The sequence below is a fragment of the Hemicordylus capensis genome, chromosome 6 (assembly GCF_027244095.1).
Source record: "Hemicordylus capensis ecotype Gifberg chromosome 6, rHemCap1.1.pri, whole genome shotgun sequence".
Taxonomy (NCBI): domain Eukaryota; kingdom Metazoa; phylum Chordata; class Lepidosauria; order Squamata; family Cordylidae; genus Hemicordylus; species Hemicordylus capensis.
Window position 1 is genome coordinate 129153036 of NC_069662.1, and position 72089 is coordinate 129225124.

The following is a 72089-nucleotide window of genomic DNA, read 5'->3' on the forward strand; positions in this document are numbered from 1 at the left end:
CTCTCACACTCGGCTGAAATCGGGCTAGGCTCCCTTAGCCCGATTTTGGCCGATTGTGAGAATAGCCCCATTATTTTCAATGCAAGTACAATCTGTGTGCACTGTCCACACATAATATCTTAGCATGCATTCACACATTGGGCCAATACAGATGATACAGTTCCTCCTCTCATGAATAGAAAGGGGACTTGCCAAAAACATGCCCATCATGACATCATCTGCAGATGTCCTTTCACCTTTGAGTTGCATCCATAGGAACATAAGGACAGCCCTGCTGGATCAGGCCCAAGGCCCATCTAGTCCAGCATCCTGTTTTGCACAGTGGCCCACCAGATGCCGCTGGAAGCCACAGACAGGAGTTGAGGGCATGCCCTCTCACCTGCCATTACTCCCCTGCAACTCCCCTGTATCGTTTGGGGGAACAACTGCTCAATTGAATGGCTGATTATATGTATGCCAAATACATGTTTAAATAAGTATTTGGAGCACATGTAGAGTTTCCATTTGGCTGAGCAGCCTCCCCCCCCGCCCCCATAAAGGGACATGCCAGGAGGGCATCTACAATATCTTCCTTAAGACATGGTGACCAGAACTGTCCGCAGTACTACAAATGTGTCCACACCATAGATTTATATAACATTATAATATTGCATTTTTATTTTCAGTTCCCTTCCTAATGATCCCTAGCCTGGAACTGGCTTTTTTCACAGCGGCAACACACTAGGTCAACACTTTCAATGAGCTGTCCATCACGACCCTAATATCTCTCTCCAGGTCAGTTACTGATATCTCAGACATCATCAATGTATATGTGCAGTTGGGGTTTTTTGGGATGATAAAGCATTGTCTGTACTGGACTACTGTGTTCAAGGTACATACAGCAGCACACTTCCTATCTGTACTTTGCAGCTGAAGGGGCCTCTGTACATATGTATAGACACATGTACATACTTAAAACGTAGTGGCTAGTAATATTCACATGTTATGTTAAATGCATATTCAGTAGTGCACGTCCTATCTGTACCCTGCATTTGAGGGGGCCTGTACCCAGGTTCTGTTTTAAAGTAAACATATGCACTTTATGCACACAAAATAAAGTACACAACCACACAAAAACATGAACGTGTGTACAGACACCTGCACACATATCATGCAATGTCTGAATAGGGCTTCTGATTAGGGCTAGAGATAATTCAACTTTCTTTGTTTCCTTGTTTGGAATGAGTAGTTACCCATGAGGGGGTGGTGGTTCAAATAATTGCGTTCGTGACTTGGAGTAGCTTTCAGTGAAAATGTTTAAGAACCCCTCTTTGCAAACATTTGGCAATTTAAAGATCTATTAAATTGGGAGAATTATTAGTGCTCTCTGAATGGCATAGAAGATCTGTCAATGGAAATGTATGTCAACCCCCTTTGTGTATGTCTGAGCTTGGTTTGGAACTATTGTGTCTGTTCAATCCCCTGCATTTCAGCTTCTGCATTCACCAGCCCTTTCTATTCTGGACACACTAATAGTGTACAACCCCTCAGATATCTTGTCATTTAGCGCCCTGCTGCCTTCTTCATTTTGCAGGTGCCCAGGAATGTGAATTGACACAGCTGGAGGTGATGTTACCTGTCAGTAGTTAACAGATGGCGCTGTCTCTGTAGATGACAATTTGCACAGTGGAAGATCTAATGTCAGCAGGGCGTGAAACTTTTTAAATTCATCTATCCAGCAAGCATCGCAAAAATGAAATCATGTTACCCAAATTAACAGAAGGATGAGAGACCCATGGAAGAGGAATGTGTTTTCATGACAATTCAGAAGTGTGTCAACATTTTTTTAAGCTGGCTGAGTCATTGCCCTTAGTCTAAAAATCAATGCCAAATGAAAACATCTTCAAAAGATAGTGGAACAGAGTATCATTGGGGAAAGTGGCTTAAATAATATCTTATTCCTTCGAAGCACTGCGAAGTCACAGACTCATTTTGCAAGAGTGAATAGGTCCTTAGGTGATATCCTGCTGCAGTGAAGGAATAGCATAGCATCGCTGCAGATTCTTTGAAAGGTAATTCCCAAAACGACGGGATCAAAATGTGGGAGAGGACAGTGTTAAGCATCTCCAATCATATTGCATATGGTTCGCTCTGCTTTCAATGCATGGGGAAAGCAGCAAGGTGTCAATATTTCAGTTTCCTGTGTCTGAAAAGGGAACAGGCAAAAGGCAACTAACAGCTCCAATTGAATCTGGTCTGATGTGATTGAGTTGTTGGCTCCATCTTGAATGTCCTGCCACTTGGAAAGGCCTGCTGAGAAACGACCTTTAATTAAAGTCCATTTTAAAGGGGAATCCTCAGAAATTCTTTTTTATTTTATTCCTTAGAACCAGATGATATGAAGACCAGCTGAGAAGCTACAGTCAAAACTAAGAAGACAAAGCAAGAGAAATGCCAGGGCAGGACTCTAAGATGGCACAGGGGAGAAACAAAGAGCCGGGATCACTACCACAAGATATGGTGATGGCCACTAGCTGAGATGGCTTTAAAAGCAAATCATACAGATTAGTGGAGAATTGGTCTATCAGCAGCTATTAGTCTTGATTGGGGCGGCCCTTTCGTGTGGCAAGGTGAGGCAGTCACCTCGGGCAGCAGATTATTAGGGTGCCAGCAGGGTGGCAAGATGCCCCCTATGTTGGGGACACCCTGACCCCAACATTAAACCCAGAATACCAACCCAGAATTATGTAGAATTCAGGCCTGTGTCTGGATTCCATTTTATTAAGGAATCAATTAATGCCTGAATTCAGATGACCTAACCAGTACATGACACCCAGATCTCATGACTGCCTGGTAAATGATTTGTAAAGGCAGGGGTAATCTAGCATTGTTTATCAGCGTTTGTGGAACTCACCAGAGACACAATGGGTCTTGCTTGATTACCAGTCTCACACTGCTGAAATTAACTTGCTCTTCAGTAATCCCCTTACCTCACTGACAGGATGCTTCTGCCTTAGTCAAATGCATTGATTAACTCGCCTCACACATGTACCCCCTTTTGATGTTACTTTAAATATTCTTTTGTTATAATTGCATACTAGATAGAGGTACACAAGAAGTAATTTAATTGCTGTCTCCTGACTTTGCTGTCTCCTGACTAACTAATTGCTGTCTCCTGACTAACTCCTGACTTTTAACATTCTTGGGACCAAGAAGCAAATTTACTTTGGAAATGACACTAGAACAATACTCTGCTAACAGGAGATGAACTGAGACCCTGTTTACTCTGGACTGAGCTAATATCCTGAATAATTAAAAGACAATATCCAGAAGGTAACAGCAAATTGTCACCTTTTTGGGGACCCAGGAAGGGTGAGGATATTTTGAATAGACTCTATGAAGATCAAAGGAAGATACAACTATAAAGAATGAGGCTTACTGGACAGTCAGCAATCTTTTGCCTACAAGCAAGACTTGCTCATGAGCAATCCAAGGGTTTGCTGCCCAAGCTGCGGGGCTAGAGGCAGGAACTCTTTCCAAGGAGAAGGGACTGTTTGTGACTTCTGCTGCACAGTGAGAAGTCAAGACTCCCCAGCCATGATACTCCCAAGCAATCTTGCCTAACAAGCATACTTGCTCAAGAGCCATCCCAGAGTTTGCTGCTAAGCCACGGGGCAACAAGCAGGAACTCTGTCCATGGACAGGAACTGTCTGTGACTTCTGCTGTGCAGTGAGAAGTCAAGAATTCCCCAGCCATGATGCTCTCTCTCTCTCTGCCTTGCTCTGAGCAAACTGCCTGCTTGACCATCGCTCCCAAGCTCCTGTCTCCAGCTACAGCCTCTCTCCTTCAGCTAAAAGCCCCACCGCTCTCAAGCCTCTGACCCTGGTAATATGCTGCTCCACAAGCCTTTGATCCTTCCATCCTTTCCCCTCCTTCTCCTTCTCCCTCTTCCCTCTACTAATTCCTGATCTCCCAAACCCATGCCAGTCCTCAACCTTCCTTACCCCTCCCCTTTTCTGTCTATATCTGAATTACATTAGGCTCTAGGAAGATTTAATACACACACACATGTTAGTTAGGAACACTGGGTGAATGTTGTTGCTGGCTATGGTTGAAATATTGTTAGTAATACTAATAGATTGTTCTGTTTCCTGCTCAGTTAGATTGATGTAGTTATTCTTTTGTACTCAATAAAGCCCATTGAATCATTTAGAATTGCTTTGATCTCCTTTCTATCTTGCGCACCCATATCCGACATGGTCCCCGTATATAAGAACTGGTCACTTTGTGACACTGGTGAAGTCCGCCTAATTTCATCTGCTAGCTCCTGAGCACAAAATCAGGCTTGGTTCACAACACCTACTATCGCCATCAGAGCAGCTCTTTGGGACCGATCTGACCCTGGCAAACTTTGCACTGTGTGCATCGCCTCACACACCTTGCAAAAACATACAAGAAGCCCAGGGAGATAAGAGGAAGCTGCTAGAAGCCTTCCCTCCTTTCTGCTCTCCATGCACTTTCAAAGCTTGCAAAGGTTGATTTGAAAGGGGGTTGGCCCCCACCAAAGGCATGAGGCAAGGCAGCATTTTGCACCTTGCTTCAGGCACTACAATACCTAGGGTCATTGCTGGTCACCATAGCTAACTGGAATCTACAGGTTCAGAGACAGGATGCTACTGAATACCATTATCTGGGGAGCAACAGCTGGGGATGACTGTTGCCTTCATCCCTACATATGGGCTTCATGGAGGTATCCATTTAGCCACTGTGGGAAGAAGGATGCTGAACTTGACAGACCCTTCATCTGTCCAGCAGGTCTCTTTCTTTTGTTCTTATGAGTTCAAGGAACACTGGTTTTGTCTGTGTACAGCAGAAGCCAGATGTGCACTGTGCTGATTAGCTGGGAGTCTGTGACATCACGAACACCCTCTCCTTCCTCACTGATAGCAATATTTAACATTTTTGGGAAATGGGGTGTTTGCTTTGAATAAAAAATAAGGCATGAAGCTAATGTTCAGTAAATTAAACTGGCAAGTGGTGTTTTGCCAAACAAATAAACAGTTAGACAGCCTGCCTAAAGTTTGAGGGGAGGAGCAAGACAGATGACTCACATAGTGGTTGATTCACTGAAAAATCAATCTGTCCAATGCATAGTGAAGAGGGTGGAGCGGGGAGAGGCAAGCTTGGGAGAGAAAACACAGCAAGTCCTCTTGTTAAGGAATATCTGTACACATGATAAGTTGCAGTTTCTGTACTGAAGGCAGGTGTGTGTTTTTAAAAACATCTGGGGGGACAGGGAACCATATTGTAATTATTGAAATATGCCAAGCCTCAAAGAAGCTGGTTGTCAGCCAGGGACAGAGACGAGGGCATGGTTCAAACAGATGAGGGTTGGGGTTGCCAACTCTAGCCCTATTCAAACATTATGCTGTATGTGTGTACATATAAGCACTGAAATGCAATACTAAATCCCGGGGGTGGTTAATTCCACGATCAGTGCAATTCTATGCAATGGCGGATTAAGGCAGAGGAGGCATTTGCCTACAGCAGCAAAATTTGAGGAGCGGCAACTTTTGCCACTCCTCAGATTTTGCCGTGCCTCTCTGGGGGCAGTGGTAGCTGCGGGGAGGGTGTGTGTGTGTGAGGGAAGTCCACCCCTTTGCCTCTAAATATCACCACTGACATGGCAGGATGGGGCGGGATGGGGAGTGGCTTGGACTCTGAAGTGAGAGAGAGAAAGGGAAAGAAATGCTGTCAGGCAGCAAACGCTGCCTGAAAAGACAAGGGGAGAGTGCCCTTGGCTACAGAGCCCGAGCTGTGAGCCTTGCCCCATGCGCGGGATGTTACTGGAGGGGCCACCGGTGGGGTCAGAGACAGGCCAGCGCTTCTCCTGGTGCTTTAAAAGGTTAAAGGGGGGGGCACTCTTCCCTCTTTGCCCCACCCCCACCCTCCCTGCAGCAGCCATATTTCGGCTTAAAAGGGGGGATTTCCCCTCCTGCGGCCCCTCCCCGCAGTGGCAAAAGCCTGTTTGCCTATGGGTGGTAAAGAGGTTTATCTGCCCCTGATTCTATGCACAGTTATTCAGAGGCAAGCCTCACTGAGTCAAATGAAGCTGATCCCTACTTATATGTGCAAAGGATTGCAGTCTTAATTTCCTAACTTTATAGAAGCATCACTCAAAGGTCATCTTTGTAACATAAAGTTGCCAGTTTTGATTTTTCTGAGTTCCAAGGAAAAACCTCTTAATATTCTTAGCCAAATAACAGCTGAGCTTAATGTCTAGAAGCATCCCTACCCTTTTCTTTACATTTTCAACCAGAAAATTCAACAGTATCTCTGCATGGCAGGAGAAAAGGTTGCAAAGAAGAAGATGCACCTGTGTGGATGATTAGAAATCTCTTCTCTCTATTATCATCAAAGCAACTGGCCTTCTCTGTGAATAAGGTAGGGTTTTTTTTTTATTATTATTATCCTTTAGCTTTATAGGGGCACACATAGGTTAAGTGAAGTTTTCTACAGGAACTGTTTTGAAAGGATGAATAATGGTGAACATTGCTTGTAATTCTCTTCACAAATCAGACCAAGGCTATTTCAAGTACACAGTTTAAATTGTGAGTCAGTGGAAAACAAGCAAAAAATGGTCACAATAATTTGTAAAAAGTGCTCCTAGCTTCACCACAATTTCAAAGGGACACACTGGCCGCATTTGCACTTAATGCAGAACCAGAATTTTAAGGGGCAGAGGTTTCCTTATTTGTCATCCGAATGCTTGCAACTCAGGTTCTGCGAGGTGACGTGCTTGAGGTTTATTTTTCTGACTCCAGTCTGAACCCTTGGATTGTAGTGAGTTTTGTCTCCCCAACCAAAGGTTCCACGCAGCCTGTGTGTTGTCCAAATTTGGAACTGTAGGCTCCGCTAGTTTAGCTCCTCCCTCCCTCTGGCCATGATTGGCTGTGCAGGCTGTCCTTCATGCCAAAAGGAAGCCTGCACAGCTAGTTCCTCCTCCTCGCTACAGTCTCACTGACTGCAGAGATAGATTTCTCTGTGATGTCCACATTTGGACAGGAGAGCGGCGAGAGGGGAGAGCAGAACTGCAGGTCCATTGGACCCATGGTTCCGGGTTACAAATGCAGCCACTAACAGGGCAACTTGTATGTTCTTGGTTCTGTGTTCCTCAAAACACAATGGAAACGGCAGCATTCTTTCATAACAGTAAACCTTAGTTAAAAGACCTTAGTTATGTCCATCGGCATGGCAGTAGGTTCAGGACTGGCAAAAGGAAGCACTTCTTTCCATATAAAATAATGTACTGAATTATTTGTCACAAGATATCATCTTCAGGGGTGGCCTTTTTGTTTTCAGGGGTGGCCTTTCATGAGGCAGAGTGAGTGGTTGCATCAGGTGTGGTTGTGGGGATGGACACGGGCAGCAAGTGCTCTGTCACCATGGACACGACTGCACCCTCTACTGCTGCCACCCTTCCTTGCCTTGCTGAGGCATTGCTGTTCATTTTCATTGCTCTGAGGGGCGCACCTCTTCTTTCCCCCACTATTTGAGTTAGGAACATCCCTGCCACCACTGCCTGCTTGGGTGGCATAGTCTGAGAGTCCTCGTGTGTCACTGTTGCCATCTCAGCAACATGACCTGAAATACTGAGCTTCCACCTGTAGATGGGAGGGGTCAGGGGCATAGGGAGCTTGCCTACAGCCTGAGGATGAAGGCCTGCAGGTGCCTCCCCTGCTCCTATTGATTTCAATCATGCACATGAAGCATGCGTGCCCAAGCCACACCTCCTGCCTCTGATGTCAGCCCCAGGGGATGTGGCCAGTACTGGGGATGGAGCCAATCATCCCATTCAGAGTCTCCCCCAGTCAGCGGTTCGTTGAATTGCTGGCTGGGAGCTCCATTCCTTGCCTCCACGTGGAGGCAGGGAAAGGAATTCCTAGTTAGTGATTCAATGAATCTGATGTGTCTGATGCAGCAGACATGGCTATTGCCTGGGAGAGGGCTTGTTCAGGCCCTCCCCAGTCAACATTTCATTGAAAACTCTGATTGGGGAGCTCCCCCTGCCAGCCCAGCCAGAGTTTCAATGAAACACTGACTGGAGAGGGGTATGCCTCACGTTCCCATCCGGCAAGTGCTTGCTGGCTGGGGGTGGGGAGGGGTGCCCTTCCTGCGGGTGAGGAGGTGCCATGGCAGCCCCACCAGACCCTGGCCAAGGGGCGGTCGTCCTCCCTTGCTCAATTGGCTCTACGCCCCTGGAAGTGGTGTCATATGGCCCTTCATCTCAAGCAACCAAATGTTTTGGAACACCCCTGATCACCTTTGCACTCTGCTTGAGGACTTCCAGAACAATGAGCCTGGCTCCTATTAGAAACCAAATGTTGGACTAAAGTAGCTCTCACAAGGTCATCTTTATGGGAACTATAGCCAACAATTGCTCCAGAAAGATCTATTAACATCCATCGGGACAAAAAGTTTCACCTGTGGAGTTGTAGTGTCCTTGACGTTATAGTGTGCACCACATATATAGATACTTTTGAAGAGTCTCTCACTATGCATATACTTACATAATAAACCCCATTACTTCTGAAGGTTATGCTAAACTGTATTTAAAGTGTCTGGTTTTTGTTTCAGCTACTGCTGAAACATTTTTATTTCAGTTCACATTGGCTCAAGAGGATAGATACAGTAATTGCTTCCGCTCTTATGCAGTTGCATACCGATTGTTTCCTTGGTGGAGTGGGCGGGGGGGAGATATATTCAAAGCAAAACTTTCCCCCATAAAAACTGAATGAGCTAGAATGAGGCAACCAATTCACAACTGTACACAGGAGGTGGATGGATTGAGGAATATGGCTCTATCCTGAGGGCCAGGCAACATGAAGGACCACCTGCTCCCAAGGGTTTCTGCTCACCCAACAAGGTTGTCAAGGCGGCCTTTGTGCTGTGTGCTGATATTGAGAGAGGCTAAATTATTGTGCATGTGGGACAGGGCCTTCTCTGTTGCCCTGAGCTCTGGAATCCTCTCCCAGTGAATATCTGCTCTTTGACATCTGTAGCTGCTTTAAAAACAAACAAAACTAAAGGCCTTTTTATTTGTTCAGGCTTTTACCCCTTAGGGATTATCAGGCCTCACAGCTCTCCTGCTCCTGTTATCTTTTTTATGTGTGTGTGTGTGTGTGTGTGTGTGTGTGTGTGTGTGTGTGTGTGTTTTAATGGGTTTTACTGTATAACTGATTTTAAGGTTTTAAATGATTATGAAATGTTATTGTATTTTAATTTTTGTAAATCAACTTGGGGGATGCTTTATGAAAGGTGGTATAAAGATAGAACAATAACAAACAAATGATTTAAATAAATAAATGTTTCTGGTCTAATAGCATGGAAGTATTTGTGCTCTTGTGCAGCAGCACAATTCCTCCAGCCTTCAGAAGCAGCATGAGGGCTAGCGGAGCATGGATGCTGCTGTCAGGAGCACTCATGCTTTGTCAGGATGCCAGCCATGGTAGATAACACGTATATGGACCAACAGTCTGTCTCAGTAGCAGTGGAGAGGAAGGCTGGTCTTGTTGTTGTAAGCATGAATTGTCCCCTTTGCCAAGCAGGGTCTGCCTTGGTTTGCACTTGGATGGTTGAGAGGAGGGGTGGAGAAAAATGATGTTGCACCAACAAATCAGAACCAAATAAGGGGGGGTGGGGTTCCCAAAGCTGCTGATGAGTTTTCATAAATTAATTTATTCAGTATTGCTTGATGCATTTTGAACATGAGATGTTCTTCATCAGAGGCAGCTTAACATTAATCAAGTTATCTTCTGCTTACCTCTCTCTCTAACACCCCACACCCTTTCTTTGGTTCTGACTACATGTGAGCACTGTAAGATATTTTCCTTAGGGGAATGGGCCATGGCTCAGTGGAAGAGCATCATATGTATGCTTGCATGCAGAAGGTCCCAGGTTCACTCCCTGGCATTTTCAGGTAGGGCTGGGAGAGACTCCTGCCTGAAACCTTGAGAGACACTGCCACTCAGTGTAGACCAGGGCTGCTCAGCTTCGGCCCTCCTGCAGATGTTGGCCTACAACTCCCACAATCCCTGGCTATTGGCTACTGTGGCTGGGGATTATGGGAACTGTAGTCCAAAAACAGCTGGAGAGGGGACCTAAATTGAGCAGGCCTGGTGTAGACAATACTGAGCTAGATGGACCAATGGTCTGACTTGGTAGGAAGTCAGCTTCCTATGTTCTAGCCAGGCAGCTTCATATGCTCATATGACATTTGCTATGTGTAGTACTAAAATGACACTTGTCTGGAGATTTCAGTTGTGCACCCCAATTTATGTGAAATTTGCTATGATTAAAAATTCCTCGCTTAATCCAGAACAGAGCTCAGTACTGTAATCTATTCATGAAATTCAATACTACAGCCACAACTCATATATTCCACAACTGTGTATTAACCGAGAGTGTTTCCTACCTCTGAAGGCTAACTGAATAGTACCTCTGAGCATGTTAAAAATGCTTTTATTTTCAAAATGAGAAATCTTAGCAATGTTCAGCACCCAAGGTGAAGCTTCTTGTAACTCTGAGCCTTCATGCTTCTAATTTAATGAACTAAATCTTGGGCATTAGCTTCCTACACTATGGAATTGAATCCATACAACAGCATCAAGAGATATGAGAAAACACCTCTGTTATGTCATTCCTCACCCCTCACATACCAATTCTGTTTCTTTGTTCATCACAGGCCTTTCTGCTTCAAATAATTACATCCACCCACAGAATGTATGTTGCAAAATCCCCAGAGCAGATTTCATTTTTATTTAAAGTGTTAACTGTTGGGAAATGCCAGACAACAAAATGAAGACTTCTAGGTTCACATTTAAGTCTTTCTTTTTAAAATATATATGTAGGCACAAAAACAAAAACAAATCCATGCTGCAATGATACAAATATATTTTGGCTACAGAAATTACAGTACTTTTTTTTTTTTTTGCTATGAACACAAATTGAGGCACTAGACACCAGATCAAGTTGGCGTTGGTAGTGAAGCCAATATGATTGCTTTAAATTAACATAAGATTTGTTATTTCTTTACCACTTTTAATTTTTTTAATTTTTGGTGAACATCTCTTTCACAGACCATACCAAATAATGTGCTTTGTTGTGAAACACCATTGATTTCTATCTTCCATATGGAGTTGTCATAGTTGAATCCACCACCTACCTGTATACCGCATATATCGAGGCCACAATTTAAAAAAACAAACATTTTTGTTGAATTTACAACTCAAAAAGAAAAAAATTAAAAGAAAGGAAAAAACCCTGAACAGTATTAAATAAATAATTATTCCTTACAATGGCTATTTTATATTACACGAGCTTGGCCATTTCAACAAACGGAGATCAATAAATAATGGGCAGGGCTGGCTCATTTACGTCTTCTTTCGTACATCTGTGCTGTGTTCCATTCAGAAGATCCTGGGAGGGAAACAAAAGAACACCACAACGTGAAGCATTAATTGAATGCCATGCACATATGAATGCTCATAGTGATCAAAGAGTTTGGAAACATACAGTGCAATCCAGTAAAATGGAAGTACCCAATTCCTGCTGAAATTGATATTTTCATGGCAGCTAGAGACCCAGGTATTAGAGCTCGTTCCTCCTTTGCATAATATGCTAAATAGTCTTGCTCCATAAGAACAAGAAAGACTGACATCCTGAGGTTGTATCAACAAACAACAGACAACAAAAAAATTTATATACCGCTTTTCAACAAAAGTTTCCAAAGCGGTTTACATAGAGAAATAAATAAGATGGATCCCTGTCCCTAAAGGGCTCACAATCTAAAAAGAAACCCCATAAGATAGAAACCAGCAACCGTCACTGGAGGTACTGTGCTGGCAGTGGGTAGGGCCAGTTACTCTCCCCCTGCTAAATAAAGAGAATCACCACATTAAAAAGGTGCCTCTTTGCCAAGTTAGCAGGGGTTTTCATCATCACTTCCCAACTGTGCTAGCACAATACGAGATGTTGTACAGAACACACTTATGAAGTTTGCAGGGATGTGGAAAATTGTGGTGCTTCACCCAACCTGTTGTGCAATCTGTTACACAATGTGTCAAACTCTTCTGGCCTTTGCACCAGGATCTTCTGGTCAACTGTTCAGGATTGGCTTGCCATCTTTGCTCCCTTGACGGTGGTACAGTCCCTCTTGAAACAGAAACTGCCCTGACAAGAGAGGCCAGGGGGGAAATGCTCATGGATTTCAATAATTCTCCAAGTAATCTTAAGGAGATCTGCAATCTACAACATGAAGAAATTGAATGATGGACAACTATTCAAGGTCACAAGTTGTAGCCGCCCAGGGACTCTTTTGTATCGGGCAGTATACAGTGGTGCACCTAGGTAATTTGGGCACCCGGACTGCCCCCGCCATGAGCCCCCCTGCCACTGCAAGACCCCCTGCTTCCGCGAGCCCCGCTGCTGGTGCCGCTGCCACAAGGCCAAACTGCTGATCTTTGCAAGTATTCTAGCCACCATGTGCACAGCCAGAGGATGAGGGTGAGTCTGAGCAGGCCTCCCCTGTGGCAGTGGGCAGAGCAGGAGCAGCCGCTGGGCTGACCGTCCACCTCAGCGACCCTTGAGCGGACAGTCAGTCCAGTGGTTGCTCTGCTCCGCCCACCACCACCACAGGGGGAGGCCTGCTCAGGCTCACCCCCCAGCCGCACACATGGTGGCTAGAATATTTGCAAAGATCGGCAGTTCAGCCTTGCGGTGGTGGCAGCATGGGGGGTCACAGTGGTGGGGAGGCTCGTGGTGGCAAGGCCCCCCTGGACCTTGGAGGCCATGGGCTGGGACCGTATGGTCTGGGGGTAAGAGCGCCTCTGGCAGTATATAAATGTACTAAATAAATAAATAATAGAATCTCAGATAGGGAACTAGTGGGACAGCCAAATACCACATACACCGCTCAGGAAGGCAAACGTGTTTGGAACTGTTAGAGCAGTGGGGCAACAGGCAAGGGCCCACTTTTACTGCCAGTTTTTGACTCCAAATTTCCACCTCTAGGAGCTGCTTCCTAACCCCGCTCCCATTGGTTAGGTCCTCACAATGATGTTCCTCTTAATGAGATGCATCCTGAGTGACCCCATGAGGTAGCATTTTGCAATCATGCAGTCCCAATCAAAAGCCAAATGAATAGCTCTGTGAAAGGGTAATAGGAGAAGCACATGTGTACCAAGAGAGCTGAGTAATAGTTGAGCAGGGGCAGAGGAGACAAGAGTGGCATGGAGATGAGTTTTGGTGTGTGTACTAGATGTGTATACTAAGCTTTGATCGCAAAATTACTTCTACAGTTATGAACATGACAGAGAATTATAGACAATACTTCCCTGCATGTTCATTGCTTTGTTTTGGACTGTCCAATAGCCATGGTCTTGTTGTCTAAATTTATTTAAGTGAACGTCTCCTTCACTATGAGCACCATCACCCATTGAGATAACCTGAAGAGGTCTGTCTATGCTTGCCACCAGTCTGTCTGGAGGCTCCTCAGGGATGGGCCTTCTCTGTTGTCACCCTGAAACTCTGGCATGCGCTTCCTGCTGAAATAAGAGCCTCCTCATCTCTGGCAGCTTTTAAAAAGTCTTTAAAGAAACATTAATTTACCCACACTTTTAACAAGAACCGTGGTTTAAATTGTTTTAAGGTTTTAATTCTTGTTTTATTTATTATGAACTGCCCAGAGACAGAAGTTTGGGGTGTTGTATAAATAAATACATAAATAAATAAATGCACAAGAAAGTAACAGAATGCCACCAGAGATTCTCTGAATGGAAGACCAAGACCATGTGGCCAGACTGTTGCCAGCTTAGAAGTTCACCACTATGAGTTGCTGTCTGCTCCACTAGATGCAGACTGAACAGATGTTCCACCATCTCTCTCAGGTAGAACTGGCCCAGATCCTATATTTTCTATGGTCCTAACAGTGTCAGGACTTGGGGTTAGAACGTATTTTACTGAGAAAGAGAACGCTGTCCAATACACCTAGAAAACATTATATGTTATCCATTGCTTTCCATTGTCCATACAATATTATGAGAGCTCGCATGTTCATATGATACCACTTAGAAAGGAGGTCTCGAAGGTCTCTTTTCCTGTCAGGTTAGAAGCTTTCCAGAAAGATACCGATACCAGTGCTCTGACTTAGCTCCATGAACTTGGAGGAGCTAGGTTATAAGTCAACTTACATGCTTTAAAGCAGTTCCATTGTATTTAAAAGCATTACTCTGGAGTGAGCAGACTGTACTTCAACCTTAAAAAAGTTTATACACACACACACACACACACACACACACATTCAAAGAGTTCAATTCAATTCAGTTTCCAAACTGCATTGTTTGCATCACACAAAGATGCAATCTTAATTTCTGTGCACTTGGAGCAGAATATTTCTGCTAATGACAGAAGACAATTTCTATAGTTAGATCTATAGATCTGTCTTCAATTCACCAGGCTCCATGGATTTCACCCATATCAAATAGAAAAGCAACAAAGATTGAAATTCAGCATCTCATACTGACATATTTCAGTTGCTGAGTGCAGTGATGTATCGCTATTGTTCATACTCACTTGAGGGAACTACCTGGAAATTATTCTATCCATTACAGCAATTTTGAAATAATAAGATATAAAAACCATGGTTATTTGTGCTTCTTGTATTTTCAGACATAAGATGGCAATAGAAATTGAATCCCAATGCAAGCTTGAATTTGTCAATTGGTGGTATCTACAAATGCATGAGCAGTTAATGCATAGTCCTCTCAGAGATAAATTCTTCACTCAATTGTTCATGATTCATAGCAATTTGTAAAGCTAAATAGGATATAGACATAATATTGCAGCTGTGAATACTGCTGGGTTGAAAATAAAGTAATTGACCATTGTAATTTCAGAAAACAGTTTCCAGGGCATACTTAAACAATTTCAAAGGGTATTAGATGATTTGGCTTCCAAATCCACTTAAGGAAACAGCAGATAATGCTCATTTAAAATATTTACATAGTCATTGGAACACATTTAAATCAATCATACTTGTGTGTGTCTGTTACTGTAGCTTGAGACATGCCTGATGGACACTACCAGCCCATCACATTTTAAATTTGTAAATGAAACTATAGCAAACTGATTTAAAAATGTCTTTTAAAATTGTTTTTGTATTGTATTTTGTATCCCCCCACCTGCTTTGGTCCGTTGTGATTTAATGTGTGTTTTCATCTCATGTTTTAATGTTGTGTTGTAAGCCGCCCAGAGGACAAACATTAAATAGCAACATTTTACACAATACTATGGATTGTAGCGAAAGCTAGTGGACTCCAAGAGGGTTTGTACATAAGGCTCTTAAAGTTATTTGAATTAGCACCTCTTTCACGGGTTGGGCTCCGCTGTACAGGCACTCTGCTAGAAATTATGTCATATCCCCTCTGATATTTGATGAAATTAATGCAATTATGTCATATCCCCTCTTATGTCATATTCCCTCCAGCTCATCTGGTGGCTACTTGGGGATGGGCCTTCTCCATTGCTGGCCCGAGGCTCTGGAACACACTTCCTGCTGAATTAAGAGCCTCCCCATCTCTTACAACTTTTAAAAGGGCAGTGAAGATGCATTTGTTCACCCAGGCTTTTAATTAGATACTGTTTTAATTGTGTTTTAATAGTTTTAACTTTTTAATTTTAATTGTTGAAATGTGTTAATCTTTTATTGGCTGTTTTTATTGTCCTGTAAACCACCCAGAGAACTTATTATCTATCTATCTATTAAATTTATACCCTGCCCAAACTTAAGTCTCTGGGTGGCTAACAACAATTAAAACACATATAAAAGTTAAAACAATACAATAATTTAAAAACCATAAAATTAACGAGCAGTGTTTTAAAAACCTGAGAAGGCTTGGGTTAAAAAAAAGAGTTTTCATATTTTTTAAAAAAAATACTTGCGTTTTGGGTGGTATATAAATGTATTAAATAAATAAATAAATAATATTGTTATGGGATGGCTAACAAATAAAGTTTATTATTATTATAGCAAACTAGCAACAGCAAAAATATTACTGTATTTACCTGAATCTAAGACATCCCCCCACCAAGTTCTTTCCTGTTAAATATTTGTTGTGGGGGCAGTTTTCTTAGATTCAGAGTTCTCTTTGGGGGTAAAAACAGGTAAAACCTTTATTTAACCTATCTTTAACCTATTTAACCTATCTTTTAAGACATTGTCTTACATTCAGAGTCTCCTTCTATTCAGGTAAATATTTTATCTTAATTTTGAGCTTACTTTAGAAGAGCATGTTTATCTTTAACATAGTCTGTCTTTAACATAGACTAAGCCATTCTTCTAGAGTTACATAGACGAACAGGAAGTCTAACAATATTAACCTGGCTTGCTACTGGCATGCATACTACTAAGCCTGTGATGCCACTGAGGCAGCACCTTCCATATTGCTGGTGAAAGCAGAAACAAGAAGTGACTGCATTGGTGGGGTGGGAAGCTGTGCCTGTTGAGGAAGAGACAGGGGAACTGGCATAAAAGAGCCATGAGGCCATAGGGAGAAGGAACAGTCTGCATCGTGCTGAGTCTATTAGCACTGAAAGAACCACCTTTCCTTTCCTTGTAACAAGCATGTTATCAAAACACTTTAAAAAGAAAAAGAAAACTGGTAGAGGAAAGAGGCTGTGCTTCTCGTCTTAGCTGCAATTCATACATACCAGAATTTAAAGATCTTTTGCCCATGAGTCCAACAAATGAGTCTGTTTTATGTCCTGAAAAATATATTTGGGGGTGTTTAAATACATATGAAATATGCCTTTTCTATGGTAGTGTGTTTTCAGGATGAATATGCAGTTGAGAGACTCCACTTACTGGCTACATTTGCTACCTTGCTTAGTTCTAGAACAAGTAAAGATGAAAGTACCTTTGTTCAGTTTTACAAGCTCTACTCTGTATCCTGATCAAATCACTGCTAATTTTCAGTGGCTTAAAATTACTTTGGTTAACAGTCAAATTGTGATCCCTGAGTCATTACCAATGGTTGAAATGCATAGCTGAGCTCTAATTTTCTCTAGTGAGAGAACACTTACACAGGCACATCTTGGCAGAGGTCTTTCTTGCAGAATATCTTGGATTTTTTTTTGTTTCGCTTCTGTAATCATTCCTTATATCTCAGAGTCAATCATCCCAATCCAGAAATACTTTGCAGGCATATGGGTTTTTAGAGACTAGGGCTATGCATGTATCACATCAGAGGGATAATCGGTTCTGAGGCAATGCAAGCCCTATTCCATTTTTCTCTGGAAAGCATTCTGGAGAAAAATTCCTCTGATAATGGCAATAGATTTGATGCAATGCTGCATAGTATCAGCATTACATCAAATCTATAGGAGGATTCAGTGTGTAGGGGGGGTTTGAGGCTGACCTTTAAAGAAGAGCCGGTCTTCCAGGAAGAAAGCAGCTGCCAAGAAGGCAACGACGGTGGCAGCAATTTAAATTATCACCTTTACCTCCATCTTTGCTCCCTAGAATGCACCAGGAGCATTTTCAGACAGTGTCTTTACTGCAACTTTACTTTTGAAGGGTGTGTGTGTGTGTTCACATATCGGCCAAATTTACCCCGAAGTCTGTATGATATTTCAGAGAGCACTTCACACACGATTCAGGGGTTTCCCTCCATATTGCAACGTAGCCTGATTTATGTTGGGGTAAAAAAAAAAAAATCCTCCTTGTGTGCCGCAGTATCTGTTATGCCCCAAACTCTCAGTAAAGCCTTATGGTAAATCCGTGGAAAAGCCTGCTGTCTGAATAAGCTCCAGGGCCGGAAGCAACATCATGATGCCATGTCCTTTTCCTGGAGCATTACTGGAGGAGGTGGGGGAAGTCTTCACCCTATAGTTAGAGGGTGCTGTCATCCCCCCCCACCCCACATAATACACCAGGAAACAGATGCAACATAATAACACTGGGCGCAAAGTGGAAGAAAAGGCAGTGATTTTACTGCCTTCTTGGCAGTAGTTTTCTTCGTGGAAGGCCAGCTCTCCATTTATGATATACTCCTCTCCCTATCCAGCTCAGCTGCATCGAGCCAATAGCTATTTTCAGCTCGATGCCATCCTGACTACCCTCTGCATTTTGAGCATGATGCAAGAACGGCCAGGATTGGGCCAGTAATTTGGCCCATGCACAGCCCTATCAGCTACACAAACTTTGGTCACAATGCAGATGCACGTACCCTGTTTTTCTTTCACATGCGGCCACCTGACTGTCTCTCTCATGCTCTGTCTCCTTTGCCAGCCATTTACCTGTCTGTCTGTCTCACCAGTTCTTTCAGTTCTGCCGCTGCCTCTCTCCCCCTCTTAGTAAAATAAGAACATAGGCAGATTCCTGCTAATCAGACCCAAAAGGCCATCTTGTCCTGCATTCCCCACCCCCCGACACAACAGTGGCCAACCAGTTGGAAACTCGCAAGCAATCCTCTGGCACCTGGTATCAAGAGGTAGACTGCCACTGCACATGGAAGTTCCATTTAGTTCTCATTCCTAATAACCACTGACAGATTTCCCCTCCATGTCCCCCCCACTCCCAACCTCGTTTCAAAACCACCTGATCAAATTTCCATCATCACATATTGTGGCGCATGGTGTGAAGAAGTACCTCCTGTCCTGAACCTACAGGCTGCTAGACTAACACGGGACTAACTGGTTGCTACACTAACACTAAACAACAAAGTTGCGCTACTGCAAGATGGTTGTGGAGTGGCATGATGTCGTGGGGATGCTGGAAACTCTGCTTGTGAACCAACGTTCACAGGAGAACATATGAGAAAAAGGGTTCACAGCAGGAGGTGTGTCATCTTCTTGCACAAGTGCAACCATGCTTGCACTCCCACAACACAAGTCTGGAACACAAGCTCCTGACTTAGTACACCTGGCTGGTGCCAAGTCTGGATGTCAACCATTCAATACATTTCCTTGCAAATGGGAAGTTGCATTATTTTTAAAGAATGTCCCTCTATCTACTTGATGCACACTATTGATCATTTTACACACTTCTGTCATGCCTCCCCTTCCAAGGTTGTTCCCCTGAAACTAAAGATTAAAGAGTAACTGTGGTTACTAGATGCCGAGGGCTGAAAAGTGCATTCTTGGTGACCCCTTATGCTTTATGAAATATTTTTGTTGTGTTCTGGGGCTGAGCCCTGTTGGTGAGAGAGCATTCTGAAGGAGGGTCCCGGATTATTTATTTATTTATTTATTTATTTATTTATTTATTTATTATACCGCCTGACTCCAAAGGCTAGGTGGTTATATTATCTATTTAGCTTTCACCTTCATTCCCATTATCTTGCCCACCCACACTTGATCTTTGAAAAGCCTCCAGGTTAAAACAGACATCCTAGATTTAAGATGACAGGCCAGTGTGGTGTAGTGGTTAGAGTGCCGGATTAGGACTGGGGGGAGACCCAAGTCCAAATCCCTGTTGAGCCCTGAGCCCTGAGCCTCACCTAACCTACCTCACGGGATTGTTGTGAGGACAAACATAATCATGTACACCATTTTTCCTCCTTGGAGGAAGAACAGGATATAAATTTAAGTAATAAAATTTTAAAAAAGGAAGAAGTTCCAGGCACACGGCAAGCATTGGAGCACCAACAGCATGCCTCAACATGCAGGCTTCCCTCCCAAGCCAGCATCCTTTATCCCATCCCCAGCCTCGCTTCTTCATCATTGGGAAGACAGTCAGTCCTAATCATAGTCACAGCATTTCCTTGCACACAGACACAAAATCGCAAGGTTGCTTCACGGCATGGGATGATTTTGAGGTGCGTTTGGTTAGCGGCAACAGTTTTTGTTGTTTCCTTGCCTGCTGCTGCCTGTTCTTCCTTCCAGCTCTCCTCCTGCCCTGGCTCTCTCCTTTCCCATTTCTTCTCAGATTAACACATACATTGTTTGTGGGTGGCGAAGCTTTACTGCCAGGAGTCACGAGTGCAGTGATCATCGTGGGCGACGATCATCACAGGACTGGTTTATGAAAGGTGTTGTGTACTGCTATGGGCCAACCTATCCTTTAGGCAAAGTGGCCCTCCGTTTAGATTTTGATATGATTGGACAATAGACTAATGAAAAACTGGCCAAAGAATAAATCTTTTGTCTCATGATCTGAAGAGTACCCTGGGTCTCACCTATGTGCTAGGCTAAAATTAGTTTTGCCTAGACTGGCAAAGATGCTAAGACTTACCATATTTACCCAAATCCAAGACACCCCACCCCCAGTTCTTTCCTGAAATATGGGGTGGGGTGTTCTTAAATTCAGAGTCACTTTCTATTTCGGTAAATACAGTATTGTGAGGCAGATGGAGATTAATGGTTGGATTCCAAGGTGCTGATGTTTTGGTGTTAGCACATCCCAGTGGTGGCTTAAGGCTCCTGTGCACCTGAGCCAAAGCTCCAAATTCCCCCGCCACACACACACTGGTGTGCCTCTTCCCCCCTTTTCCTTTTTGTCAAAGTGAGTACCTTGTTGCTTCACTGATATCCCAATAATCTGTTGCCTGAAACAAATACCTCACCACACTTCATGGAAGCCACAGCCTGTTGGTGTGCTTGCTTTGTCCCTGTAAAGCTGGCCCAGCTGACACACTTGTCAACAGATTATTACAGAGCCATTAAAAGTATCTGGTGTTCTCTCCTCCAAAGGAAACATATTCTATAAAGGCTGCTCTAAATTTCCCACTCCTTAGGGGACTAACTTGACAAATTCAAGCCCCCCCTTTCCCCCAGTGATTCTGATGTAAACATCAGCAAATCTATCTTTGGAGAGACTTCTGTCAAGTTAAAACTATTAATCAATATCAAAGAAATGGCAAGGCTTTCAGGCCTCTGTGTATTTGAAAGATTTGTATTCAGAGCGGAGGCATTCGTTGGCAGATCATAACTTTGGCAACAGCCAGTAAGTATAGCGGGATGAGGGGACAGGATGAAAATGTTTTAATTGTTGTTCAAAAAGGTGATCCCAGGGATTTAATCCAGGAGCTGGGTGAACCTTTTGTACAATGCAATACAAAGCTAACATAAAAATAAAAATCTATGAAGAAACATCAGTCTTCTTGAAATTGAAGCTCCTGGATTTGATCTAAATGTTTCAGGCAATTTCAGGAAGATATGTACTTCTCTGTGTTTACTATGTCTTTGTTTATATGCTCCTTCTTTGGTGAAATATAGGACTGGTTTAGACATTATGTGGAAACAACCATCTCGCGTGATGTCCCTGTGGCTTGGGAGTGCTTGCTCTCTTCCTCTCCTGCCCTATGCATGCATCTACACTCAATTTTGGGTACAATAAACTAAGATTAGCCATGAAATCTGAACTGACCAGTCTTGGTTTATTCTAAGTAACATACTTGAAATAAACTGCAATCTGTATCCAAGGTCTGAAGTGAGTTGCAGGTTGTAGCTTATTTCAAGTTCTCAGTTAGAATAAACTGAGATCAATCAGTTCAGACATCATGACTGATCTTGGTTTATTTTAACCTAAATCGGAAGATGTTTACATGGGTGTGGGAGTGGGGAGTGCACACTCCCGAGACTCAGGATATCACACAGAACCAGACTTTAACTGAGGTTCTGATGTCTGAACAAACCCATTGCAACGAATACTTTCACTATGTTGTCTTATAAAACATCTTGGGGCATCAGTTGTCTACCTTACACCTATAGAGAGAGTATACAGGGCACATATATTGTATAGCTAGATATATGCTATAGCTATAGTAAATATATTGAATAGCTCAAGCTGTGGATTTAGATTTGCCCTGAAATCAGACTTGGTGTACTCTAAGTTAAACTTTTAAAATTTATTAGTGTCTTTAAACATATTATAGTGCCTCTTTATTCTTTGGAATGATCTTGCATTTTATATAAGAGTCTGCAAATTCTAAAATAAGAGCCAGGGGCTATAAAGGCAAAATCAGTGGGTCAAACCAGGCATTACATTAAAATATATCTTCACGTGTCTGTTCCCCCACCCCTAAAATAGAAGCTGTGTGAGGCCTCAATCCAGACTGAGACCACGACACAGGGAATAGGGTTAAACCTTTCCCCCACTCATACTGTGGTCTTGACAAAAATGCCCTTGCAACTATTTATCCCCAGAAGATGCTGCTATGGGCGCAAATAGCAGCTTCCAGAGGGAGGAGAAACCTTCATCAGGACTGTGGAGTGGGAGGAAAGAGTTAAAAAACCCTTTTCGTCATGCTGGGGTCCCAATCCAGATTGGACCTCATGGCTGGTTGTTGTTTTTAAACTCCAAAATAAAAAATCCAGGCACATAATCTAGTGGGGCACCCTGGATTTCAGAGCAAAGGGGAGATTAACAAAAATTGCCTCCCCCTGCCCTAGCACATGCATGTTTGCTGCACCAGCACTTCCTTAGTCTGGGAGTTGACAAAAGGGGGCGATTTGTACATCCCCTTTGTGGAGTGCTGTAATGTGTGAAGAACCACTTATAGCCTATACTCCTTTCTTTTCTATTCACCTCCTTCAAGGAACACAGCCCAGCTCTATATGCAAGTAGCCATTTTACCCTTTTCTGTGTGATCCTGCAATCTTCACCACAAAATGGGGCCTGGTTCTCATGGGTGGGAAGGCTGCGTTCATCCGGGATGTACCACTTTAAACTGCTGGGGTGGATGCTCAGCATCCCTGCACACAGATATTTAATATGACAGGGACAAGGCAAGGCTAGAACCTTTGTCCTCGACACCTAGCTATCTATGTGCAGAGTTTTATTTATTTACATATGGAAGGGTATTCTGTCAAATGAGATCCCACCTGCAGTTTGAGGTGGTACAATCCAGAAACAGGTTTGCTAGCTAGTGAGGTCTAAGCTTATCTCCCTTTCTTAGTTGCCTTCCAAATGGTGCCAGCAAGGTTACTTTCCTCCTTTTTCACTTCCTGCCTGCAGACCTATTTTCCTCCTTTCCTCATCTGTAAGGTAAAGGTAAAGTATGCCATCATGTCGATTTCGACTCCTGGTGCCCACAGAGCCCTGTGGTTTTCTTTGGTAGAATACAGGAGGGGTTTGCCATTGCCTCCTCATCTGTATCATTACAATATTCCTCCCAGAACCAATGCTCTCCCCAGCAGCTGGCTTCCCCCTGCCAATCAAGGACCTAGGAAAATGTCTCCAGGCTATTCATACTGGAAAGATTAATGATCCACAAGAGCCTTCTTCAGACATTATAAATCAATCAAGTTTGCAGCTTCCAGTATCAGTGGTCATCATGCTTATGGTGGTAGGGATGTGCACAAAACCGGTTCGCCCAGTTCGGTTCAGATCCGAACCGGGTCCAAACCAGGAGGGGGTGGTTTGGTTTTGGTTTTGTCTGAACCACCCCCTGGTTCGGTTCGGATCCGAACTGGTTCGGACCAGTTCAGACCAGTTCAGATCGGTTTGGACACCTGAAAATTGGTAGGATAGTAGCTGGCACCCAGGGGTACCTGTCACCCAAACCCCAAAGCAATCGGACACTCGTACGATTTTTTTATGAATTTTTGAAAATTATTATTATTATTTTCTCATAGGATATAATGGGACTTGAACCAGGCCATTATTCCTTATTGTGGAGCACCCATGGGTGCCAACAACCATGCAAACCCTGAAGCAATCAGACACCCCTATGATTTTTTATGAATATTTGAAATATTTTTAATTATTTTTCTCATAGAGTATAATGGGACACGAACCAGTCCATATCCCCTATTGTGGAGCACCTAGGGGCACAAAAGTGGGGTGGGTGGTAGACAGACAGAATTAAAAAATACTTTAACAATTCACCAATAATCAGAGGAGTGTCCAATTGCCTTGGGATTTTTTGGGTGGTAGGCACCCATCTGTCTACCACCCACCCCGCTTTTGTGCCCCTAGGTGCTCCACAATAGGGGATATGGACTGGTTTGTGTCCCATTATACTCTATGAGAAAAATAATTAAAAATATTTCAAATATTCATAAAAAATCATAGGGGTGTCTGATTGCTTCAGGGTTTGCATGGTTGTTGGCACCCATGGGTGCTCCACAATAAGGAATAATGGCCTGGTTCAAGTCCCATTATATCCTATGAGAAAATAATAATAATAATTTTCAAAAATTCATAAAAAATCGTACGAGTGTCCGATTGCTTTGGGGTTTGGGTGACAGGTACCCCTGGGTGCCAGCTACCATCCTACCAACTTTCAGGTGTCTGAACTGATCCAAACTGGTCTGAACCGGTTCAAACCAAACCGGGGGTGGTTCGGTTCGGATATGAACCTCCGAACCGGAACCGGTTCGCACATCCCTATATGGTGGCACCCCATTCAGACTAACAGCACTGTAAATGTGGTCGTTGGGCACAGGGGGTGAGTGACAGTGGGGGGTTGGACTTCCTTCCTGCTTCCCCCCCCCCTTTGCAAGAGGTGCTCACACTTAGGATTTAAAACATCTGAAGAGGGCTAAGATGCCCATGCTATGTCATTTGATCAATAACCCCCATGCTATTAGTTCTCTTCCCAAAGTTACTTTAAAAGCTGTAACACTGAGTGATTATGAAACAGAATACAGACTTATTGCTTTTATGTACTACTCTGTAAATTCCACTGTTGCCACAATATGGCCATGATCCATTGCTCCGCTGGGGCACAGTTCTACCTCAATGCAGCTAAAGTGAGTTGCGACTGGGACCAATGGAACAAGTTAGTCACAATTAATTCCTATTCTTTTCCATGGGATTTAATCACAATGGGTTTTAGCTAGACAAGGGCCTTGGTGCACAGAGATCTGTTTAGTGTTGGGAAATGTGGTTTGTTGGCAACTACATAGGTTTTCCCAATACAGGCAATGGAATAGTTCTTCTCTTGCAGAGCCTTTGAATGCACATCAGTATTTTCATGTGCATGATGGGGGAGCTGGCTTGGAGCAAATGTTTTCAGAACTAGGTGTATGGTTGCATTCCTGGGTGTAAGTTGCCTTGAAGGCCAGCATGGCAGAATGGTTGGACTAAGAGCTGAGAGACCCAGGCTCAAATTCCCACTCAGCTGTGAAGCCCACAGAGCAACCTTGGGCCTGTCATTCTCTCTCAACCCAACCCACCTCACAGGGTTGTTATGAGGATAAAACAGGGGCGAGACCAAGCATGCTGCTTTAAACTCCTTGGAGGAAGGTTGGGATAACAATAAAACTAATAAACATGCCTAATACAAATCAGTGGTTAACTGTGCACAGGAAAATTACAGGGGGAACCAGATTTATTATATCAGCATTTTCCCATAGAAAGGTAGAGTATTAGTTTAATAAATAGATATTTAAATACAGTAATGATACAATAGAACCAGTTTCAACTTACTTTTATGGGAGAGTGGGCCATATCCTAGAACAACAACAAAAGCAAATATTAGCTATACTTAACTGCTAAAACAATAGGGACGTCATTTGATTGTGTCATTTTTACAGAAAGAAAAACATGTTCATCAATGGAATACAATCAAAATGTAACAATTAAGGTGCTAATTATTTTTTGAATAATTCATGGCCATGTAATACTCCTGAATACAAGCATAATTCACCAGGATGATTTCCTGCAGAAGCTCCATTAAAAATGAATATGGTTTTATATAATTCCCATCCACCCCACTGAATACTTCCACAAGAAACACTCTTGATGCCATGTGCATCAATAAAATAATGGATGGAGTGAACTCATCATTTTGAAAAATGAGTATAATATTTTCACTGAGGATCTCAATGGTATCATTACACCCAGACTGATTTTACGTGCTGTATGCCTTTCAAATACAAACATGCCAACAAATATAGATATCTGTTATAAAATATATGTTATTCTCCTTTCTTCTGATTTGTCTACAGAAAAAAATCACAAGCAGCCATTTATTATTATTTACAGCTTTTAAAAAATCCTATAAATCAACATATTTTCTTTTGAGGAGGGGGAAAAAAAGCCAAAGTGATCCCCCCCATCCCCCCAGCACCACTAATTTCCAGCAGAATGTGGGGAAATGGTTAAGAAACCATTCTGCCCCACACTATGATCTTCCTCTTCGAACTGGGGCCTCAGTTTTTGCATAGTATGAAAAGAAAAAAGCATCTGAAAAAGGACAACAGAACTACACATAATATCTAAGGGATGGACAGTTTAGAAACAGTTTCTAAGCAGCTCAGCAGCTGAGTTACTGTTTGAGAGAAGCAAGTAAGTCTTTGGACTCATGGAACTAGTTTTATGGGGGGGTTTTATTCTGGGCAGTGGGATTTTTTTAAAAAAAAGAAAAATATGTATTATTTTGGCTTAAGACATTTGGAGTCAAATTTCCACTTCAATATGGATTTGATCAGGCTAACTGTGTAAGAATTCTTAAAATTACAAGCTCAACAAATCTAACATGCAAACTAATTTCCCCATTTCTATAACATCTCCACTGAGGAAATGGTGGGAAGAAAGCTGGTCTTGTGGTAGCAAGCATGAATTTTTCTCTTTGCTATGCAGGGTCTGCCCTGGTTGCATTTGAATGGGAGACTACATGTGTGAGCACTGTAAGATATTCCCCTTAGGAGATGGAGCCACTCTGGGAAGAGCAGAAGGTTCTGAGTTCCCTCCCTGGCATCTCCAAGATAGGGCTGTCACTTGGGCTGTCGAAGGACTAGCGATTGCCGCAGAAGCAGTGCACTTGCATCCCTTTTGGATGTGCAGCTCATTGCACGGTGCGTAAGCTACTGGTCCTAGTTCTACCTTCAGCTCAATGCATGGACTGAACATGTATGGGGAGAAGAGCTGGTCCTGTGGTAGCAAGCATCAATTGCTAAGCAGGATCTTCCTTGGTTTGCATTTGAATAAGAGACTATAGGTGAACACTGTAAGACATTCCCCTTAGGGGATGAGGCTGCACTGAGAAGAGCACCTGCACATGTGCATGCAGAAGGTTCAAAGTTCCCTCTCTGGCATCTCCGACTGAGGGAGACTCATGCCTGCAACCCTGGAGAAGCTGCTGCCAGTCTGTGTAGACAATACTGAGCTAGGGACCAAGGGTCTGAGTCGGTAGAAGGTAGCTTCCTATGTTCCTATAGAACAAATGCTTCAGTTAGAGTCCAACTTGCAAACATTGCATGATGTACTAGGATTTAATCCAAAACATGTTTATTTGAAAATGTCCTGTTGATATCAATGGGCACATTTATTCAATGGCCATGATTCAGCAAGACCATATGATTTATGCATACATACACAGTATGTAGGTATATGTATCCCCCTTATGTGTCTGTGTGTGTGTATCCCTTTTATTCAAGCAATGTCTTCTCATGCCAGCACCTCTCACTAAACAACCAAAGCAAAAGGGAATTTAAATCTGTTTGACTCTATGGTTAGAGCCTGTTAGAGCCTGTTATTATTGTGGGTAGCTGACATGCAGTAAAGCCATATGAGGGTGGAGGAAGAGCTCTGCCTTTGCAAGGAGCCAGTAAACTAACTGTGCACAACACTTGGCTTACAGTACTGCATGGGCTAAGGGGAATGGAGAAGCCATTTTTGCTTCTCTCCCTTCCCCACAAAAGCTCTTTTATCTGCCAGGAATATGTCCCTAAGGACTGCAGAGTTAAAATGGAGAGACTAACAATCTACACACACACACACACACACACACACACACACACACCACTAGCAAAGAGCCAATGTGGGGGACGTTGTGCTGGGATTAACAGGGACAATTGTTGCTTAAGATTGTTGTAATGAAAACCGCCTTGAGATTGGTTTAATGAAAGGCAGTATACAAATGTAACAATAAATTTTTAAAAATTGCTATCCTCCTGCTAAATACAAGAGAACGACCACTTAAAAGGTGTCTCTTTGCCCAATTCGCAGGGGAGTTAGAGTAAGATGGGGGGGGGATTCTGTTTGCATTTGCCACGGACATGTTAGAATCCTACCCTCTGGGGAGAATGCAACCTGCCACTTCTATACAGAACCTTGCATATTGCTTGTGCTTAATAAATGTTAAAAGTTAGCAGCCACATTTCTTCAAAAAGAGACATTTTCTTCTAAAAAGAGCCAATTAAGAGGAGACATAACTAAACAGCTGTTAGTTTAAGCAAAGATTCTGCTGTGTATCAGTCAGTCAAGCTACATTCGAGAGATCCAAGAACAGCTCTTACCAGCATCTCGTTTGCCCATTAAGCCATAGAACTGCTGAGGTCTGGGTCGCCTGGCAATTCTCTGGAGAAAGTGTTCAAAGGGTAAAGGTAGCTCCTCCTGAAATAGAAATATTTAGTAGAGCACTTTGTTTATGCGATGGACAGTTTTCTCCATTCTTGTCCTCCACTATCGGAAAGGAAGTCACAGAGAAGAAGGAGCAGACTTGATCTCTGCTGATCTTGAGGGCAGGACTAGAATCGGAGGGGTTGAAATTACAGGGAAGTAGATTTAGCCTAGCCATTAGCAGGAATTTCCCCAATGGTAAGAGCTGTACGGCTGCAGAACAGTCTGCCTTGTGCAATGGTGGGCTCTCTCTTACAAAGGAGAGAATGGATTGCCATCTGTCAGGGATGCTTTAGCAATTTCTTGTAATGAGCAGAGGGTTGACTAGAAGACCTCCAAGGTCCCATCCAACTCTAGAATTCTAGGATTCTGTGAGTCCTAGAATTCTAGAGCGAGCAAATGAAAGAGGGGAAGGGAGTGAGAGCAAAAGGCAGAAGAGAAGATCCAGAGTTACTGGAGAGAAAATGTGGTATAATAGTTACTGTCAAACTAGGGCTGGAGCGGCTCAGGTTCAAATACCCACTCAGTCACTAAGCTTATAGGATGACCTTGGGCAGTCACTTCTTCTAACCTACTGCTATGAGCATAACGGGAAGGGGAGAACCATGTATGCCACCCTTCTTGGAGGAAAGAGGGCATTAAAATGGAACAAATAAATGTACTGCTCAGCACATGACGATACCTCTCTCCCCAGCTTTTTGTCTGTCTGTAGTTTCCAAAAATCTCCGTGTAGTTCTAAAATGGAACCCTCCATTTGAAACCCAACCTGAGATTAAAGCTCCTATGCCCTGCCACTAAAGGGCAGTGGAAACACAGATGACTGGTCAAATCACACCTGATGTTCCAAATCCATTATCTGGTCTGCTTAAAAGAAATTAATTTAAAAGACAAAAACAAAACAGGTTGTGTGGTCTCCACATTTGATCAGATTACTGATATTGCAAGTGGTATTTAACTTTCTCCCTATGCTGTTTCCTTAATCTAAATCTCCAAAACAGACAAGTATCCTTTGGGCAGGGGAATCAGAAATACAGGTACAAATGTTGCATGTATTTTCATGTCTCCAGTAGGGTGACTAGCAGCTGGGAACAATTTAGATAAGGGAAACAGTGTGGAGGGGAGGGGATGACCTATCACCACTCCCCAGTGCCCCTGTTCTAATCAAACAGAGCCCTCAACACCTGTCCCAACACCTGTTTGGAAGCGAAAAACAATAACCACCAGGAAATCTGATCAGGGATCTCTCTCATCAAGTGTGGTTTGATCCTGAAGTGCCGTACTCAGTATGGGACAAGGTTCATGTGTCTTTTACATATGGTTAAATATACCTTTGAGTCTCTCTTTCTGAGAAGTGAAATGCAAATACTCTAAAAATAATATCATATAGGCACATTCATGAGAGTGGCAGATTAGCTGCTTATCCCTGTCAAGTTTATTTGGTGCATCTTTCCTGCGAGTGGGAATTCTGCAAGCTGTACAAACCTGGGTAATAACAGAATGATGCTAGGTCATGGAAAAAAATCAGTTTTCTCATCCGTCTCATGCCTGTAATTTGTTAAATCAGCTTGATAAACAGGTGGAATTCAGCAGGGCAACATACCCATTTCAGGGTGGTACCGTCCCCCACCGAAGTTGCTATGGCATTCAATTCTATCCAGAATGGGAAGGGCTCTTAATCCCTTTAGCTCAGGGGTTCCCAACCTGTGGTACCCCAGATGTTGCTGAACAACAACTCCCACCACCCCAGCTACAATTTATTGTGGCTGGGATGATGGGAGTTGTAGTTCTGTAACATCTGGAAGAACCCTGGTTGGGAACCCTGCACTAGCTTTAAATTCAAGATCCCTATATTGGTACAAAAAGTTAAACAAGCATTAGTAATGTATAGGGTGGGGTGGGGGGGAACATCTTACCAGCATTTGCTGGTAAACGTATGATAAACTTTCACGAAATAGTCACAGCCTATTTCGGATCCCATTATAATTCACAGGATAGTTCAAGAGTATCTTTGCTGGAGGGCAAATGGCCAGCTGCCAATAAAGAGGAAAGATCTTGATGTTGTCAGCCCATCATCCATAAATATGCTCCATGGACTGGGGATGCATCTAAGATGCCAAGTAGAAGGGAGAAATGACAGCGCTGGTTGTGATAATGGACCAGAGGGACTCCTCTGGATCTGAAACAGAAAGGATGTGCACATAATCGACTGAGAGAGTAGAATGGGCCCTGAATTCTCTCTCTATAACTTTGGGGGGAATATCTGCACAGACGTTTCATGCATTCCTGCTGTCTACACAAGTGCAAAGGGGGAAATCCCACTCTGCTCTGCACTGGTCAGACCTCCAATTCCGGGCATGCATTTTGAAATGGACATTGATAAACTGGAACGGGTGCAGAGGATGACAAATATGGTGAGGGGTTTGGAAACCAAGTCTTATGAGGAGTGCTTAAAGGAGCTGAATAGATTTAGTCTGGAGAAAAGAACATGAGAAGGAGATATAATCATCTTCAGATATTTATTTATCATATTTTTAGACCGCCTGATATACACATCTCTAGGCAGTGTGTATCTATGGAGCGGATTTGTTCTCTGTTGCTGAGAGGAGAGCAGGTCTTGTGGTAGCAAGCATGACTTGTCCCCTTAGCTAAGCAGGGTCTACCCTGGTTGCATATGAATGGGAGACTAGAAGTGTGAGCACTGTAAGATATTCCCCTCAGGGAATGGAACCGCTCTGGGAAGAGCATAAGGTTCCAAGTTCCCTCCCTGACTTCTCCAAGATAGGTCTGAGAGAGATTCCTGCCTACAACCTTGGAGAAGCCGCTACCAGTCTGTGAAGACAATACTGAGCTAGATAGACCAATGGTCTGACTCGGTATATGGCAGCTTCCTATGTTCCCAAGAGCAGGACTTAGTCCAATGGATTGAAATTAGAAGGAAGCAGACTTGGGTTAGACATTAAGAGGGATTTCCCAGCTGTAGGTGCTGTTTGACAGTGGAACAGCCTGACTCATGCAGATTGTTGGGCTCTCTTCCTCTAGAGCTTTCCAGAGACTGGATGCTGTAGCAGTTTCCCACAGTGGGCAGAGGCTGGACTCGAAGACCTCTAAGGTCCCTTCCAACGCTAACATTCTATTATTCTAAGGAGAACTAGAACACAAGTGGCTGGGGCATTTGGTGGATTCTACCAGCTACGCAGGGATTATGTCCCCCATCATTCTGCTGTGCAGAAATCCAGGCGTGGAAGGCAGATGTGGACTAACCACAGGCTGCATGTAAGTTTGTGGCATTAAAATGGGCTGATTCACCCATAATCCCCCTTCCCCACAAAACATGTCATTGTTAGACCACACTACCTGGTAAGCATAGATATCGATTCACGACTCCATCCTCCATCCCATGTACCTCTTAGTAGTATTATGTAATGCTATTCCTCTCCTGGGCAACATACCAGCAGGGATTCGAACCGGCAACCTTCTGCTTGTTAGTCAAGCATTTCACTGTGGGAAACACCTCTATTTGTCCCTGCTAACTGGGCAAAGAGGCACCTTTTACCATGGCAATTCTCTTTATTTAGCAGGGGGAGAGTAACTGGCCCTATCCACCCCCAGCACAGTACCTCCAGTGACTGTTGCTGGTGTCTATCTTAAGTTTCTTTTTAGAATGTGAGTCCTTTGGGGACAGGATCCATCTTATTTATTATCTTTCCCTGAGCCATTTTTGGAAGGGTGGTATAGAAATCGAATTAATAATAATAAATAATAATATCGGGCAGCCGCGATCTAGGAAGATGATGAAAGGCATCATCTCACACTGCACAGGAGGAGGCAATGGGAAACCCCTCCTTTATTCTACCAAAGAAAACCACAGGGCTCTGTGGGCACCAGCAGTTGAAATCGACTTGATGGCACACTTTACCTTTACTCCTCTCCTACCTCTTGAATTTCAAATAAACCCATCCTCTGTCTAGAAACTACAGGGACTTTCTCCCTCCTTTGCAGGAGTTTTAATATGAAACAAGCACCCCACTCTTTTCCATGCGAACTGTGACCAGGCATGAAGAACAGCTGCAGTGTTTATATACTGTGGGGCTCTGGGAATGAAAAGCTAGGAAAGGCATCCTTAAGATCTGGCTTGACATTGCACTCCCATCTCTTTCAATGTCTCTGGAATAAAAACCCCCATTTCTGAATGGTGAGCTGCTGGGGCAAGGAGTTGTCTTTATATACAGGGGTGCAGAGAGAGAAATCTTGAGGCACAGCTTTCCCCTTAAATGTTTTGGGAGGAGGAAAGACACTTGAGGGGAGATATAGGTCACTAGATGTGGCGGAGGAGGGGGTTTCAAATGCCCGTGGGGGCGGGTGGTAGTGGTTTCTGCATCCCTGCTTACATACTTTGTAAAGCACGCCAGGCATATGGATGCTTCTACATGCAGAAATGCATCTTCTTCTTCATCATCATCCACCCCGCTCTCCTTCTCATCTCCCAGAAAACTGCCAACCAAATCCTACGTACTTTCTCCGACGGGCGCTGCTTTCATTTAACAGGGAAAAGACGCCTAAGCTACTTTAAATGGACCAAGGTGTAGAATACCGAGATGCGAGAGGGCTGTGAAAGTGACCTGATGCGGCCGTCTAATAAAACTCCAGAGCGGCTGAAAACCGCACCGAGGACTTCTCTAGTCAACCCTTTCCCCTCGCAGACGGCAAAATCGGACCTGCTCTAGAAGCCTCTTCCCTCTCTTCGGAGGCTGAAAAGGCATCTGCCTCCCCCTCGCCCCGACCTCTTCTCACCTTGTTCTGGTCGCCGTCGGACCAGTCGGACCAATAACTCAGCTCATCGTGGTCTCCCAGCTCTTCCGCAAAGGCTTGCGCTGAAACGAAGATCAACACAGCCAGCGCCAGCAGCAGTTTCATGCTCGTCGCCCGTTTCCCCGTCGAGGAGCAGCCGACTAGCCCGAGCGGGACGCAGGAGGAGGAGGAGGAGGAGGGGAGGATGCCGTCTGGGGAAGCCGGCAGGGACCCGCTGCCTGGACCGGTCCTTCCTGCCCGCCTTCTTCCTTTGCCTCCCGGCCGCTCAGAAGTTCCCCGAGGCTGTAGCGGAAAGAAAGAGAGAGGTGAGGAGTGGGGGCTCAGACCGGCTCCCCCGCCGGGATCCAAGAAGCCAAAGGCAGCTCGACGTGTGCCTCCCCCTGGTCCCCACTGGAGCCTCGCACAACGGAGCCTGCTGTGTGTGAGGAGGACCTGAATGAAAGCAATGCCGCTTCAAGGCAGGCAGCCAATCCTGAGCGGCTCGGAGAGCACTTACTGCAAGCGAGGAAGGTTGTTGCTGCTGTGTGGCTGAATGCACCCTCCACTTTATATTCCTGCAGACGGGGAGGGCCAAAGAGCTTCATCTGCCTCCCTCTAATTGCTCTCAAGTATTTATCATGTGAGTCACATGACCGGTTTCCTTCCTCTTCCCTCCCCCCCCGCCCCCCAAAGCATGATGACCAATATTCCACCATCACAAGACTCACACTCCCTTCCTGGCTCCTCTCCTGCCAATTCTTTGGACAAGCCTTCCTTTGGAGGTGGATGACCCCCTTGGATGTCCGTCTACCACAAATGACCTTCTTCAGTGTGGCTTTTTCCGATGATGCAATCCAGGGCAAGCCTACGCAGGAGGAACCCATCTCCTCCCAGCCTCTCCCCGGGATGGTTTGTGTGTGTACCACTGTCCCAGGAGAACAGAGATGAATCATCAAAGCAGATCCAGTGACTCACCCAGTGCAACTTTGGGAAAATCTGTTGGATGTCAGGCCTGGTTTGGCTTGAGGAGGCACCCCAAGGTCTTACATCAAGGAGTCAAAGAATGATTTTTTAAAAACAAAGTCCAAAATAATCTCCAGATAAGGGAATCGGTCTTTAAAAAACATCATCCATAAAGATGACCACAAATTTGCAAATGAGTGCACAAACCTTGAGACTTGGCTTTACCATATGTTAAATGCAAAAGAAATCGATCCTGAGTTGCTTGCCTGCAGATGTTCACATTGCTTTCTCCATCATTTATTGTGCTTTATGCTCTGTCACGAAGTGTCATAGAGAAGGGCATTTATCTGCTAGAGAGTGAGGTTGGTGATGCCACCACCACCTCCCATCACTTAAGGACGTGTAAGGAAGAAATAAGAAATTTGTAGCATCAACCCCAGTCAATGTCTCCCCTATAAAGCAAGGGAGAGGAGAGCAACTCCAGATACTAGGTTATTTCTGGAGTTATTGGAAGTTGGAATTAACCCAGTAAATACTCCGGGAAAGTTATTTATTGGGCTAATTGTTGATACATGGGAAGGAGAAGGTTGGAAAGAAGGCAGCTTCAGAAACCACTTGTAACATTAGAGGCAGGCTAATTTAGGGAGGTGGAGATCAACATTCATTTCTCCGAGCACAACCCTATTGCATCAAAGTACTTCAGTTTTGGCAATTTAGTCTTATTGACTTTTGAATGCAATACTAGTTTGAATCAGAGATTCAAACTCTGTAGGTGGCCTACAAATATATCTAGAGCGATTCTGTTAGAAACCAGGAGACGACTGGGCCTGTGACATGGAGTCTTCCAGTGCAGTTTCAGCATCCTAGATTAGAGTAGTGTGGTATTCCTGTAGACCAGGGCTGTACAGCTTCCACCTTCTAGCTGTGGTTTCCATCTGCTCCACCCCCTCTGCAGATACCTCTTGTCCCTCCATAAAAGAGCAGCTTGGGCCAGGGGTGTGAGCCTCAGGGTGGTAGCACAAGGACTCTTGTCCTTGTGGCTCTCAGCCATATGTGGAACAGCCATCAGACTGAAGAGTCAGAAGGATGAAGAAGTGCAGAAAGAGCTGGGGGATTGCAGAGCAAGAACACTGATGAGAAGAACAGCACTCCTCATATCTGCTTGAGATTTAGCATCTGCATAGAGGCTACCAGATTAGCTGATTAGCCCTGCCCTGGAACACTAGAACTCCTGGTACTGTTTGTGACCAGTGGTGAAAGCATCAGTGGTTATTATGCCATCGAGTTGGTGTTGACTCCTGGTGACCACAGAACGATGTGGTTTTCTTGGTTGAATACAGGAGTGGTTTACCATTGCCTTCTCCCGTGCAGTATGAGATGATGCCTTTCGGCACCTTCCTATATTGCTGCTGGAGTTTCCCACATTCTGGGAAACACACCAGTGGGCATTCGAACCAACAGCCTCATGCTCTCTAGGCAGGTTGCTTCCTGCTGTGCCATTAGGTGGCTTAAAGCACCAGAAGGAGTGGGGTTTATCTAGAACATTGCCTTTCTTTTAATAGGAGGGAGTTTTTATGTCTTGTGATTATTAAGGTGTTGTTCTTCACAATATGTGTCTGGGGTGTGTGTTACTTTGGAGGAGTATGCCTAATTGAAGTGGTCTCGGTTGAGGATCCTGAAGCGGGTTGGTCTTGGAGAACTTTAGTGTCCACACAGAGGCTGCTTCATCTGGTGCAGCTCGGGAATTCATGTTCTCCAAGATAACCATGGGCTTGTCTCAACTGATTTCTGGTCCCACACATATGGCAGGCCATATGCTTGACTTGGTCTTTGGGTCAACATTTGACAGTGGCAGTAGTGCTCCATGGATAGTCCAAGAGGCTTTAATACAGTTGTCATGGACGGATCACTATCTGGTGAAGACTGGACTGAGAGTGGACCTGATACATCTCTGTAGGGGTGGGGGACCAGTTAAGATGGTCCACCCTCGGAGGCGTATGGATCCTAATGGATTCTTGACAGCTCTGGGGGATTTTCCTGCTGAGAGAGTAGATGATCCTGTTGACGCCCTGGTCTCCCTCTGATATGAGGAGATGGAATCAGGTGATTGACACAGTTGCTCCTAGGTGTCCTCTCCCAACCTGCCGACTCCAAGTGACAACCTGGTATACAGGTGAATTGCAGACAATGAAGCAGGCTGGTAGACAGCTTGAGCATTGTTGGTGGAAAACTCAGACTGAATGTGACCAAACACAGACTAGAGCCCATATTAGGGCCTGTTTCATGATGGTGATGACAGTGAAGAAATCCTACTTTTCTGCTACCATTGCTTTTGAGTGACTTGGGGCTTCTTATGTGAGGGTTCCAAAGACCATCAAACAGAATCTTTGGTAGCCTGCTGTGGTCATTTTGCAGATAAAATCTCTCTTATCCGTTCTGACTTGGATGCTAAGGTTTTTGTGGCACCAGAAGACTGGAAGTTACCAATGCACTGTCTGGTCTTGTTATATTGGATGGTTTTCAGACTGTGTTACCTGAGGAGATGGACAGGCTGCTTGGAAGGCTGAGGCCTGTCACATGCATGCACAACCCTTTCCCTTCAAGGTAGGTGAAGGCTGCTAGGGAGGGACTGGGTCCATGGGTGGAGGGGGTGGTGAATGCCTCTCAGAAGTAGGGTTGCAGCTGGTATACCAGCTGTAGCTGGTAAAAAGCACCTCTGCACATTGCTGCCACCTGTGCCTCCAAGGACAGTGTTGTGTCCAGAAACACCCACAAGCTGTGGACTCGGACTTTCAGAAGGAGTGTGACCCCATCCAATACCAGATTTACCTCACTATTAAGATGATCAGTTTTACCAACCCAGTGCACTTCCATTTTATCTGGGTTAAGTTTCAGCTTGTTTGCCCCCATCCAGTCCAGAACAGCCTCCAAGCCCCAGTTCAGAGCATCTACTGTCTCCCTGGTGTCTGCTGACTTAAAAGATAGGTAGAGCGGGTGTCATCAGCATATTGATGGCACCACAGCCCACACCTATGGATGACCTCTCTCAGAAGTTCCATGTAGATATTACACAGCACAGGAGACAGAATAGATCCCTTTGGCACCCCATAATTCAAAGGCCAAGGAGAATCAACAGAATCACACTCCCTCTGTCTATCTCCTGGCGTAGGTCATCCCACAGGGTGACTAAGGCAGTTTCCATCCCGTATCCATGACTGGAATGGATCTAAGTAATCAGATTCATCCAGGGTTGCCTGGAGCTGAGACATCTGTCAGGTCCAGATGGTTAAAATCCATTGTTGCTAGCGATGCTTTCCTGCTGCCTCCCAGGAGCCCCCTCATTTGTGTTTGAATCTCCAAGCTTGGAGGTTTCACTCTTGACATGCTCAGAAGCCTCACAACACCATGAGCTCTTCATTTATGGCACATGGGGGCAGGTCACTTAGTGACAGTGGTCCAGTAGTCCCTAGATTTGGCTCCTAACAAGCAAATTGGAAAGGGGAGCAGATGCACGCCCTCCCTATACTGGGATATTCTAAGTAGACCCCAGAAGTTAACTAAAAGCAGGTTAATTCTCTGCCAAGGCCACTCTGCACTCAAAGTGAACTGCCCCCCCCCCCTTTCACAGAGGATAGCATCCAGCTAATGTGCCAATTAACTCAGCAGGAAGAAAGCAGATAAGGCTTGAGGGGGTAAATCTTCTCCTTCACAAAAGAGGTTGAGTATAGCAAAAAAGACCTAAGAGATGCACCCATTAAAAGTATTGATCAGATTATTGGACCTTCCATCCATGCAGATTTCCTCTTCTCACATCTATGCACTCTGTTTTCATGACAAAAGCCTTGGCATACCTTGGCAATTCCCACATCGTTACACGCAGGAATAAAGATCAGCAACCAAGGAATCCTTGTCAGTTCTACCCAACACACCTATCCAACAAAAAAGGTCAATTAGAATTTGCCGCTAGGTTATGTTTTGGGATATAAGAAGTCTCCTCCATTTCATGATCCAGTGTGCTCTTTGTGTACTCACTACCTTGGAGTCACCAGCTGCTGTTTGGGCAATTTACTGCCAAACGGCCATGCCAGGCTGTGCTCAGTTCTTCACGCCACACTTCAGATTGGCTTTCTTGCCCAACCTGATCTGTCCAGTCTTCCTCGCTAACATAGGAAGCTGGTTCCACGGAGGAAGCACCCTTGTGGATTCAACTAATCCCTCAAACCTTCTTGCACCCACCTTTGCCCAAGCTGTCCTGGAGGAACGAGGTGATTCCAGGAGCTTTGAGATCCTTTTGTCCCGATCAGGTGATATGAACATTTGCCCTTCACTGGGCCAAATTCTATCTCTATTCCCCTTTCTTAAATCCAACCACCTCCCTCTCTAAGAAGCCTCTTTCTCTTGCCCACCCAGGAACTTACACAATTAGGACTTTAAACTAAAACGCCTCATTGCAGTTAAACATATTTTTAGTAATAATATTGCTCTAACTACACATTTCTTTCCGTTTTATCCCTCCCTACAATAAATACTCTTTTGTGATTTTGAAACGTAAATCTTGTCTCAGGCCCGTCATTTCCTGAGTCCACAGCATTGCACAAATTAAATCTGACATTAAACTGTCCTTTCTGAGCTAATTTCCCCATGTAAGCCCGAACATAGATTTAGGGGTGTTCACCATCACCCCAGGGCAGTTTCATTAACACCATCACCAAAGTGGAAATAGTTGCTGTTATTCACTTTTAGAAGTATCTAAAAAGTCTCCACTTTGCATAAAATTTGCACATGCTATTTGATATAATATATGCATACTTAGCTAAAAATAGGATGATTTGAGAAAAAATAGAACTCACCACTGTGAAAGATCACAGAATTTCATGAGGACAAATAGTGCATTTTTATTTAATTTTCCCCTCAAGGGCCACTCTACTTGGGGCGGCCCTTGAAGATGGTTTGGAAGCTTCAGCTGGTCCAGAACATTGCTGCATGGATGCTCATGGGTACAAGTCACTTCATGAGTGCCACACCCATCCTGTGGCAGCTTCATTGATAAGTCCGCTTCTGGACCAGATTCAAAGTGCTGGTCTTAACCTTTAAAGCTCTACACAGCTTGAGGCCAGGGTATCTGTCAGACCATATTCACCCATATGAACATGCCAGGGCCCTACACTGCATCTCAGGCCTTGCTCATGGCCCTGCCACTAACAGAGTTCTGGTTGGTGGGGCCTAGAGACAGGGCCTTTTTGGTTGTGGCCCCTCAGCTTTGGAACACCCTCCTCCGAGAGATTTGCCATGCTCCTCCCTCAGTGTTCTAAAAAAACAATTAAAAACACATCTTTTTAAAGAGGCTTCTAAAGGTTTTATATTCTGTTTATATCTGGTAGGTTCTTTAGTTTTTATAGTTCTCCATTTTTAGCTTTTTATTAATAATTTTTAATTTGAGACTCTTAAAGAAATTGTAATTTTAAATGTGATTTTTAGCTTGGTCTTTTAACTGCTTTAACTTTATTAATCTTTTATTTTACATTGTATCTACTTTATTAATGTTGTGAGCTACCCCAAGCAGTAGTGTACTTGAGGGCCGGGGCATGCATAAATGAATAAATGAATGAATGAATGAATGAATGAATGTGATGACACCCCCTGCTGGTGCTTGCCAGCAACTGACATTCGGAAGTAAAAAATATGGCCCATAAGATGCAAGGAAAAACTCTCTCAACACTAGTCTGCTCTTAGAAATAGATCCGGTTTTTCCTCTTCTCCAATTCCACGTATTTTGAGGTCCTGAGCATTTCATTCTTTCTAAAATGCCATGTACATGAATGTCACTATATAAAGTGATAAATACATCAAAAATGTATATACATTCTAGGCATGTGCCCAAAATGTTTCGGAGGCCATTATAAAGGCCTCCGAAACGTTTCGGCTTTGGGGTTTTTTTCGGCGTTTCAGCTCATGAAGTAAAGAAATCTTAAATTTCTAGAAAGGCTGAATAGTGGTAACACCCCCCCCCCTCTATCTACAGTATCTATCTATCTATCTATCTATCTATCTATCTATCTATCTATCTATCTATCTATCTCCTATGTGCCACAATAGATCATCATCCTAAATTATTTTTAAAATTATAGTGCCACAATAGAACATCATCCTAAATTGTGGATGCTGCAAGTCATTTCATGGTACTAGAGAAAGACAGGCTGTTCTGGTAGCTCCAGGTCTTAACACTCACATCAATTTCGGAGGATGAATACAACTGAAGGAGGCCCGGGCGGGTGCGCAGCTGGGGGAATCAGTCATGTGACTTGCCTCTGGGGGCCCCCAAGGCAGTGGGCCCCCAGACAACTGTATCCCCTTGCCCTATTTTAGTTACGCCTCTGCCGAGCTGTCACTCAACTGATTGCCCCAGAGACACTTGTCCCCACCTTGTTCAATTATAAGTACGCCCCAACACTGAATATAAATCACACATAAAGGTCATACACATGACCAACATAGCTGGCGGGGTGGAGGGCTGGTGCACACAATCACACACGATCCATTTTCTCCGACAGGCTCTGCCACTCACGTGGCACATGAGCTGCACCATGGCAAGCCTCCAGCAATGCACTGCATCAGGAATGTGGTGCATTGAGGGATTCTCCATCAGCTGGGCTCTCTTACCACCTGGCTTATGGTATGCTCGGGCTGCATGCAGCCCAAGCATACACACAACACCGGCACCGGGGTTAAGGGCACACCCACATCCTTAACCCTGGATAAAGGTAGGGTTAGGCAGGGCAGGAGTGCTCCACACGAGCAGCCTAACCCGGGCTGGGCTGCCCTCGCCTGGGTTAGGCTGTTCATGGGAATACATAAACTGCAGAAGTAAAGCTTGAAAATTGCAGAGGGTATTGGCATCTGGCCTTCCCTCAATAGGATGAGTGTGTGTGTGTGCAGGCTGTTTGTTCTCTGTAGGCCGATATACTGCCCTGAAGTATGAACAATGCAGTCAGCTGACAGGATACAGGAACACAGTAAACTGATACATCAAATTAAATTTATTAACTCTTGGTCATTTTTAATTTTGTTCTTTGGGCCTTTTTTTTTTTTTTTGGTAGGGTCAAAAGACTTCAGAGCAGGGGCGTTGCTAGGTACTTAAAAGATCCAGGGCCCTGACCTACAGCTCAATCATATCTGCTCGGAATAATTACATATCCTTTAAAAGTCTCCAATAGTATTATAATTAGGTATGTGTAATTCAATTCATGTATGCATCGATTAGCCCCGAACTGGGGCAATTCACTGATTTAGCCACAGAGCGAATTTCCCTGTAAATGAAGGGACTGATTTTAGGTCGAATAGAATCAACCCCGATTCAGCGTGAATTGATTTGCACGATTTATGCAGCCATTTTGGTTGGCTATTTTTCCTTGCTGATTGGTTTTCTGGCACTGGTTCTCTTTGCTTCTTGGTTGGCTTGTTGTCATTCAAATCAAGTGTGGGGATGGGCAACTGTGTCTCCATTGCCCTGGCAGAAGGAGGGGTAAATAAATTTTTGGAGGGAATTAAAAATATATATTCAAAGGGACTGGGAGGCAGAGAGAGAGAGAGAGAGAGAGAGAGAGAGAGAGAGAGAGAGCCCTTATGAAGAAGAGGATACATCAGGACAGGAGGAAGGAAAGGAGGTTTGATTTTGTGGTTTTCTTTTCTCAGCACAATATATGTGCTGTAGCACAGAGTATATGCTGTGCTTCCTCTTGCTGTTATAACTGTTTTGCTGGATTTCAGACTGGCAAAGGGGAAACAAAAAAGGAGGTAATGTCAAAATGTATTCAAAGGGACTGGGAAGCAGACAAAGCCCTTACATCAGGAGAGGAGGAAGGAATCAAGGAAGGTTTGATTTTGTGGAGCACTAATGATCTGCTATTGCTTGCTGCTTTAACTGTCTGGTTTTGCTGGAACTCAGTTTGACAAAGGCAAAACTTGGATGCCTTGCTTCCTTCTTTGAGCTGTGGTTTGATCTGTTTGCGAGATGATGTTGTGGAAAGGAATGGACAGCTCAGCAATGTGTCTGATATTTCTTGGTGATTGCTGTGATGAGCTCCATGTCTGGCCTTGACTAATTGTGCTTCACACACTGCTCTGATCTGTGCTGCAATTGGCATTGCAAGGTGCACTCAGTCAAAATGTGGCTGAAGACGTTGTTCTGGTTGAGCTAACGGCTATGCTTGCTGGCTGCTAAGGGTGCTGCTGTGCTGTGGCAAGTGTTTCAAGTAAGGACGGAGTCATAATTGTGTATGAGAGAGCAACTTGTTCCAGTTATGTTACTGCAGTGCAGGCACTGTGGCTGGCAGTGGATTCTGAGTCAGTGATTCTTTTTTGGTCATCTTTGGACAGTGTGTTTGGCAAAATCTGTTCTATGCTGGGAGGGCTGTGTGTGCAGCTTCTGTTCCGCAGTGTTTTTCAAGGCAGGGCTGCAAAATGTATGCACTGAACTCTGCTTGTTTCACCCATAGGGAACAATGGGGAATTCAAATTCCCCATTGCTCCCCATAGGTAGGTCCTAGGGACACCAAATTGATTTAGATAGTACAGCATGAGGGGTGCTACCTACCACCCAACCCTCAAAAGAAATGGGCAAGTGGATGATTTTAATTTATTTTTTAACTTATTCCCCATAGGATCCTATGGGTTTCTGAGGAAATTTTTTTAAAAATATCATCTGTTTGCCTGTTTCTTTTGTGGGTTGGGTGGTAGGTAGCACCCATCATGCCCTACCACCCAACCCACTTTGGTGTCCCTAGGACTTATCATGGGGAACAATGGGGCAATTAAAGTTATCCATTATTCTTTATGGGCAAACTGCAAAATTTGTAGCAAATTTTTGATTCAATTAGTTGAACTGGCCAACAATGGCCGGCTGGTTCAATGAATTGATTCAAATTTTTGTAATTTGATTGTGGTCAAATTGAATAGCAAAAAATGATTAGTCCACACCTCTAATGATAATACAGCATCTATGAAGGTGGAAGCAGCAGAGAGCTAGGAGAGACTAGGAGCTCCCTCCCATGCTCCATGCAGGGGCCTCCACTGCTAAACTTCCCTTATGGAAGAGCTCATGGAAGATGGAAATGGCTGATGAGATCTGGGGCCCTAAGCAATTCATTGGGAGCCTGTACATAAATCAATATTGTTAATTAATTAATATATAAATAATATGTCATATTTGTACACTGCCCCAAACCTTCATCCTTGAGCTGTTTACAGGAACATAAAACAAATTAAAACCTTAAAACAATTTAAAAAAACAACAGCCCACAAGTCTAGTTTAGAAGTTTGGGTGAAAAGTTTGGCCTTGCCACTAACAGAGATCCAATTGGTGGAGACTAGAGACAGGGCCTTTCAGTTGTGGCCCCTTGGCTTTGGAATGCCCTCCATGAAGAGCTTCACTAGGCTCCCTCCTCCTTAAGTGTTTTTTTTTAAAGCAACTAAAAACACATCCTTTTAAAGAGGCTTTTAAATGTTTCACCTGTTGCGTATATCTGGTACGTTCTTTAGTTTTAAATTTTTATAATTCTTAGTTTTTAGCTTTAAGATTTTAATTTGGAATTTTAAAAGCTAATTCTGATTGTGGTTTTTGCTTGGATTTTTAACTTGTTCAATTTGGTTAATTTTATTAATCTGATTTTATATGGCAACTGTTTTACAAATGTTGTGAGCTGCCCCGAGCAGTAATGTATTGGAGGGGCAGGGTATAAATATTGTAAATAAATAAGAAAAATAAATTAAAGTTGAACCTGAACACTTCCTCCCAGTGGCGCCCTTCTCCCCAGACTTCTGGGCAGATGTCCAGTCTCCCATGCCCCTTAGGGGCCCCACATTTCCTTGATAATGTCCCAGAAGATTGGATGGCTGCGCTGCACCCCTGCCTGCTGCCTGCCACTGACCCGTGCTGCGATGGGCAGATGATTGTGCGACCGGGCTGAGGGTGTGCTCCGGCCTGCCTGCAGTGTGCCCTATCTCTTCTTGTGTGCGGCTGGGGTCTGACTAAGGGCCGAGTGCAGCAGGGGCAGGCGAGCAGGCCGAGTCGCTTCCCCACTGGCCAGCATGCCTGCACAGTGTATGAGTGAGCAAGCACATGATGCACGTGCGATGTGTCGCATGGGCCAGCCTGTAGCATAAGGGGGTGGAGCTGGAGCACTGAACAGCAGGGCTCCACTGGTGAGGCTAGCCGGGTGTTCTCTGTGGCCCAGTCCGGGAGGTGAGTAGACAGCCACAGCAGCAGCCACTGAGGCAGTCACTGATTCTCCCGGGTCCCGTCCCGCTCAGAGGTTCCGTGGCGGCAGCGGCGACAACCAGTGAGCGGAGAGGCAGCAGTGTGGTGACCAGCCTGGCAGACATGCCTGCAGCTGCCAGTGCATGCCTCCCTTGTTGGGTTGCTCGCCCTTTGACAACACCCCCTCTCCCAACGTGTGAGCGAGAACAAGAGGTAAACAACTGAGTTCTGATGATATGCTCCAGACTGGGGTCTTAGAGTGGGTGGTGGGAGGGAAGAGAGAGGGCGTCCTTATGAGTTCATTCTTGTGAGTTGAGTTGCTGTCTGGACCCTCAAGAACCTACATGTTAAAAATACTTCATGTGTCATGGTGTATGTGTGTGGGGATCATGCTTCTCTTGCAGTGGGATGGGGGGCAGTAGCGGCCGGTGAGAGCGCCGGTGGAGGGGCAGTGAGAGGCACCTTTAAGAGTAAAAGAATAGGTGCTTATCTCTGCTCCCGCCGCACCCGAACACTGCTTGGAGAAGCTGCATGCCGCTCAGCACCCCCTGCGGTGGGGATCACCTCCGCCACTCACCTGGCTTCCACGGAGCTGACCCCCCGTCCATGGCCAGGTGAGTGGCAGAGGTGATCCCCACCGCAGGGGGTGCTGGGCAGCAAGCGGCTTCTCCAAGCAGCATTCAGGTGTGGAGGGAGCAGAGATAAGCACCTATTCTTTTACTCTTAAAGGTGCCTCTCGCTGCTTCTCCACCCATGCCTTCACCGGCCGCTACTGGTGGGGGGCAAAAGCCTCTAGGTCCAGGATCTAAAATTACTTACCTGCACCTCTGATTCTCCCTAACAGTAATCCAGCGTTCTTGCCTAGCAAGCTTATTATAGTCATTTTGCTATGGAGATGCTGGTCGTACGTCTGAGATGACACTGCAGGGTACATAACAAGTCACTTGGAATGTCCCACCAATTTTAAACTAATTATTCTTCGTTCCACGTTCTCCTAAGATTGTGCACTCATAGCTGACATCCTGACTAAAGCTGGTCATTTGCAGCCAAGAAAAGCATGCACACAGTGATTGCGCTCCCACTTCTGAAGCATGGTGGCTCACACATGAGGGGGGATTTTTGCTTTTATCCCCAATAATCTGTGCAACCCGGAAATATGTCACATTCAGGGTTGTATTACCCTCAGGGACAAATTTCCAGGTTGCACAGAATGCTTCCAGAGGAAAGGGCGATGGGCAAAAATTACCTCTCTGCACTTAAGCCCCCATGCTTCAAAAGAAGGAGCATAGCAGTTGTGTGGGTGCTTTTCTAGGCTGCACATGGCCAGCTTTAGTCAGAATGCCAGCCTCATGTCTCCAGCATTTGTCCACAAATTTATTTATTTATATATTTGTTTGTTTGTTTATTATTTACATTTCTAGCCCGCCCTATACCCAAATGTCTCAGAGCGGGTTACAATATAACCAATATAAAACATAATTAAGATACAACATCATAAAATCAAAAATACAGTTAAAAAAAAAATACAGTGCCTGAGAGGAGAAGAACCACTACATTACTAGTCAAAGGCCAGAGTAAAGAGGTGAGTCTTCACCATTCTCCTGAATGTACACAATGTCAGAGCTTGGTGCACCTCAGAGGGGAGGGCATGCCACAGCTTATGGGCCACCACCACAGAGAAAGACCTCTCACATGCCCTTACCCCATTAACTGCTGACAATGGTGGCACTACCAAGAGGGCATCTCCTACAGATCTTAACTGATGGGCAGGTCTATATGGGAGAAGGTGTTCCTTCAGGTATTTGGGGGCCAGGTTGTTCAGGGCTTTATAGGTCAATGTTAAAAAATATATGTTAAAATGGGCTCAGTGGCAAATTGGCAACCAGTGCAGTTCCTTTAAGACCAGTGTGATGTGCATTCAGCCAGAAGAGCCCATTAGGAGTCTTAACTAACCCCACTTCTGAATATGCTATTCCTTCCATATCAAGGCTAGCCTATAGGAATGGAGATATTGCTTGATGCAGCTAGAGGTAGTAAAATACCAAGAGGAAGCTGCATTATAGAAAGAAAAAAAGACACACACACACCCATTTGTAAGGTAATGCTATAATATGGCAACTCTATGAAATAAGCAGTGTGACATTTAATTAGAAAGAAAAGAGGAAGGAAATTCCAAGACTGCTGCTACTCACACAAAGTATTCAGTATAGGTCAAATTATAAAGCAAAAAACCATACATATTCTTGCTGCTAAATAAATATTAAATGGTAATAATCCAGTAAAGAGTTCAGGGGAAGCTCAGGGCTGATTCGCACATGCATGCAGATTGCTAAGTGATCAGCAGCAGAACATGTGGACTGTCCCCACTAGAGTAGGGGGTCTGAAATGAGGTCAGAGCATCTGCTCCATTAGGCCATGCCTATAGAGATTAGTTAGTGATGGCTGTTTCACATCTGCAAGTTCTCTCTTGATGTTGCAGTGGTCAAGTGATGGGCTTACATATGTGACTGTGATGAAAGTTTGGTGGTCTGGTTCTCCATGTAAACATTAAGCACTAATTTACTCTGACAGAGAAGGTTGCCTGTGATCTATTTTTCTTGGTATGGCAGTTCTGTGTGAGTTATGACATCCACTTTGAATAACGACAAGTTTCCTTAAAAGATTGCAGAGCTGTTCTGATTTATTAGATCCAAGGTCACTTAAGCATGATTGTGCTCATTTAACCTTGGCTGTTTTCCAGCACATGCATTCTCAGGATCCTGAATATTCCCCTCTAGACAAGTCATTTCATTCAAGGCTCGGCAGTAGTTACAAGCAGTTTAGAGAGGATGGCGTTGAAGAGAAAATGGTGATGCATTGACATTAACCCATTATTCTTATAGTTAATATAAATCCTTGAACATAACCTTCAAAGACCATCAGCCTGTCTCCAGTGTCTTTGTGCTTCCTTAGATTTATCAAGAAAACCTGGTTGATAACTTCATCCACGTACCAAGGTCAGGGGAGCAAGAATACACAGAGAGGCGTTTCCAGTAGTTGACAATGATGGACTTCAGTGAATGTTCAACACCATAGCTTGATGCTATTTCAGACATATTTGGCAAAGGATCGTAGCTCAGTGGTAGAACACTTTCTCAGCATGCAGGTTCAGTCCAGTTATAGGAACACAGCATATTTGGGAAATATAGTCTGAGAGGTTTGTACTGGGCAAGACAGGTCAATGGTCCTAGGCTCCGGAGAAGGCAGTTAGGCTGATATCTATAAACACGTATAGTTGTCTTTAGCCCTCCTCAGATATATTGGATCAATCCAGTCTTGCAGTCACAGGAGTGCCTGCCATCACGGGGAGGATTCCCCCCTCTTCAAACAAGCCCCTTCATAACTATGAGCAGCAGGTGAATGACTGGGGGGGGGGACTTCCTCTCTGTTCACTATACTGTACATGTCTACAGCAGGTTGAAGTTACAATGTCTGAAGCTGCCGTGTGTGTGTGTGTGTGTGTGTGTGTGTGTGTGTGTGTGTGTGTGCGTGTGCGCTGGGGCAATCCACCTATGAGGCAAGGTGGAGCAGTTGCCTCAGGCATGGAGTGCAAGGGCAGCAAGTGCTAGGCCCCAGCTACCATGGGTGCCACTTTGCTGTCCATGCCGCCGCCACCACTCACCTACGAATATTTATATACTGCTTTCCAGCTCTCAAAGTGGTTTACATAGAAAAATAAATAATAAATAAGACCCCTTGCCCCATGGGCACACACTGTTCATTTCCTCCTTCTTGCCCTACTAGGGTAGACTTCTCCTCTTCTCATCTTGAGCTAGAACCCCGCTGCTTCCACAGCCTGCCCTGGTGGCACAAGTCTGAGTGCTGCCGCCACTGTTTTGAGAGCAGGGACTGAGAAGGCTGAGCAATGGTAGCACCAGAAAAAAAACTGCGGGGGTGGGAACAAAAGTGGCTAAATACATTTATGGGTATCTCACATATTAGACTCCTGAAACATAAAGTGGGGGCAAACTATTTGTTTGAGGGGAGCACTTGCCCCCTTGCCCCACGCCACCCTTGATGCTGAGCTCCCGCCCCCAGAAGGGGGGCATCATACTGTACTTTGCCTCAGGCAGTGAAACATCTTAGACCACCCTTGATGTATATGTATGTGCATATGCGGTGTATGTGCGCGCGCGTCCTCTATGCCAGACATTTGTATTTGAGCTAGCTTTTCAATCGTTTGCAAACATTTTTTAAAAAATTTAAATTCTCCTGTGTTTTATTTATTTAAGGTTTGATTTATTTATTTAAGGTTTATAGAACTCTGGAATATATACTTCCTTCAAACTATGCAAGAACAAACATTCAATTTTTTTTAAAAAAAACACAGGAACATAGGAAGCTGCCATATACTGAGTCAGACCATTGGTCTATCTAGCTCACTATTGTCTTCACAGACTGGCAGCAGCTTCTCCAAGTTCATGGTCAGAGTTTTGCCGAGAGCCAAACCTTGTGTTCTCTTTCAGGCTTTACCTACTTGTCATTTTGTCTTTTTAAAATCTCTCTCCCAAATCTGTCTTGTATATATCACTTTCCTAATCTTGGCCACTTGCCAGTCTTCAGCCAGCCAATCTTCTTCTTCTGAGATTGTGTTCAATTTCCATTCTCTAGCAAAAGCCACTTTAGTAAATACAAATATCCTGGTATCCTTGTAGATATAAGAAATGACCTTACTTTATTCACTTTTTGGCATTAACATGCTTTAAAGAACCCAACAGGAACATTGCTTGGTCTCTTCTGAGAACATATCTAATCACAGTATATATTACTAACATAGTGAGTTTTTTATACACAGGTTTTATGTGTGTGTTAAAGCACTAAAATCAGCTCTGAGCCTTGGAGTGTGACTGGCCAGCAATCCAAAACATATATATTAAACACTTTAAAATATTTCCCCAAGATTAGTCCATTAAGTATTAAATTACTAATTCTGTGGCACACTGACATTATACTATTTAGCAATGCATTGATTTAATCTGTCATATGGAATCATCACGATGATAATCATCATAAGCAACAACAATACTACTACTACTTAATATTTTTATACAGCATTTTTGAGTGTTCAGAAATGATCTTGTTGCATTCATTACAACCGTGTAAGAAAATAATCACAGTCTCCTAAAGGATACCATAGAAAGCTGGTAACCTCTATTGAGAGTTCAGAGGTGGCCAGTCTGAGGCTCTCTTGCTGCTGTTGGATGACAACTCCCATCTTCCCCAGCCACAAGTTATTGGAGCTGGAGAGATCCTCCCAGGCTGTGCCTGGACTACTGTAAGATGTACATGGAGTTGCCTTTGAAGACTGTTCAGAAATTGCAGTTAGTTCAGAATATGGCTGCTAACTGGAACTGGTTGCTGGGAATATATTCTCTATAAAAATATTATTAAAGCAATAAAAAAGTTAGCAGGATGGAAGACTGTGGCATTTTGTTCACACTGCTCATGTTGTTACACTTAGGTTGAAGGAATGAATTAAAAGTCTTCGTGATGCCTTGAATCCCAGCTCACAACTGAATGGAATATTGCCTGTGAAGGAATTAAGTCTGTAAAAGAACTTGGGAAATTGCTTAGCAGAGACCATTTGCGGAGGCCTATTTTTTGATAAAAATCCTATGAAATATCTATATGACTTCAACTCTGATTTGTTGGGAATGTAACAAAAATATATTTAGACTCTTATACCTCTTTTCCTGTCCAGACAAGGCAGGCTAAAGATCTCTGAGCTCTCCACCCGTGCAGCATTTACTTCTCTCAATATCATAGGCGAGGTATAATCAACATTCATACCCTACATTTGAGCAGCATGCTGGAAACAAAAAGCTGCATTTGTGAAGAGGTCAGAGGTCTCTAGCCTGTCTTGTTTGTATCCATCTTGGATCCTCTTATATTCTTACTCAGCCTCCTCGAAAGCACATAATACTAAGAGTTGTTTCATACCACGGTGTAAGGCTCCAAGGGGGAGGAGGTGTGTTACTGGCCTTTCTTGAACCCAGAATTACAGGATGGGAACAGACAAAGTCAGCCTCAGAGTAGGCCTGGGGAGAAGGTTACCTTGGTCCTCCTCCTGACTTGCTGCATCCAGCGGGTTCCTTCTCCAGAGGAACTTCCAACTCCCATGCTCAAGTGCAGTCCCCATCACCGATTGCCTTGGTTTTCAATGCCCCAGTACAGAGCTGACAGGGCTTGAAGCCTACTCCAAGCCCCGCCCCTCACTGATCTCACTTCCTGCCCTGCCCAACATGACTGCCCTACTGCTGTTCCCTGTAGCTCTCACTGCTCAACCCCACCGGGACCTAGGGGTGTGCACGGAACCGCAGAGCTGCGGTCCGGCACTGTGGGGTGGGTTCCTTTAAGGTCTTACAGTGAGGCTATTCTCATATGCCGCCTAACCCAGACTAGGGATGTTGGAAGTTCTCTGTGGTGAGAGAATCCCTTTTCAATATAGCAGAGTGCACAGAGGCACAAACACAGTGGATTTAGTTAGGCATGCGTGTGTGCTGAGAGTAAAGTAACTTGGAGCCAATTGCTAGTTTCAAATCAATATAAAAGGCATTTATTAAGGAACTTCATTCTAGATAGGAAAGTGAGGATTTAGGATCTCTAATCTATCTGTCTAAATGGATGCAGATGGATTCACCATCTTCTCTGCACATATGGTGCAGGGCAAGAGACTTGCCATGTTGCAAGGTCAACAGCCAGGTAGCAAGAGAGAGAGAGAAGGAGGAAGGAAGTTGAATCCCCTGAGATTAGCAATCTACATTTCAAAGGGATAGCATCAGAGCAGCGGGAAGTGATGACCAAATGTCTTTGACCTTCTAGCCCTCTGACTTACTAGTCTGTCCTCCACTGTCTGAGGCATGAGACAGCACAAAGTCCTTTAACTTTCCAACAGGGATACCCAGCCTGGGTTAGACTGCATGTGAGACCCACCACGTTTGGGCCCTATCCCAGTGGGGCAGCACCACCTAGCCTGGCTTTTAACCCCGGCTACCTGCTCATGTGCAAGCACAGTCTGCTTCCAGCCTGGCCACACAGAGACAGGCACTTAAAGCACCCATCTCTCCGGGGAATCCCCCAATACATTGCACATGTTGCAAGGTGCAGTGTGGGATTCCCAGAGACCAGGATGCACTGTCCCAGCCTCTGGAGCTTCATGCTGCACCTGGGAGCATGGTCTGCACTCCCAGGAACATGAAATTATGCATAATGAAATAACTCATCCCGCCCACCAGCCCCCCCGCCTGTTCTTTATTTTGGAGCTCTTCAGGTGGCAAGCCTACAAAATGACCAAGTCCATTACTTCTTGCATTGCCCTTCATTGTATTCTATCCAGTCTTTTCTGTTTTGTTGTTTAGATGTTTGTCCCAGTGGGGATACTGTAGAGAGTTGCAGCGGGGGGAGTCAGAAAAGGAGAAAGGCGGAAAAGGAGAAGGGGAAAATCGAGTTGTTTCTGAATAAACTCCTAGTTAAATCTATATGAGATTACTTTGCGTTTGTGAGAGAAGCAGCTATAAAACACCCTTCACTCAGTCACACATTATATAATTTAACATAAATGAATGAAGGCACTGGCTGGTTGCAGCAATTCCATCTGAGAATATTCAACATTACATGAAGTCTTTTGATTTCCTTCAAGATGGCTTGGCTATCTCTTCACACGATACACTGTACACTCTAACTTTGAAAAAAACATTAGTACTAATGATTTTGTTTGCACTTCAGTGTGGGGACTCTGTATTGGGATACCACCTTACCTGGTTGCCTGCATGGAGTACATCCCAGCAAGTGGCATCCCAGCTTGAGGCTTCTGTCTTCCCCGAAGGGAGTGGGGGTGACATGGTTCCAGGCTGGTCGGGACCAGGTCCCGGTAGGGATGGGTCTGGACCGGTCCGGAGGCCATTGCAAAGGCCTCCGGACTGTCCGGACCGGTTCGGACCTGGCTGGTCCAGTGCGGGTGGAGTGGGTTCCCTTAAGGGCGGGGACGGTTTACTTACCCCTCCCGCTGCTTTGCCCCCTCCAGCGCCCATATTTTCTGTAGTAATTGGGGTGGCAGGATACCTCCCTGCTGCCCCCTGTCCCTCTGCAATGCCGCCTCCAGGACGGGGTGGGCGCGCGCGGCTCTGCAAAGTGAAGATCCTGTTGCTGAGGGACTCACGGTTTAAAAAGTAATTACTGCTGCCAATGGTAAAGCCGAATGAGAAGCCGGCACAGCACCGAGCCGGCCTCCGCTCCGGCGCCTCTCCGCCCGGCGGCTCCCCCATACTGAGCCGCCGCCGCCCAGCAGCCACTGAGAACAGCTCCACCAGGGAGGACACGCCGATGCGCCGCGGTGCCCAGGCAACCCTCACTTCCGGCTTCCATGCGACTTCCCCCCACATACAGCGTGGCTGCCTTCATTCTGCCACGCTGTATGTGGGGGGAAGTCGCATGGAAGCCGGAAGTGAGGGTTGCCTGGGCGCGTCGGCACGTCCTCCCTGGCGGAGCTGTTCTCAGTGGCTGCTGGGTGGCGGCGGCTCAGGATGGGAACCAAGGGGGAATCGCCAGCCAATCGTTGCACACTGTAAGTTACCAATCTGAAGCTTAGGAGGGCAGGATTTTCAAAAAAGTAAATAAATCCTGACACAAAATGGAGACAGCTAGAGAGGTCGCCACAAAATGGAAGTCTGAATCTACAAATTTTTGGAGGTCCGAAATCTGGATGATTTGTTTTGGACCCAAATTTGGCCAGCTAGCACAGGGGCGATTTGTTCTGTCCCCAAATCACCCAAAATAGGTAGATTTGGGTACAAATTATTTTGTAACCAAATCAGTTTGCACATCCCTAACAGGTACATGTTAATGCTAAATAAAGAACTCTTCTTTGAAATGGGTGGCAAGCCTATCATTTTGGATACCTCACAATGTCATTTTTGGACCCCACAATAGGCACCGTCTCTTCAACTGCTACTTGCCCATTTTGGTTAAGTAACAGAGAACATTATGAAATATATATTTGAAAGTTTACGTTTGGATAGTCTGGAATTCATTTTGATGTCCAAGATGAAAGGACTAAGGATGTTTGAAGGATTTGGGAGGAAGCAATTAGGCCTTGCTCTTCCAAAAAGCTCTGCTCTGAAGTTAGGGTGCAGTTGTGGCTAAGGTGATCAAACTGTGACTTGCAGATACTTCCTGTGCCTGGAAAACAGGACTTTCTCTATCTTGCTGGCCAACAAGCCCTTGGGAGGGCAGGGAAGATAGAGATGATTGCTGGAGCTCAGCCATCCAGAGGTGGGGGTGGGGTGGGGTGTCTCAATTCAGCTCTCCTCCAAACAAATGTCTCAGTAAATAGGGATGTGCATCCCTCCGAACCGGTCCGGATGGGCACGGGGGGTTGTAGCTTTAAGGGCGGGGGGAAGTACTTACCCCCCCCCGCCGCTCTTCCCCCTCCGGCGCTGTCATTTTTGTAAAAGTTTCTGGGGCGGCAGAGTTCCTCCCTGCCGCCCCTAGCCCCGTCGTTAGTTCTCCAGTGCTCCATTAGGCAATATGCAGGCACCCGTTCTGGAGCGCGTGCGCACTCGCTGCCACCACGCGCGTGCTCCGTACGCGTCACATGTCGCATACTACCCCCCCGCCCTTAATGCTACAACCCCCCTCCGTGCCGAGCCGCCGGACCGGCTTGGAACTGGACCGGTTCGGAGGCCTCCGGCATGGCCTCCGAACCGGTCCGGGCACACTCCTATCAGTAAACATACCTCAACAAACACCTTACTTGGTCTCAGAGGAGGGTAGAAAGGAAGAGTTTTATGGCTGGGGTGGAATTACATGCAGCTTTGGTTTGAGGGTGCAAGTTTTTTCTCTATACAAGAATCTCTGGAAAGGGGTCATGGGTATGTAACTTCAGGGCCCTAACTCCAGGTTCGAGTGCACTTGTCAAAAATATATTTCATTATAATTGTTTTACAGAATACATTTTGACCATACTAATACAAATGAACTGAACCTATAGATGTCCCTTCTCTCATCAAAGCCCTTTCTTCTTAATTCAGATCTTTCTTTATTAACGTCCTTATATATAATTAAAGGTGATGCTAAAATGAAGGAGGTGGTCCTTTCATGAGCTGAGGAATATTATACTAATCATGCACAGCAAATGATCTATGCACTATATATCTTATCATATCAAAGGGGTAAAGGGTCGTCTGACACCTTAGGTCTATCTAACCTCAGGACATATTATACATTGAGGCTATTCTCATGACTTCAGGAAAGTGGGCCAAGGGAGCCCAGCCCGCTTTCCTGCGGCTGTGGGAACCGCCTAGCACTCTGCTAACCCCATTCACCAATTGTTCACTGATGCGCCGCAGCTCCACACCGTGGCAACTCATGAGTAGACCTCCAACCAGGAGGCTACAAGCAGCTTACTGGCCTTGGGGGTCTCCCCAGAATGCCCCATTGACTTGCATGGGGCATCCTGGGACTTTCGGGGGCCAGGCAGTCCCAGATCCTTGTCGCCCCTACTGGCTCCGTGATGGAGCCGGTAGTTGTGTGGGTGGCTGATCCAGCCGCCCAGGGATGGCTCCCTGCTCGTCTGTAGGCAGAGCGGGCTCTCCTCACAGAGCCCAGTAAGGCTCTCCACACTCCTCGTGTGGAGTCTCATTCTGTTTATAATCTGCTTTATCAAAATTAATATATTTTTTCTCATAAACGTTTAGGAGCTTCCTTTTAGATAAAAAATCTTGTGTGAGGCTGATATAATAATTATAATCATGTGTGCTTTCTTGTCACTGAAATTTCAAAAACATGAAATTCATGGAGTGAATCACAGCAATCCTTTCTAGAGATTCTGCTATCGGGGAATTTTCAAGGGAAGACAAATGAAATTTCGTAGAAGACTTCTACATTTCATTCAAAGTGAAATTCAAAGCAAATGGCAAGGTTCGGGCAAAACTTCAGAGAATTTTCAAGCCAAGCCAAACAATGTTCTATAAGACAAATAAAAATTAATAGAGACTTTCTACGAATCCCTAGATTGGCCACTATGTCGGCACAGTATTATACTGGCAAAATAGCACCAGTATAGTTAAGCTGGAGAGTGTTTTCAACTTTCCACCATTATAAGCTCTGAACATTCTATTGCTCATGAAGTCAAAAGAATTTGTCCAATCTGCCTGGCCACCAGCACACATTCATGATGAGACACCTCCCCTGCATATTTGGTGAAGATCCATTGGAAAATGGCTTAGATAGAGCAGTTTAAAGTTTTTCTCTTTTGAATAGGGATTTGGTGTTGGCGATGTATTTTCGGACTGAGGAAGTGCTTTTTAAATAATTTTGTAGTCTATTTGCATAGTTTCAGCCTTTAGACTGCATGACCAAAAAATGCCTTTTATAGATCTCTATTTATAAATCTCTATTTTATAGAAAGCCAGTGTGGTGTAGTGGTTAGAGTGCTGGACTAGGACTGGGGAGACCTGAGTTCAAATCCCCATTCAGCCATGATATTTGCTGGGTGACTCTGGCCCAGTCACTTCTCTCTCAGCCTAACCTACTTCACAGGGTTGATGTGAGGAGAAACTTAAGTATGGAGTACACTGCTCTGGGTTCCTTGGAGGAAGAGTGGAATATAAATGTAAATAATAATAATAATAATAATAAATCCCCCCGGGACCCAATTGATCGTTGTTTTACAATTGATCCTCAAAGTTGTGTCATAACAGAGTCTGTGTGGTAGCACATTTGAGGTCACAGTACTGCCCACAATAAACATGGTGGCTGACTCGTTGCCCTGACCCTGCTGCCCACTGCCCTACTCTCGCCCACTGCTCACCCTGGTACTGGCAAGCCAGTGTTCTCTGCTGACTGCATTTAATTTAAGGATTTGCCCCTGTGGAATGGGTGCTGTAGAAACTACCCCTCATGTTATTTTATAATGTACATTTTATAGCAATGCTCATTTAAAACTAATTTCTCCTCTTTTGGGGAAGTTTCCAGGTCACTCTGATGAATTTTACTTAGAGTTTATGTTATCTAACTTTTGTAAAGAGATCATTTTCAATGTGTTTTGCTACATTTTTTGTATTATACTCTCTAGTCTTATGTAATTTTTTTGTTGTACTGTCTGATCTACGATCGTAATAAATTTTATCTATCTGTCTATCTGCTGACTGCCCCGGTCTCCATCCCCAGGATTCAGATGGCCTCTGTGCATGTGTGGACACAGCAACCTGAAGGAAATTAAATCAAGCAGGAGAACTGTGAGGTTTATGGGAAATTTCTGGGAAGAGAATATGTACTTTTGGACACAGTTGTTAAAGCATGTGTTATTTTTAATTATCATAGTTGTTTGTGTGTGTGTTATTTTAAGAAAAAGGGGGGAAATGAAGTACAGATTTAAAGTGAACACAAATTACCTGCTTCTTGTTGTGTCCTTATTCACTGCTGAATAATCATGAGGTGGGAATACACAGTTACTATTACTGAATCCATTAATTGCATGTACTTGGTTTTTTCAGGGGGAATGTGACTATCTTAGCTGTAGGTTTTACAAAATTTTTGGTGATCAATATCAAGATGTTTTACCTTGTGGTTTGGGTAAACTCTTCTCTATAGTGTCTAATTAGATTTTCCTTTTTTAAAATGCCAGCAAATTCAGTAATCCAAAAAAACCCCTTCGGATTACAATGAGAGTTAAGCTGCTTTACATTTTCACTCGTGCCTTAAAAAGAATGGAAATTGCAACTTTAGGTGCCCATCCCAACTTCCACACATTTACGCTGTAAAGTCTTAGTACCGTCCGGTATCTGATGAGGCGCCATGTACCCAAACTTTTCCTTGATCAGAGATGTATCAGGCAGAAATTAATCAGGGGCATCACTAGGAAGTGATTAGGGAAACTGCACCTGTTAAATGTCTTGCCTGAATGCATCCCTCCCCAGCTCAATGTCCAACTGAAAGACCAAGGTAAAGTGTGGGTGCATGGAGCCTCAAATCAGCTTGCAAACTGAATTGCACATCTCATCATAGCATTCTTTAAACACCAGAAGGGTTGTCATAGAAAAGAGGTTGTCATAGAAGGGTTGTCATAGAAAGACTTATTCACTCCTGCCCCAGGGGACATAAGTGCATAAGATCCCCTCTCTGCTCTTGCTAATCAGGGTTCACATGGTGAAGGGGATGATGATGCATTTCCTGTTCTGTTTTTGCTATGTAATTGTGTTAGTGATGGCAAACAAAGTTAATTGAAAGTGAGGACAATGCTTCTTGGATCAGTTAAGATCCTAGTCAATTGGAGATCATGTAGTTGACAATATGACATCACAATGCTATGTAATCAATCTGATTTGGCTATGGACTGATGTCACTGAAGGCAAACAAAGCCAATTCAGGAAGCATTGCCCTCACTTCGAATAGGCAAATGCTTGCACCCCCTTTTAACACAATAAACAAAATCTGCAAAAAGAAAAAAAGAACCCTGCTTCAATCCAGGAAGTGGGTAAAGAGGAAGGAAGAAAAGTAAAAGGGAAAGGAGTGGAAAAGGAGGAAGAGGAGGTCCCAGGGGGCAGGGCTGGTGAGGCAGGCAGGGTGCTCCCTGGGAGGGAGATGTGATGGGAACAAGCTATGAAGAGGGGCAGCAGCTGTGGAGAGGCGGAGGATGGTGGCAACCAGTGTTCCCTCTAACAGGGATTCCCAGATGTTGTTGACTACAACTCCCAGAATCCCCACTGCAACGGGCTTTTGCTTGGGGATTATGAGAGTTGAAGTCATCAACATCTGGGAATCCCTGTTAGAGGGAACACTGGTAGCAATGGGCCTGCGTCAGGTGGGGGAAATGATTTGGGGTGCCCATGCTTGCTGTCCTGCAGCACACTTGACACCTGAGGTCATTGCCTCATGTTGGAGATGGTCTGCTCAGACTCTACTTGATTCTGGGACTTTTGCTTGCCTGAGCTGAATTCTCTATGAAAATGAAAGAGCTCTGAGTGCGGTTTCCATCTTTCCCAGGCTAGTAACTTTCAGGCACAAGCTTCTGTCCTACATAATGGTCTCTGCTGTCCAAAATGGGTGCTTCAATCCAAAATGAGGCCTGCTCTGGTAACAATAAGAGAATACAGTACACAGCAATAATGGCATAGAAAATAATGTGCACTCTAACCCTCAGCCAAATGTAAGAAAGTCAGTTGCAAAGCACCCGTTGACTATAATGAACGAGGCTTGCACCGATAGGATGCAATTTTCTCCTGAGCATCCAATTCCTGCCTCTCATCCCTGTACACTGAGTGCAGACTAGAATTTTTTTTAAAGCCTCTTCTCCTCCACTGCATTGACAGCCTTTTTCAAGTCTGATCCATCATTTTCCTATTGGGGCTTTCTCTGTCAAACCAACCAACACACTAAAAAGACCAGCATGAATAATTTCACAGTTTGACATGGTAACTTGGGAAAATAATTCATAGCCCCACCAACATGGTGGGAGAGCACTCCAGTAAATCAATTCATCCTTGAAAACATAGAATAAGGCAATGGGAAAGCAAATGCAATGGTTGGTAATGACCCCCAACTCTTTCCAGGTTTTTACAGAGAGAAGTGATGATAAGCAGCCTCCAAGATTTCCCTGTGTTCCTTTGGTTATGACTTTTGTGCATCCATTTCATCTGAGCGACTTCTTTTGCATTGCATCAAGAAATGACATTTCATACTTTTTTTTTTCTTCCAACCTGTTCTCTCTCTATATATACTGTATATGTAGGACAGTGATGGGAGCATTCCTGGCAAGTTTGTTTCGTATCACCTAGAATAATTCTGTATGCAGTCAAGAGGGATCTGAATCAAGTATGATCTGTTCTTAACAATGCCATGTTTTGCTGATTGCATTCTCAAAATGTACTTTCTGTTGCACAGAGCTCGAATTATTTGACAGAAAGGTCAACTATTGCCCAGAAGCCATATACTTTGAATGGCAGAATGTCATGATATTCAGATTCATAATGCCACCGCCAGACTCCTGACAGGAATTCATTGTATGGATTATTTCAGAGAGTCCCAACCTTGGGTCCCCAGGTGGTGTTAGACTACAAATCCCATCATCCCATAGGAACAGAAGAAGAGTCCTGCTGGATCAGGCTCAAAGCCTATCTAGTCCAGCATCCTGTTTTTCACAGTGGTCTCTGGGAAGCCCACCAGCAGGAGACAAAGGCATGCCCTCTCTCCTGCTGTTGCTCCCTTTCAGCTGGTATTGGTTCTTACGTATTGGTTCTTACATTTTGTTGGTTCTATCTTACGACCAACAAAAATCGGGCTAGCTCAATTTTTGTTGGTCGTGAGAATCGCCCCGTAGCCTTACAATCCCAAGCACTAGAATCTGACTCCATGAGTAACAGTGGATAGTACCCATCATCCTTTTGAATTATCTTTCAACCCATCCACTATTCCACTTTCTGGGCACTGTGGGGGTGGGGGTGAAGAACCAAAACCAAATCCCACAAAATAGTCATCCAAGTGCATTACGTCTGCCTGCTTGCCCAGGAGTGAATCTCCTGTAAGTATTTGAGTAGTTCTCTCTCATTTTACTGAACTCTCCACCCCCAACTTAATAACTCATATATTCAGTCTCTAAGACATCCACCCAAAAGTGTCTTTCCTTTCCCCTCAAAAACTTTAGGTGAGGAGTTACTCCTCAAGCTTCCCCTCTGTTTACACCTCTGTGCCTACCTCCCTGTGTCAACTTACGTCTCTACCTTGGGTTTTCAAGGAAAAAAAAGAATTCGTTTTCATCTTTTATTTTTTCTTTCATTTTTTATTTTAGTTTATTTTTTTGTATATTTAAATTTTTCTTTTTGTGTTTAAATTCTTTTTTTGTTATCAGAAGAAGAAACTCTTTGAATTTTAGTACTCTACAGGAGTCACCTTAAGTGGTGCAGTGGGGAAATGCTTGACTAACAAACAGAAGGTTGCAGTTCAAATCCCCACTGGTACTATATCGGGCAGCAGCGATATAGGAAGATGTTGGAAGGCATCATCTTATACTGCGCAGGAGGAGGCAATGGTAAACCCCTCCTCTTTTCTACTGAAAGAAAGCTCTGTGGTCGCGACTTGGCGGCACACTTTACCTTATTCCACAGGACCTTTCAAGGTGTGGCCCTTATCAGCAGACACACACACTCACACACAAGGATACACTTTTATAAGTAGTTACCTCAACTGTAGTATACATTTTGCTCATATATACACACCTTCCCATGACAACTCCGTGTCCCAGGATATACAGCTTTTATACCCATATGTCCCAGGATGCCCCATTGTCATGGAGAGATGTAGGTTAGAAAAAACACACACCCATCACCACGAGAGAAACATGTATAAAACAAAACAGGTAGAAACTTAGGAATTCTTCATGCACCATATGTATATATCGATTAGAAACATATAATATTTTAAATATTAAGATGCTGCTATGTGAACCAGTGACTTGCGTATGAGGTGGTATAAAATGTGTTAAATAAATAAATATAAATAAATAAATGGATCTCTTTTAACATTTTTAAAATGTTAATAAAACACATGAGCGATACAGGGAATGGTTGGCTTTTTCTCCAGCATCTCACACATAATTTTAAGACAAGCTGTTCTAAGTTTGTATTTCTGAATCAGCCTGGATTCTGATATGCTGTGGAGATACAATCTTTCATTCATGAAGGAACTGCTCCAGGCAGTGAATATTCTCTCTGAAGATGCTTTCGTTTGAACTGAGAATGAGCAATGGATCTAAAAATAAGACAGTTCTTTAAAATTTTAAACATCCTGTTGTGTTACTCTAATGGTGAGTTGTCTTACATAACACGGGCACAGTGAAGCATCCAACCAAAATATTTCCTGTGTAGATCAGTACCTTAGTAAAACTTTACTTTCTTGTAATGATAAAACCACAACACAAGAGACCAAGAAAATTCAGCATCAGGGGTTGTTTCAGCACTGCATGTTCTATATCACAGGGCAGAACATCAGGCTTTATTAGCTTGAAACAAGGGTTGCTTCCACCTGAGGATCATTTTAGTGCTACTGAGCCATTGCTTTCCTGCAATCAGTTGGAAGTGGGATTAAAACAGTGGCTCCACACAGCACTTAATTTTGTAACATCTTATCTGGCAATGTCTGTGGCCATGGGCAAGATCCTCCTGTAACATTTGCTCAGAAGTAGGTTCCGTACAGCAAAGGTCTGCCATACCTTTAAATAGAAGCTTCCTCCGTGTGGCTTCTGCCATGAATTACTTCCTGTTTAGCCTGGCAGTAGCATTACAGCCGAACAGCCTCTTAACTATTGGAGCTAAGACCCTGGCAGCATCAGCTCTCAGCTGCAATGTCTCATAGTGACCACTGCAGGGGGCAGTTTAGGGTCATGGATAAAAGTGCTAGACTCCTCCCAGATTTGTTCTTCCAGTATTAGTCTCCATTTCGTCTCTCCAGTGATGGCTGTTTGTTTTGGTCTCTCTCTTCAGTCATGAGCTGCAGCTTAAATTAAGCTGCAGGCTTTTTCACATTTGTTTGTAACCTTTTCTTTAAATAAATCCTTGTAGTTCTTCAGTACTAAAGAACTGTCTCAAGACCTCTTGCTTTGCTGCTTTCCCACCAAACTGGTTTTGCTTTGCTATTTGGGGACTGAACTGCCATTCTTCCTCTACATTAACTACCCTTTAACTAATCAGTTACTATTTACTGTGGGTGTGGCTTGAATTATTGATTTCCTATCTGACATATTCTGCAACAAAATGTTGGCGGCTGGAGCACTGCCTGTACATGTGTTTGCATGTGTGAAGTATGGCCTATGGAGCTGCACTGCAGGTCAGCAGTGCTCCATTGTAAAACTTCATGAATGCATTTCCCCCCAACAGGTATTGTGTTTCACAACTGTGCTCAGAGAATCTTATGATGGGTCATGACCTGACCATGCAAATGGAGGCGGTAAGCCCAACATTTAAAAAATAAACAAAACCAAAGCAAATGTCCCTGGCACCCCTGAACTGGGCCCGAACTGGCTCAGATTTGAGCCAAACTGGGCCCCTCATTCGGGGTGCCAAAACCAAACATGCCTGGTGTGGTTCAAGCCCAATTCGGACTTGAACCAAACCAGGAAATCTGGTTTTGTGTATATCCCCATCCCCAAGCCAGTACACAGCTATGTTGAAATATAGACAAGCATGTCCTGTATAAAGAACTGAGACATTGTCTATGGAAAAATACCAATAGTCTGTGGTGGATCGTGGTCATCATGAACAGACAGGCTCAGAGCCCTATTATTATTATTTATTTATTTACACAATCAGACAGGTGTTATTGACTGGTTTGTTCTATCCAGACATCGAGTCCTTCCCAAGGACCTGGGATGGCTGAATTTTATTATCAATGTTGTTGCTGTTATTATAGATATCATCACAGAATAGAGGCTGTTCCCAGTAAAGTTGCTTTTTGTAATTGGCTGATGGTGATTTCTGTGGCTCCTATGGTGTTGAGGTGCTCTTCAAGTTGCTTTGGAATTGCACCCAGGGAGCCAATTACCACTGGGATTATTTTGGTCTTTTTCTGCCACAGCCTTTCAATTTCAATTTGTAGATCTTTGTATTTTGTTATTTTTTTCTATTTCTTTTTCTTCTATTCTGCTATCCCCTAGTATTGCTATGTCGATTATTTTGACTTGTTTTTCTTTCTTCTCAACTACAGTTATATCTAGTGTACTGTGTGGCAGGTGTTTTTCTGTTTGTAGTCAGAAGTCCCATAATATTTTAACATCTTCATTTTCTTCAACTTTTTCAATTTTACGGTCCCACCAATTTTTGGCTACAAGTAGCTTGTATTTTTTGCAGATGTTCCAGTGTATCACCCCTGCTACCTTGTCATGTCTTTGTTTGTAGTCAGTCTGTGCGATCTTTTTACAACAGCTGATTAGGTGGTCCACTGTTTCATCTGCTTCTTTACAAAGGTGGCACTTGCTGTTTGTTATTGATTTTTTGACTTTTGCTCTTATTGCATTTGTTCTTAGTGCCTGTTCTTGTGCAGCCAGTATTAAACCCTCTGTTTCTTTCTTCAAGTTGCCATTCTTAAGCCATTGCCAGGTTTTGGGGATGTCTGATTTTCCACTTATATTGTGCAAATATTGACCATGCAGTGGCTTATTTTTCCATTTTTCTGCTCGGTTCTTGACTTGTTCTTTCTTGTAGGCCTGCTTTGTTTCATTGGTGTTGAATAGTTTCTTGTTATTGACCATTTGAAGTGCATCTTCCGCACTGTCCTTGATATATTCTTCAAGGCCTCTTTTCTCCTCCTCTACTGTTTGATGGACTTGCAGCATTCCTCTTCCACCTGAGCTGCGAGGGAGGTATAGCCTAGCGACGTCACTGAGGGGGTGCAGAGCATGATTGATGGTCATTATTTTCCTGGTCTTACGATCTAGTGTCCCTAGCTCTGCCTGGGTCCAGTCTATTATTCCTGCAGTGTATCTGATAACAGGTATAGCCCAGGTGTTTATGGCTTGTATGGTGTTCCCACCATTGAGTTTGGACTTTGGGATTTTTCTAACTTCACTTCCAATTTTTCTTTTAACTTCAGTGTGTGTGATGTTATCAGCCTGGAGAATGCCCAAGTATTTGTAATGTTCTTTCTCTTCCAGGTTCTTGATGTTGCTTCAATTGGGCAGTTCTATTCCTTCTGTTTTTGTTATTTTTCTTCTGTTCATTATTAATGCAGCACACTTGTCTAGTCCAAACTCCATTGCTATTTCTCCATTGCTATATCGCTACTGAATTTACGGACAGTGTTTAGCAGTGATTCGATTTCTGACTGGGACTTTCAATACAACTTCAGATCGTCCATGTACAGCAGATGGTTGATTTTACTGGATGTTTTAGATGTTTGGTATCCGAGGCCTGTTTTGTTTAGTATTTGTGAAAGTGGAGTCATGGCGAATACAAACAACAGAGGGGATAGTGAGTCCCCTTGGAAAATACCTTTTTTAATGCTAATCTGTCCAAGTGTCTTGCCATTGATTGTTAACTGTGTACGCCACATGCTCATTGCTTTTTAAATAAATATCTGAATGTTTTTGCTGACACCAGTTGTTTCTAAACATTTTAGTATCCATGTGTGAGGCAATGAGTCAAAGGCTTTCTTGTAGTCAATCCATGCAACACTTAGATTTGTTTTTCTTCTCTTGCAATTTTCTAAAATCATTTTGTCAATCAGCAGCTGGTCTTTTGTGCCTCTGGTGTTCGGGCAATTTCCTTTTCTGTTCAACTGGAAGCTGTTTTTTTAGTTAATAAGTGTTGCATTACTTCATCTGCTATTATTCCAGTTAATAATTTAAACATGGTTGGCGGGCAGGTTATCGGTCTATAATTACTTGGAACTGCACCTTTTGTTGGGTCTTTCATGATGAGATGATTTTTCCCAGTTGTTAGCCATTGTTCAATATCACCTCCTTGCAAAATGTGATTGAACTGTTTTGATAGTTGTTTATGGAGGCTTGTTAGGTGTTTAAGCCAAAAGCCATGCAGTTGATCGTCGCCTGGTGCAGTCCAATTTTTAATTTTCTTTGCTCTTTCACTTATTAATTCTGGTGTTATTATTAGATCTTGCATTTGTTGGTTACATTTTTCGACCTCTTTCACCCAGCCTGCTTTTTTATTATAATCTATTGGATTGTCCCATAATTTTCCCCAGATTTGCACTGTTTCTTCTTTATTTGGTGTTTCTAAGTTTCTTTCAGTTTCTCCTTCTATGCTTTGGTAGAAACGTCTCTGATTCAACAGGAATTGGAGATTCTGCCTGTGTTGTGTAATTCTGGCTTTGTATCTGCTAATCTTCTTTGACACTGCTGTTATTTGCTGTTTTATTATTTCCAGTACTTCTCTAATTTTCCTTGAATCTAGGTGGTATTTTTGGATCAGATACTGTTTGGTGTTTTCATTCTTCAGCTTCTTGTCTTTCATATATTTCAATTTACTAGCATCTGATCTAAGCCTGGAGATTTTATTTTCTAATCTAATCTTCCATTTAGGTGATGTACTACTTTCTTTTTTTACAGGTCCACTGATGTTATATCCGAGCTCTTGTGTTGTTATTGTTGCTGCACTGTACATTAGTTGGTTTGTTTCTTGCAAATTCTTGGTTGTTATTTCTGCTAGTGCAGCACTGACATCTTTTAATGCCTGAGCAAGTTGGTTTTTGGCAATTGTTTTTAGAGCTGGAAGTCGAACCCTGGTGGTTGTTTGGTTCATGTGCTCAGTTATTTTTTGCTTTAGTTCTTGTTGCTTTTCTGTTAAATGGCATTCGGGTTTTTGAGGTGAAGGCAAAGGGGAGGTTGCCTGGTTTTTATTTTGAAACAGTTCAGCAACAGTGGCATCCCCTATTTCCAACACCTCCTCCACTTGCGCCTGAGCAACTTCTTCAGTTGGTGGTAATTCTTCTTCCATATCTTGAGCCTGTGTTGCTCTTTGCAGTTCTTCCAGCTCAACTCCTGTGAATACTTTATTTCTTATTATGAATCTTCTCTGGTCTGCTAGCCTTTGTTCTGTTATTTCTGTATCTGGATGCTTCTCTTTCCAGATTTGGTACATTCTTTTTAAATAACCTCTTCTAGTTGGACTAGACTTGTACTAGCAGATCATTATTTCCTTGTTGGCATTTTTCGTATATTTTTTCTGGTTAAGCGATGTTTCTTCCAGTAACCTTGCAGTCTCCAGCCCTGGTTGCTCAACTGAAGGTCCTGAGTCGTTTTCCTCCTCCTCCTCCTCTTCTTCTTATATTTATTAAAAAATTATTATTCCAATAACAAAACTCCAGATCATGCATGTGATGGTTGAGGTGTGTGTGTGTGTGTGTGTGTGTTTGTGAGAGAGAGAGAGAGAGAGAGAGAGAGAGAGAGAGAGAGAGAGAGCTTCACAGTTCAGAATGGAATATCTGTGCCAAAATCTTATTCCATAAGAAGATTACCTTCACTAAACTGGAGCAAGTTCTTGCTTCTCTGACTGCGAATGGATATCTCAAGCACGGCTGGATTTTCTGAATTCCAAAATCAAGAGGATAAAATTCAAAGCACTGAACAACAACAACAACAACAACAACAAAAACTTCAGATGTTTATAAATTTGAATTACAGGTACAAATTGAGAATTCTGGAGGTTAACTTTGGGCACTAATGGTGATATTCAAGGCTCTGGTGTCTAAAATGTCAGTGATGTATTCTTATATGTTGTGAAATTTTGAAGCAGAAAGATGAATTTGTTTTTCATTTGGATAAATTTCAGCACCAAGTTAAGCAAAGTAAACAAATTGCTTATTTTGCCTGTTAATTATGTCAAGATGCAACATATGGATTTACATTAATTTCTTTTGCTGAAATGCACTGCTCACATTAGTTGACCCAAATGTGACACCATCTGTTTAACTGGTCCCCCTTCAGAGAGAGAGAGAAAAATGAGACATCCCCCCCCCGCCATATTTACTATAAAATGAAATCTTTGCAATAATTTTACAACAGCATAATATATTCTATGGGTCAGAAGATTTCACATTCTTCTATCCAAAATCTTTTTCAGTCAGCATATTTCAAAACTCCATGTTCCTCCCATCTAGTCCCATGCATGTTCCACATATGTTACCACCAGCTTATGCGGTGGCAACTCATGGTCAGGCCTTCTTTATAGTTGCCCAAGGCTTTGGATCACACTCCCTGCCAGAATAAAAGCTACACCATCTCTGATAGCTTTTAGATGCACCTCTTGAACTAGCCCTTTAGTTAAAAATTGTAAGTTAAATTTTGAATTGTTGCATGTTTTTGTTTGATCTTAATTTTTATGGTTGTATTTAAATTTTGTTGCGAACTGCCTTGAGACTGGTTGTATGCAATATATAAATATGCAAAATAGATAAATATATATTCAAAACCTACATCAACGTCTTGAAGTCTTGACAATCAAAGTTCTGTGATCTGGAATTGCTTTCAGTCTGAGCATGGGTGAAATCATTCACCAATGGGAATGTACCCATTCACCGGCAAATATGAACATTTGTTGACCTAAAAACCAAACTCAAACAAATAGGAGAGGATAGCCGGTCTTGTGGTAGCAAGCAAGACTTGTCCCCTTAGCTAAGCAGGGTCCACCCTGGTTGCATTTGAATGGAAGACCACATGTGAGCACTGTAAGCAGGGGCACACCTAGATAATTTGGGTACCCAGATTGCCCAGCCATGGACCCCCCAATTCAATGCCCCCCACCACATTTCGGGACCCTGTCACCAAACCTCTGTGGTATTATTATTATTATTATTATTATTGCCACTGTGTGCCTCTCCAAACCTCTGCATTTAAAAAAGCAATTATTATTACTGTTACTGAGGGGTGGTTGCCAGGGGGAAGCAAAACAGTCCTTCTCCTCTCTCCCCCACTCCCCCAGCAGGGATGGGGCCAGAGCAACGCTGGGCCTGTCCGTTCAGGCCAGCATTTTTTGCCAAATGCGAGGCACAGTTGATCTCTCAGCTGTGCAGGCGAGCCTCACAGTTGGCAAAAGACGCTGGCCCAAACAGATGGGCCTAGCGCTGCTCCGGCCCCCACCACCACCGGAGGAGGGGGGAGAAGGGAGAAGGACTGCTCTGCTCCCCCTCTGGTGGCCACCCCTCAGCCGTGGTAATAACAACAACAACATGGAGGCTTGGCAGGTGGGCATGGGGTGGCTGCTGGAGCCCCCCCCCCCGGCCCTTGGAGAACCGGACTGGGTCCCCAAGGTCCGGGGGATAGGGTGCCTCTGACTGTAAAATATTCCCCTGAGGGGATGGAGCCGCTCTGGGAAGAGCAGAGGGTCCAAGTTCCCTCCCTGGCTTCTCCAAGATAGGGCTGAGAGATTCCTGTCTGCAACCTTGGAGAAGCCACTGCCAGTCCGTGTAGACAATACTGAGCTAGCTAGACCAATGGTCTGACTCAGTATACAGCAGCTTCCTGTGTTCCTATGTATCTGATATGGATGTACAATTCCACTCTAAGGCAAAGGATAAAGCAAAGTCATATTCTTTATTTTGAATAAAGTGTTTATTAATCATTAGTAAGCAATATATTTTAGGTGCTCAGGAGGTGGTGGCTGAGCTTTCCTGGTGGTGCAGTGGTAAAACTTCCGCCCTGTAACCAGAAGGTTACAAGTTCGATCCTGACCAGGGGCTCAAGGTTGACTCAGCCTTCCATCCTTCCGAGGTCGGTAAAATGAGTACCCAGAATGTTGGGGGCAATATGCTAAATCATTGTAAACCGCTTAGAGAGCTCTGGCTATAGAGCGGTATATAAATGTAAGTGCTATTGCTATTGCTATTGCTATTGATCACCACCATTAATGTTTCTTACACCTTCCTTTGCTGATAAGACACCTACATCCAAATGTCTCTTGCAATGTTGGCCTACCAGTTTTTCAGCATAGTCATGGCAGCAAGAAAAGAAATGAATAGAAATGAATGTATATGTGGGCTTCCACGCTCCAAGATGCAATTCATGACCACCTCCTGTATATTTATTTACTTTTCACAGTCTACAAACTACAAGCTAGTCTACCAGCTCTTGAGGCTAGATGACCCAACTTTACAGCATATTTAAATGCTATTGGTAAATGTGTGATATCTTATTGAGGGCCCTTTCACAAATATTCATGAAGAACGTAATGAAACTAGAGATTAGCTTTATGAATTATTCTCCCTCCCATTCTTATTTCCTGTTTATTTTCTTATGACGCCTAATTGCTTTTCTCTGACTTGCTTCAATTAATGCACCATTTCTCCAGTTTCATTAGATGGCTTAATTTCCTGTATTTACTTTTAACTAATGATGTGGTATGTTTTGCCTTCTTGCAACTCACCCAGCCAACTCAGAGCGACCCTCACATTTCCTTGTTCATGATGGAACCCAAAATCAAATGAATTCAACATTCTGCTTTCCCTCCATTATTCTAATGAAGTCCGGACAAATTAAATTGTCAACTACTTATACTGATTTTCTATGCCTTCAGACAGGGTTGCCTTTAGGCATCCTTCAGAAGTTTCAAGGATAAAGAGCAGATTAATCACATGATATATGGTTAGCTCAGTGTTCATAAAATTGCTTTTTTTCAGGATAGCTCAGTTGTCTTGTATATGCATCACCGAAGACTGGAGGCCACATTCAGATGTTATGCTAAAATATCTAGCATCATAGATAATGAGCCCTTTCTCACGATCTGTGAGAATGGCTCGAAGGGGCAAGGGGAGGAAGCCTCGAAAAGCTCACCTCCCCCACAGATGACCATTTTCTTGTTGCTAGGCAACCAGATGAGCTGCCCAGCTGATTGCAGGCTTCTGCCGGTAGCTCAGAAGATCAGGGTACCAGGATGCATTGCCCTGTGTCAACCAGCCTCCCAGAACTTCCATAATGCACCATGAGTGCATGGTTCATTATGGAGATCCCCCCTTCCCCAAAGCCAGCCTAGAGCCCTGCAATCTGCAAGCCCCAGCCGGGGCTGGCAGATGATGAGTAAAAAGGGGTTAGGAGAGCACTCACTCTCCTAACCCTGTTTAAGAGGGTGGTTCCAGAGGCAGGTTTGCCGCCAAGGAGCAGTGGTACACATGCACAGACAAAGCCGGGCTGGTCTTCCTTAGCCCAGTTTTACCTGCGTGTGTGAATAGCTTCACTGTTTAGCATCTATATATTTAATTCTTGTAGACGTGCCTCAGCCTCTGTGGGGATGCGTCCTGGCAACCCAGCTGATTGGCTGGGCAGCGGAGCGGAGGGGCGCACCTGATTGGCTGAGGCACGTCTCAGTGGTGGAGGACAGAGGCGGCAGTGGGCCTTGCTGGGCCATGGAGGCTAGGGCGGCGGAGGGCCTGGCCCAGCCAGGGAGACTGGCGGTGGCGGGGCCGCGGAGGCCGGCAGCGTTGAGGCCAGCGGCGGCGCGCCCGGCCCAAACGTGGAGGGCGGTAGTGAGCCCGGCCCGAACGCGGAGGCCAGCAACGGCGGGCCTGGCCTGAACGTGGAGGCCGGCGGCGAACGCGGAGGCCGGCGGCGAACGCGGAGGCTGGCGCCGGCGGGCCCAGCCCAAACGCAGAGGGCGGCGGCGGGCCCAGATGCCAGGTGGCGGCAGGCCTGGCCGCGGCGGTGGCACTCGGCCGGGCCGGAGACTTGGGCAGGCGGAGAGAGGCGGCGGATCCGGCTCAGCAAGGAGTCCAGGCGAGGAGGCGGTGGCGGCACGGCCGGAGACTGGGGTGGGGGGGAGAGAGGTTGCCGGCCCCAAGAAACGCACAGATGCTCTGTGCGGGGGGTCGGCTTGTCATTTATTTATTTAACATAATTTTTATAGTGCCCAGAACTTAAGTCTTCTGGGAATGCACTATAGTGAGCCTCAGATTCTCACGTTTGCTCCTCCCTTTTGTGCACAAGGGGAGGATATTTAAAGTTCATGGTTTTGAATAAATCAGTTCCCCATTACATCTTTTACATAGGAAACTGTGATTTGTTCAAACTATAGTTCATTCAAAATTGTGGTTTACAACCTGGGTTTGCAAACCAGGATGAAATGGAAGTTTGATATCCTGTTTTGTGGTTTGAACAAACCACAGGTTTTTATATTCAGACTTAGTAGGAAACTGCAATTTGTTCAAGACCATGAATGGAATCCCCTCCTCTTCCTCCAAGTGCTGAGGGGGAGAAGCAAGTATGTGTGCTTGAGGTTCACCATAGCATTACAATAAACCATGGTTTTGTGACATCTGAATGCAGCCAGAGAAACATGAGGCATGCTTTGGGTGCATCAGAGAAGTACTCCTGGGTTGTATTTTCTTGTACTTCAGTGCTGTCCTTATGTTACTGGTACAACATCATCTGCTTCCTGTACATATGTTCTCCTTTTCCCACAATATTCCCCAAATTGTAGCCTTGGGTCTTTATTGATATTCTTCTTAAGTAACACTATTTTTACAATTTTACTCTGCCCAATCCTGCACCCCCAAACAAACGTCATGTGGTGTGCTAGGGGAAAAAATGAGGAGCGTTGAGTCAATGTTTTAAAGTAACCAGGTTTGGGGGTTGTGAAGAAATACAATTAGGTGATTCTCACGAGCAGCAGAAATTGGGCTAAGGGACCCCAGCCCGGTTTCTGCTGCTCATGTGCAGCAAAGGGAGCCGGGTGCTCCATGTCAGTGCTTACCTTTGCCCGCCCCCCAGAGCTGCCAGGCGAGCCACGGCTGGGTGTGGGAGTGCCAGAGTGAAGTCCTCGCTCATCTGGGCAGGCGATCTGCCCGACCAAGGAGGGATGAGTGCTCATCTGCGTGGAGAGCTGTCAAGCCTGCTCTCTCCGCAGAACCCTCCTTCGGCTCTACACATGAGCACATGGGTGAAAATAGCAATGGGTACAATGAGATGAGTTTTGTATCTAAAATATATGAGTAAATAAAGGAAACTAGCATGTTCAACTTATTTTGGTGAGACTTGGGACTGATTTATCAGTTTCAGTGTTGGACCCATTTTCTTCAGGTTCTTCACTAAGGTCTAGATGGAAAAAAACAGATGGGTCATTTCTTTCCCATAAAACAAACCAACCCCGCAAAACTCCCATGACATGGTATGTTCCCATACAAACAACAAAAGGGAGACAATTCCAAATCAGCAACAAATTGTGATATATGGTAATGTCTGAATGGAAGAACCAAACATATGGAGCATATAACAGATAAAGATTAGG

The 72089-nt window shown here is 44.1% G+C and overlaps 1 protein-coding gene across 3 annotated transcripts; it reads right to left on the bottom strand.

The window, feature by feature from the left end:
• Nucleotides 1-10763: 10763 nt before the first annotated feature.
• On the bottom strand, nucleotides 10764-50573 carry TAC1 (tachykinin precursor 1). Of its 3 annotated transcripts, none has more exons than XM_053265401.1 (6): nucleotides 50428-50573; nucleotides 33120-33419; nucleotides 28226-28322; nucleotides 25413-25436; nucleotides 16748-16801; nucleotides 10764-11458 (listed from the first exon to the last, which is right to left on the bottom strand). In XM_053265401.1, exons 1-6 carry the CDS (start codon nucleotides 50491-50493, stop codon nucleotides 11409-11411), a joined length of 591 nt encoding a protein of 196 aa, XP_053121376.1. In that variant the 5' UTR covers nucleotides 50494-50573; the 3' UTR covers nucleotides 10764-11408. The 3 variants fall into 3 exon arrangements, with proteins under 3 accessions (XP_053121376.1, XP_053121375.1, XP_053121377.1); XM_053265400.1 differs by lacking the exon at nucleotides 50428-50573 and adding an exon at nucleotides 33845-33970; XM_053265402.1 differs by lacking the exon at nucleotides 50428-50573 and adding an exon at nucleotides 33634-33740.
• Nucleotides 50574-72089: the final 21516 nt, after the last annotated feature.

Bases quoted from the DNA above. Each gene is read 5' to 3' on its own strand.
- TAC1 (XM_053265401.1), bottom strand. From the start codon at position 50,493: ATGGGAGTTGGAAGTTCCTCTGGAGAAGGAACCCGCTGGATGCAGCAA. The intron at 33,420-50,427 runs GTAACCTTCTCC...TTTCCGCTACAG, and splicing joins AAGTCAGGAGGAGGACCAAG to CCTCGGGGAACTTCTGAGCG. The intron at 25,437-28,225 runs GTAAGAGCTGTT...TTGTTGTTCTAG, and splicing joins AATGGGCAAACGAGATGCTG to GATATGGCCCACTCTCCCAT.